The 72,089-nt window shown below is 41.1% G+C and overlaps 1 protein-coding gene and 1 pseudogene across 1 annotated transcript; both read right to left on the bottom strand.

The window, feature by feature from the left end:
• Positions 1–1,494: 1,494 nt before the first annotated feature.
• On the bottom strand, positions 1,495–31,462 carry NLRP4 (NLR family pyrin domain containing 4). The gene is made up of 9 exons (XM_047094269.1): positions 31,183–31,462; positions 23,062–24,634; positions 21,846–22,007; positions 20,080–20,247; positions 14,475–14,642; positions 11,305–11,475; positions 5,682–5,852; positions 4,624–4,794; positions 1,495–1,588 (listed from the first exon to the last, which is right to left on the bottom strand). Exons 1-9 carry the CDS (start codon positions 31,460–31,462, stop codon positions 1,495–1,497), a joined length of 2,958 nt encoding a protein of 985 aa, XP_046950225.1.
• A 22,408-nt stretch (positions 31,463–53,870) lies between these two features.
• On the bottom strand, positions 53,871–55,175 carry LOC124522703 (probable mitochondrial glutathione transporter SLC25A39; annotated as a pseudogene).
• Positions 55,176–72,089: the final 16,914 nt, after the last annotated feature.

Here is a 72,089-nt window from a genome sequence, read left to right on the forward strand (position 1 = left end):
GTGTAAAATGCCTTACTGTGCTGGGATTGAGCTCATTTCTTCATGCACAATCTACCCACCTCCCTTGTTATAATTATCATCCTTCTATTGGTGTCTTATAACCATATGCACTACATGTACATCTCTGGGTGGCTGCCTTAAATATTCCTGTACGAGAGATTTATAAGGTTGTAGGTTGTAGTGATACACATGATGTCAAATATTAGGATTTTAGGTGGTTTCTATCAATAGATCATTCAAATGATGTACATATATACAAGGCAATTCTATCCCGCTAAAGAAACCACTTTTAGATGTATAGAGACCTATGGTTTACAAACCTCTATCTCAACCTTTTGACATGTGTGTACATACGTATACATGCATACGCCTTTTTTAACCTGACACAGACGGCATTGTATATATGCACTCCATTGTGTTTATACGGTGTTAATCTATCCGTGTTGAACTATACACACATTTCTGTGTATACGTATATATCACGCGTGATCTGTTTTCAGTCTATCCACGTTAGTTTACACACACCTATCAATATGGATAGCCTAACAATGAAAAACAATGCATTTGGCGTGGGATCTTCATGTAATTTAAAAAATCAAGGCTATTTTGTTAATGGATGCATTTGCATATATGGAAGTATAGAAAGGGTATGGTACTTAGTTTCCTGCCAGATTGTCTGTGGGGTGTCGGAAGAAGGGTATGAGACAGGTTGGTGGTCAAAAGGATCTTCACTTTTAGCTGTACATGGAGGTGGAAGGCTATGGATGACGTATAGCACTTTTCTGGGTGCCTGGGGCATACAGTCTGTTAAACATCCAACTCTTCATTTCAGCTCAGGTCATGATCTCCTGGTTCATGGGTTCGAGCTCCACATCAGGCTCTGTGTTGACAGCACAGAGCCTGCTTGAGATTCTCTCTTTCCCCCTCTTTCTGCCCCTCCCCTGCTCGTTCCTGAGTGCATGCTCTCTCCCTGAAACATTTAATAAAATAGTACTTTTCAAATCCCATCATGAGGCAAGAGAAGAGAAAGAGCCTGAGTTGGGACACCAGCAGCACAAGCAGAAAAGGGGGACCAGGTTCTACCTCAGGTCCAATGCTCACAGTATGGGCAGCACCTGTCCAAGCCGTGTAGGGAAAAGACCACAATTTCTACAACCCACATGCTTGCTCTGGGCATGCACTAGGAACACAATCTTTTTGGAGATTTGACAAACTGTTTTAAGATCTAAGATTTTATTGAGTGTCTAAAATGTCCTTATGAGACAGGATAAGAACTTGACCTTGGCAGCCTTTCAGGGCTTGCCCAAGGCCACAAAGCAAATAAAAACCATATACACACACAGTATATGAAGTATCCAAAGTGGGGGGAGGGGGAGGCCATGCAGAAAGATCAGGGTTTACATCTGTGTCTGGAACTGTAATTCCTGGGGACAGAGTAGGCATGAGTAAGGGCTCCAATAACTTTTCTTTGCAGGTCACTTGGGTCAGGAGGAGTCACCAGTCACCTATAACTGTCAAGGAGGGATTTTCTTCTTCTGCAACTGTCAGAAGTCTCTGGGTTTCCTCATCAAATTCAGTTTTTTGCAGCCTGGTAAGATATAAAAAGGGCTCTGTTGAATTGCTACCTCTTTTGTTTCTTCTCTGCAGCTCTTCTCTAGCATTTCTTCCCTGGTCAAGCCTAGGAGAACCTGGTGATGCCTCCCTCCCCATCCCCATGGGACAGACATACCTGTCAGGCAGTGGTGCACTGAAAAATGTTTAACACCTGGCTCTTGGCAGGGGTGGGGGCCTGGAGGGGTTGGGGGGGGAGAAAAGCCCTGATTTATGGCACTGCACGTTTCTGAGGTGTAAATTCTCCTACCATGGCCAATACCATTTTTTTTCCAATTTTTTAATATTTATTTTTGAGAGACAGAGGGTGAGTGGGGGAGGAGCAGAGAGAGGGAAACACAGAATCTGAAGCAGGCTGCAGGCTCTGAGCCATCAGCACAGAACCCAATGCGGGGCTCGAACTCATGAACCGTGAGATCACGACCTGAGCCGAAGTCAGACGCCTAACCAACTGAGCCACCCAGGTTCTCCTATCATGGCCAATTTAAAGCTGCCAACTTGATGTCGCTAAACACAAGAGTAGGAAGAACTGTCCACACAGGGTTATCACCATCTGGTGGCAGCGGTCTCCAGCACATCCCTGGACAGAACAGATGTCCTATCTGATAGAAAGTCCTGACTCCACCTGAACATTGGGGTTTGAAGATGGGAATTCAGGAAGCTAAGGAGCAAGACCAACTACTTTTATTGTTAAAAAGATAAAACAGTAATAGCTTCCGTTATCTGAGTGCCTGGTCCTAGCCTTCTGCTGAGGGCTTTAGGAGCAGCTTTCATTAGAATTTCTCAGGGGCACCTGGGTGGCTCAGTCGGTTGAGCGGCCGACTTCGGCTCAGGTCATGATCTCGCAGTCCGTGAGTTCGAGCCCAGCGTCAGGCTTTGTGCTGACAGCTGGGAGCCTGGAGCCTGTTTCGGATTCTGTGTCTCCCTCTCTCTGACCCTCCCCCGTTCATGCTCTGTCTCTCTCTGTCTCAAAAATAAACGTTAAAAAAAATTAAAAAAAAATAAAATTTCTCAACCGTGGGAGATAGCATTATTGACCCGATTTGTGATGAAGACAAGCAGGCAAAGCAAATTGGCTCAAGGTCACACAGCCATCGAGTGGTAGAGTCAGGATACAGATGCCAGTATCGTGGCCCTGGAGCCCCTGCACTTAACACGAGGCAGTCCATTGTGGCTCTGAACTAAATGGGAGGGTTAAGGATGACTGTGTGTGTGTGTGTGTTCTTCTGTGGGTACAAATATCTCTGGTGTCTGCTGGTATCTGTTGGCAACCGTCCGGAGCACCTTCACCTCCCTGTTGGAGTGAAGGGCATTCTTTCAGGCATCTGTTCGTCTCGACACACAGATCTGTGGGACTGTCCACGGTTGGGGAGGGTGCACGGGATGTGGAAACTCACTTACGTGTTTCCAGCGTTTTTATTACATCTGTATTTTCACAGTACCTGTGTCAAATCATTTCCCTCGTTTGGCAGAGAACAGACAATCAGGAGAAATGCCTTGCCTGGGGCTACAAGACTCAGCATGGAAAAGCTGGCATAACATGATTTGGAAAAACTATGGAAAATCCAAGTCTTCCCACTGCCTCAAGCACCACCTTGGGAACCTCTCACAAAAGGTAAGATGAGGATGAACTTTCTAGATGGCAGGCACCTGAAGTTTCTAGACGTAGGTCTACAAGAATGGACTTTGATGAAATGGACTCATAGCTTCACAAGTTGGAAAAGACAGTAATGGTCTTAGTGTTGGAGTTATACCAGTTTTAACCCAACATCTCCTAGTCCTTTCTAGAAATGAGTGGCCATGTAAATACCTATGACTGCCCTGGATTTCAGATACGTTTGAAGAGAGTAGGAGAAATAAATGAGAAAGCGATGCTTAAGGTTCATTATATTGTAACCTAATAGAACAATCTTTGATAAAATGACCTAATACATACATTTTGTATTATATGTATAATTATAGTTTTATAAATATAATTATATAATTATATGAATAATATATATTACATGTGTATAATTTAAATATTTAAATCTATAATTATAAATGTGTGGGTGCCCGGGTGTCTCAGTCAGTGAAGCGTCCGACTTTAGCTCAGGTCATGATCTCATGGTTTGTGGGTTTGAGCCCCATGTCAGCCTCTGTGGTGACAGTTCAGAGCCTGAAGTCTCCCTCTCTCTTTGCCCCTCCCCTGCTCACACTGTTTTTCGCTCTCTCAAAAACAAATATACATTAAAAAATGAAAATACATAATTACATACATGTATAATTATACATATAAATTATAACTATGAAATCTAATATATGAAATAATAAATACCTACTTAAATTTTAATGTAAGTCTATAACATATAACATGTAGAAGTCTACTTTATACTTTAATTTTATAGCTATAAATATGTTTATGTCTACATAAATATACAAATTATATGTATTTTACATTAGATTTTAGTTATAATTTAATGACTTAAATATACATTTATAACTTATGTAGACCCTAGGGTCTATATTAGTATAAATGTAAGTCTGATATATCAATAATTATAAATGTAAAATTTTTATATAAGCTTTAATTTTTTTTTAATGTTTATTTTTGAGAGAGTGTGTGTGAGCAGCGGAGGGGCAGAAAGAGAGGGAGACACAGAATCCAAAGCAGGCTCCAGGCTCTGAGCTGTCAGCAGAGAGCCTGATGTGGGGCTCGAACCAATGAACTGCGAAATCATGACCTGAGCCAAAGTTGGATGCTCAACTGACTGAGACACTCAGGCGCCTGGTAGATAAGCTTTAATATAGCAAGCTATACTTTATAATTGTACTGGAACAGTAGCAAGTGCCCTGTTCATAGGGTATCACCACCCACCAGGTACTGTGCTGAGTTGATGTATCTTTCACTCCCACAATCCCAAGGCAAGGAGCACCATTTGCATTTTGACTGTGGCAGCACCACACCTCGGGTTCCAGTGAATCCTCCCTCACCTGGGCGTGTCCTCACCAGGAGAGCAAACCCCAGCTCACCCTAGAATCTGCAGGGTGCACGCTGGGTGTCTCAGGGCTTCACATAGCACCGCCACTCCAGTGTGGTCCAGGGCGTTTCCTTGCAGGTTCAGACTCTGCAGGGTTTTACTGCTGGTGAGGGCACTAGAGAGGTCCTCACAGCAGGCACTTGTTAACTTGCATGTAGCCAGCCTGCAACCAAGCATACAGGGTGAGAGGTGGTTCATCCAAGTGAGTGGGATGAGGGTGTCACATTTAGCCAAGGTCACCCCTAGCCTCTGAGTACAGTGTGTGACATCTGGTCCCTGACTGGGGGGAGATCATAGAGGGCCACACTGTGTGTTCCTCTTTGATCCCATGCCTGTACAGGGCTTGTGTCTTGGCGGCTCCTTCCAGTCATGGAGGGACCTGTTTCCCTACCCCTGAAAGAAGCTGGCCTCCTGCATAGTCTTGGCTTGTAGGACCCAATGGAAGCAAGGTTATGGGAGTTCTGAGCCACCACGTTGTGCATTTCTTGCTGTCTAGAACCCGAGATGCTGATTGTGTCCCTCCAAAAACTCATGTTGAAGTCCCAACCCTCAGAACCCCCAAATGTGGCTACAGTTGGAGACAGAGTCTCCACAGAGGCCAAGAGGTCAAAATCAAGTTATTAATTACTCCTAATCCACTATGCCTAGTGTCCTTATAAGATGACAAAATTAAGACCACACACAGGGAGAAGACAGCTGTCTACAAGCCAGGGAGAAAGACCTTTGGAGAAACCAGCCCTGCCCAATCCTGGATCCTGGACTTCTGGTCTCCAGATCCATGAGGTGACACATCTCTGTGAAGTGGCCCAGTCCATGGGGCTGTGTTATGGCAGCCCCAGCACACTGTCAAAATGATTAAGAGGACCACCTACACGAGCCAGTCCCCAGGGAACCTTGGACCCCTGAGCCATCGCCAGTGCTCCTTACTTTATGTCTCTAAGTTAGGAGTCATTACTCCAGGACAGCTCATGACTCCGTGTCCCAGTCTGGTTTCCACTTTCCTCCACCTTCCACCCACCGAGACCCAGCCTTGACATTGGGGTCACCCACCCAAGAATCTCTAAGTGACAGCTGGGATGTGCTAGACCTTGACACAGCAGCTTCACACCAGCATCTTCTATGTCATTGTAGCTGATTTGTAGACTTCTCAAGTTCTGATTGCCAGTGAGGACTGAGGCGAGGTCTCGACAGCCATCAGCGGTGATGGAACATTTCACCAAACTGCAAGAGAACAGTACTGATGTCACTCTTAAGGGTTACTGCATCCACACTTGAGATCAGAAAAAAGATACCAAAGCATTACATGTTCATCCATGCACAAAGGGCATAATGCAGCAGCCCTGCTAAGGCGGTGTCCACTCCCTGTCCCTCCCCCCACTGCCCCCATGATGTACTTGTCCTCAGGCAATATCTGAACACACGTGGATGGGTCTTTTGGGGCTCCCTATGCTGGTTGTTCATACCTCTGGATTCTGCTAGGCTTTTAATTTCTGAGACCTTATAACAAGTTATCTTTTTAAAGGTTTAATGTTTATTTTTGAGAGAGACACACACACAAAGCACAAGCGGGGCAGGGGCAGAGAGAGAAGGCGACACAGAATCCGAAGCAGGCTCCAGGCTCTGAGCTGTGAGCACAGAGCCTGATGTGGGGCTCAAACTCACGAGCTGTGAGATCATGACCTGAGTGGAAGTTGGACACTTAACCAACTGAACCACCCAGGCGCCCCTATAACACCTTATCTTTAGAGCAAGACCTTCCCACTTCTTATTCATTAGGTGTTTCTGAGGTATCTTTGGCCCCTTGCAAATTCCACATACATTTGGAAATCGGCTTTTCAAGTTCACCACCACCACCACCACCACCACCACCAGTATTGCACTTTGGGATTTCATTAAAACTAAAAATCATTCTGTGTAGAATTGACTTTGGATAGAATTTCAATCCTTGAACATGGACTCTATCTCACATTTCCTGAATTACACTAGCGTTTCATGATATTCACTGCAAAGGTTTCACACATACTATATTGGCTTAATTCCCAGATGATTCCTTTTTGATGCTACTGTAAATGGTACTTCTATTTAATTCCATTGGTGTATTGCTTCTTGTTGGCCTATAAGAAATCTTTTTTTGGTAGATTATTTAAAAGAAGCTTGTTAGACTCAATTCTGATTATTTAGTTACAGATTTTTAAAAGATCTATAATATTCTGTCTGCATAGAATTAGGGGCTTGGGGGCACCTGGGTAGCTCAGTTGGTTAAATGTCCAACTTCAGCTTAGGTCACAATCTTGCAGTTTGTGGGTTTGAACCCCACCTCGGGCTCTGTGCTGACAGCTCAGAGCCTGGAGCCTGCTTCAGATTCTGTGTTCCCCTCTCTCGGCCCCTCCCCCACTTGCACTCTGTCTCTCTCATTCAAAAATAAACATTAAAGAAAAAGGAATCAGGTGTCTTTTCCCTTCTAACATTTTTAAGGATTTACAGTTTTATATTTTTTACCTTATTGCTTTTGCTGACATTTATAGGACAATGTAGATTAGAAGTGATTATAGCCAGCCTTCTTACCTTTTTCTTGATATTAAAGAGAAAGATTTTGTGTCTTCATTGCTAAGCGGATGTTTGCTTCAGATTTCTTGAATGTTTTATCAATTCAAGGAAAGCCCCAATTATTAATTTTCCAAGAGTTATAATAAGTGGATATTGTTTTAACTAAAAGCTTTTTCTGTAGTTTAGAGGATAGTTATTTTATTTTTAATCAGTTAGTATGGTAAGTTACACTGATCTTTTTAATGTTTAACTACCTTCTCTGGATAAACCCAAACTTAGTCCTTATATTCTTTTATTTTTTTAATTAAAAAAAATTTTTTTTGAGAGAGAGCATGTGAGCAGGGGAGGAGCAGAGAGAGGGGGACACAGAATCCGAAGCAGGCTCCAGGCTCTGAGCTGTCAGCACAGAGCCCAACATGGGGCTCGAACCCATGAACCGCGAGATCATGACCTGAGCTGAAGTCGGACGCTCAACGGACTGAGCCACCCAGGCGCCCCTATATTTATTCTTTTAATACATTTATGGAATCTGTTTGCTCACATACCTTTTAGTGCTTTTGCATTTCATGAATGACATTGGTGTATACTTTCTTTCTTATGAGTTTGACGTTATTCTGGCCTTGAAAAAATAGTAGGAAGTATTTCTTCTTTTTCCAGTCTTTAAAGAATTTGTGTAAAGACTGGAATTATTTCTCCCTTGAATATCTGGCAGCAGCTATTGATGAAAACTTTCAAGCCTGATTTAATTTCTTCAGTGGTTTAAAACTATTCATTTTTTGGGGAGCCTGAGTGGCTTAGTTGGTTAAGCATTAGACTGTTGATTTCAGCTCAGGTCAAGATCTCACAGTTCATTGAGATTGAGCCCTGCTTAGGGCTCTGCATTAATGGCACAGTGCCTGCTTGGGATTCTCTCTCTCTTCCTTGCTCACTCTCTGCCCTCCCTCACTTTCATGCATGCACTTTCTCTCTCAAAATAACATTAAAATTTTTTCATTTTTCTAAGTTTGGTCATCCTTAGTATTTTTACTGATTTTTGAAAAAATCTAAATTTTCAAGTTTGTTGTATACAGTTGCTCATAATAATCTGATATCTGTATCATCTGTAGTAATGTCTTTTCCCATTCTTGATACAGAGCAGTGCTGTTCAATATGGTAGCCACCAGGGATGTGTTTCTTATTCAGGGTGTATCCTAATTTCTACTCTGATCTCTTCTTTGTTTTATGGATGATGAATGTGAAGTAATTACATTCACCTCCTAAGAATTTGAGTTCAATGGAATAGGACATTAGTTTAAAAAAAACAGCAGGATGCAAATAATGGATTGATGCATTATTTTTCAAATTCTGTTTTATCTGTTGGATACAGCTACAACATGTTCATGGCATATTGTTTGTCTTTTCCATCTTCCAAAGTTTTCTCATTAAACTTGAGATGAAATTTCCATAATAGAAAATCATCTTAAAGTGAACATTTAGTGGCATTTTCAGTATAATGTGCCATCACAGCTTCCTTATATTTTAATAGGTCACTTAAAAACATCATTTTTTTTTTTAAATCCAGTATGACAAGGGTACCTGGGTGGCTCAGTCGGTTAAGTGTCTGACTTCAGCTCAGGTCATGATCCCACAGTTTGTGAGTTCTTGTGAGTTTGAGCCCTGGGATGGGCTCTGTGCTGACAGCTCAGAGCCTGGAGCCTGCTTCAGATTCTGTGGCTCCCTCTCTCCCTGTGCCTCTCCCACTAGTGCTCTGTCACTCTCTCTCTCAAAAATAGACATTAAAAAAAAACTTTTTAAAATAAAAATCCTGTATGACAACCTTTCTTGTGGCCAAAATACTTAATGTTTTAGATTTACTTATATTTTAGATCTATGTCTTACATTTTATGTTAGTCTCTTGATTAGGTATTTTTTATCATTCCATCTTCTCTGCTTATTTGGGCGTCAGCAATACTTTGTTTTTTTTCTAATGTTCTATAGAAATTTCTGTGTCCACATTTAACCCATCAACATATTAAGTTAATCAACACCTTTACCCTCTTTGTGGACTTTAGGACATCAACTTACATTTTATATTACTGCTGTTATACATTTAAATTGTTCTCCTTTAGGATTTAACAATTGTATCTCTTTTGTTAGTCCATATTTTGCTTGGATTGATCTACAGATTCACCACTTTTTCTATCTGGAATATTTTACCTTCTCTTTGAGGGATGTTCTCTACAATTGCCTTGAATGACACTTGGGTTTTTGTTCTCTTTCCTAATGATTTTTGTTTGTTATAAAACGTAAGGTTGACAATTTCTCCCCAGCATGGCAAAGATCCCCCTGCACTGCCTTCTTCCATGGTTAGTCTTCATCTACTCTTTGTGCTTCATTTAGATATGATGGCTTCCCCCAGCCCCAAGCATTGAGGTTTTAAGACACTACCCGCATATTTAGTGTTCTGCAGATTCTCCAGTATGTATCCTACTAGAGGCTGATGTGGATGATTGGATCTGTAGATCAGAACCTTTCATCAATTTCTTTTCCATTGGGAAAACTGTGAGCCATTACTTCATAAAATAGGTTGTCTGTCTGGGATTCACATTACTTGGGCTAGAACATCTTGTTCTTCTAGGCCCCCAGTCTCTCCTAATTTACATCTTTTTCTCCTCTTCACACCATCTTAATTATGACATGGCTTCTGTTTTACTGATTCTCTTCAATTATGTCTAACCTATTGAATGTCTTAAGCTTTTGGTATTTACGATTTCTAGATGTTTATGGCTTACCCCCCTCTAAGATATTGCAAATTTTAAAAAAGTTGTTTATTTTGAGAGAGAGAGCCCATGTGAGTGGGGGCAAGGGAGAGAGAGAATCCCAAGCAGGCTCCTTGCTGTTGGCACATAGCATGATGCAAGGCTTGCTCTCACAAACTGTGAGATCATGACCTGAGCCGAAATCAAGAGTCGGATGCTTAATGGACTGAGTCACCCAGGTTCCCCCCTTTTTCTTTTCCTTGAAACATAGTAAATGCAGTTATTTTATATGTAGGTCTGGTTTGAAGGGGTATATGCACCCTAAGGTTTATGGCAGCATTGTCAACAAACTGTGGATAGAGTCCAAGTATCCATCAAGTGATGAATGGATAAAGAACACACACACACAAACACACACACACAGGAATATTGCTTAGGCATCAAAAAGAATGAAATCTTGTCATTTGCAATGACTTGGATGGAGTTAGAAGGTATTATGCTAAGTGAGATAAGGCAGGCAGAGAATGACAAATAACATGTGATTTCACTCACATGTGGAATTTAAGAAAACAGATGAACATATGGAAGGCAGGCAGAAGAGAAGAGAGGGGAACAAACCATAAGAGACTTAACAATAGAGAACATACTGAGGGTTGATGGAGGGAGGTGGTAGGGGATGGGCTACATGGGCTATGGGTATTTAGGAAGGCAGGTGATGTGATAAGCATTGGGTGTTACAGGACTCCTTTCTCCCATTAACCAACTGAACAAGGAATACAAAATTCTGAACTGAGATATCTTGATGTATTACGTAAAAAGAATTGTGTCTAATCCACATCTCTTGATTTCTCAGGGAAAGAGACACTTGATGAGGTAATGCTGTCCCTCTTGGTAACTCCACCACCACAAGGTTACCCAAATATTTCTCCATTTTATAACATCAAATTAAATCTTTTCATTATTTCCTTTACTATTAAATTTACTGCCCTGATTCCTTCCTCAGGTGTTCCTTGTGTTATCCATGTGTGTCCCACTCCTGTTATCAGGCCTCCCATTGCCATGTTAGATCTACCTACCTGAGATTTCCACCCCAAGACCCCTGTTCATCTGGTGCAACTCATGTCAAGCATCCAACCCAAGACCATCCCTCAGCCCCCAGTCATAATTAGGTTATTTCCTTCAGCCTATATGTCTACCCTGCTGAATGACTAGCTACAACACCCTAAATCTGTGACACAAGGAGGAGGTAAGGTTTGCTCACCTCAACATTTCCACAAGAGTCTGAGTCAGGTCATTTCTAAACTTTACATTCTGAGGAACAGACCCTATGGCTCTCCTCAATTCCAGATAGATTCTGAGCAATCCAAGCCTTCCTCAAGAACACCTACCACAGTGACCACAGGTGGCAGCCTGGCTGCTTCAAGGCCTCACAGAGAAGTTTCAAGTTTTCATATTTCAGGACGTTGGCGCTGAGGTCTAGATGGGTCAAGCTTTTGTTATACAGAAGAACGTTGTAGAGGTATTTCCAGGAGTGTTCAGTGAGGTAACAGTAACCTAATCTGTGGAGACAAACATGGGAGAAAAGGAGGGAAGGACTGACACCTCACAGAACTTTAACTCCATGTTAAAAGTAGGAGTCCTGTAATTTTCCATATACAGTCCTTAATGAAGCAATGAACCTGTGGCTTATCTGAAAATACCTCACTTTGAGTTTTCTTCCTCACATGATACATGAAATAGAAAATAAAACTGAGGGGCGCCTGGGTGGCGCAGTCGGTTAAAGCGTCCGACTTCAGCCAGGTCACGATCTCGCGGTCCGTGAGTTCGAGCCCCGCGTCGGGCTCTGGGCTGATGGCTCAGAGCCTGGAGCCTGTTTCCGGTTCTGTGTCTCCCTCTCTCTCTCTGCCCCTCCCCCATTCGTGCTCTGTCTCTCTCTGTCCCAAAAATAAATTTAAAAAGTTGGAAAAAAAAAAAAAAGAAAATAAAACTGATAAAGTAATGCTGAGGGAAAACTATGGCACAATGAATACTCGAGAAGAATGTAGAAAATGTTGGTTTTAACTCTACATCTGATATTGTCCTTGGACAAGGCATTTACCTTATGACACTTCTCTCATGGACTGAGGAAGTGCATTGAATTACCTTATGTATAAAATCCTCTTTCTTTTTCAATTCTGTTACTCTTTAAAATCCTAAGTTCATGGCTTTCAACAAGATGCATGTTAACTTGGGAAATATTGTAAGGTACCGCAAAGTAAAGCAGGGGTTGCAAACTCGTGTCGACTGAACCACACATAGCCAATAGACTTAAATTTTCTGGCACTTTTATATTTAAATTTTAGTTGCTAACCTTTAAACATGAACAAAATTTTATGTAAAAAATCCAGGTTTTCAACTTATGAGTATCATTTTTTTCAATTAAAAAGTGAATTTTAGTTTTAAACTTTCACAATTTAGTGGCTGTACAATATTAAGTTACTATGGTAAAAATATTCTTTAATGAAGATTACTCTAACATTTCATAGGATTTAAATATTTTGCTATGTTTAAGTGTCTTATTTTCAACCCTGGCAAACATTGACAACTAAAAATTTTCTACTTAGAGAAGTTGTCATGTTCTTTATTTACCAGGAATCAAAAAAAATACAAGTTAATATGCTGATGCTGAATATACTTGTACTTTAGATACTTAACCCTATAAGTAAAACAACTCATTTTAAATCCAACAAATTCAGGAAAAATATGTAGCTTGTTTGTAAGATCTCACTCAATATTAATGTTGTATCAACTACTTCTAAGTTTTTTATATCCAGATATTTATTTCAATATAAGCAATCATTTCCATGTGGTCTTCTTCCCAGATGTTTCTATTTACATTTTATCCTGATTTCTTTTATTGAGGCATAATTCAAAGACAGCCTAGTGTATTTTTACAGTATTATATATTTAAGGTGTATAGTTTAGGTACACCCATTGCCATTGGATGATGGAACATATCCATCAACTCCAAAACTTTCCTCATGCCCCTCTGTCATCTGTCCCTCCTCGTGACCCATCTGCCCCACACTTAGGCAGTCACTGATCTGCTTTGTGTCTCTATAGATTAGTTTGCATTTTTGAGTTTTATCATATAATGTGTATTCTTCCTTTCTAGATTCCCCTGGATTTTCTACACCAACATTCATGTTGCTTAAGAATAAAGACAGTTTTACTTTACTTTTTCCAGTCTGGATTCTTTAGCTATGTTCTGGGAAATTGTGAAACTACCTGAGAACAATTTTCTAAGCATTTTCACCAAGACTAGGGTTTAGTTTACAGGTAATCATATCCCCCTCCCAAGGGGAGACTATTCTGAACACTCTACCTGATGCCTTGTGAATGAGAACTATGCCCTAGTCTGTGTGAGGACCAGGTCCAGCACCCTCACATCCTCTCAGGGTGGTCCTTCCCTGAGAAAGGGAAAGGTAGTTTTCTCTCATGTTTATGTGAGCCAGAACACTGCTGCATGCTTGAGGGGGTGTCTTTCGGACTTTGACATTTTCTAGATGCTTTGGTGTGCTGTCCTGTGACCTCCCACAAACTTCCTAGACTCTCAGCCAACATCTCCCCAAACCCTGTAGTCTGCCATGCTCCATGTGAGTTCTCTCTTCCTGAACAGTATCCTGGAAACTTTCTGCATAGTCAGCTGGGACAATTGTAAGACTCCCCCTGTTTGTCTCCTGTCTCTCAGGAATCCATGTCCTTCATTGCCTGATGTCTAGAAAATGTTGTTTCACTTATTTGGTTATTTTTGGTTGTTTTCAGGGGGAGATTAAATCCAGTCCCTGTTTTTCCATTTTGACTAGAAGTGATGGCCTCTAACTGGCTTGATTTATTCTCAGAGTACTCTTATTCTCACATAGGTCACATTTTTACAAACCCAGAAGTGTAAACAGAGAAACGTTTCTCTCCCACCTTCCAGTTCTGTTCCCCACAGTCTATATCATATCACTAAGGATATTTGCATATAAAAAAACAGACCCAAATGCATATGTATTTTCCCACCTCCCCTTTCTTACCAGTATTATCATAAACTGAAATAGATGTGGAACTTTATTCAATGAAGCCAATGCCCCCAAGGTCATCTTGCTCCGCTGTGGCCCTTAGCAAGGACCATAGGTGAGAGCTCACTGTACATACTAGTAACAGGTAAACAGTAGGGAGTAAGGAAGTATCCGAGTGTTGTAGTTACTTTCACCCAGTCTAATATTGTGTATGCTCTGTATGTGCTCTGCATAACCTCAACTTTCATAATACTTCTAGGACAGCATTTTTTCCCTCCTCCTGTTTACAGAGGAGCAATTTGAACCCAAGAGAAGTTAGGTAACTTGGCTCAAGATGACAAGGGTTAAGTGGTAAATCCAGGGGTAGAGCTCAAGTTCTCCTGAATCCTCAGCTTAGGCTTTCAAATCTCTGCAGTGGTGCCTCCATCACTGGGTAGGATTTTAGACAACTGGCCCAAGTTCAAACTAACCACTGCCATGGTTCTCCACAGTGGACCCTCCCAATGTGCACTTACATCAAGCCCTCTAGACCACAGTCAGGGCGCTGCAAGGCCTCACACAGCAGGGGTACCCCTTGGTCCAGGTAGTTGTAGGATACATTAAGAAACTTCAGCTTCTTGCTGCTGTTTAGGACGCAGGTAAAGGCTTCACAATCATCTGCTGAAAGGTGACAATTTGCCAGCCTGTAGGAAAAAGAAGAGGTCACATTTTGTTGGTTTCTTTCTCTGATCCATTCCCCTTGTTAATCCTGTACAAGTCAGGAAGAACATACTTGCTCTGCTTTGGCACCTCATGGACCCCGTTCTTGATCCTGGTAACTCTCAGGACTTGAGGAGTCACTAGAGACACAGGCTTATTATCCATGTACGACCTAGGGAACTGCTACAAACACATCACATGATCTATGAGGCCCCATCCTATTCCTATATCCTTGTGTCCAGCCATGTTGGCCATTTTCAGTTGCCTTACCCACATTAGGAGCTACTCAAGGTAGTCATTCATGTTTGCTGCTCTCCACATGTCCCCCCAAATCTTCTGACCCACTTAGGGTTTTTGCACTTGTGCACCTTGTTGGAATGCTCTTTGCCTGGTCTTTAGTTTGATCTTCATCTTTCAGGTCTCTGCTCGAGCAACACCTCTTCAGAGGACATTCTGTTGAAGATGCCTTCAACTAGAATTCTATAGCACTCATCAATTGGTAGCTTGAGTAGGTGGAGGCTGCCAGTAATTATGGTTTTCTATTACCTCAGCCACTCTCCCTCTGGCTGCCACAGAAAAGGTATAAACTAGGTCCAGAGGTGATAGAATAAAGATGTAAACAATTAGTTGTTAAGAAATGAAAATGTAATTGGCAAGTTACCAAGTCTGTGGCTCCTAAAATTTTTCTAAGATGATTCTGTGTCAAAGCTTGGTTTAAAAAAGTTGTTTCTGGAGCGCCTGGGTGGCGCAGTCGGTTGAGCGTCCGACTTCAGCCAGGTCACGATCTCGCGGTCCGTGAGTTCGAGCCCCGCGTCAGGCTCTGGGCTGATGGCTCAGAGCCTGGAGCCTGTTTCCGATTCTGTGTCTCCCTCTCTCTCTGCCCCTCCCCCGTTCATGCTCTGTCTCTCTCTGTCCCAAAAAAAATAAATAAATAAAAACGTTGAAAAAAAAAAAGTTGTTTCTAGCATTAGGGTATTATTTTCAAGGATTAAAAAAAAAGGGGGGGTTGACTTACTGTACACTACCTACAAACAATAACTCAAAATGGATCATAGACTTAAATATAAGAGTTGAAACTCTTAGAAGAAAACATGGCAGTAAATTTTCACCGCCTTGGGTTAGGCAATGGTTTCTTAGGACACCAAAAGCACAAGAGGCAGAAGAAAACTACCTTTCAACATAAAAAAATGGAACAGAATAAAAAGCCCAGAAGTAAACCAACACTTAGTCAATTAGTCTATGACAGAGGAGGCAAGAATACATAATGGGGATAATACAGTCTCTTCAACAAACAAAGTTGTCCAGTTTTTCCAGCATTAATACCATACACAAAACCAAAATGAATTAAATGCCTGATGTGAAACCATAAAACTCCTGGAAGAAAACATAGGCAGTAATCTCTTTGACATTGGCCTTAATGACATTTTTCTAGATAGGTCTTCCCAGGCAAGAGAAACAAAAGCAAAATTAAACTATTGAGACTACATCAAACCAAAAAGCTTTTGCATAGCAAGAAAACCAACAAAATGACAAGGCGACCTACTGAATGGGAGATATTTGCAAATGACAACCCCTTATGAGATATAATATCCAAAGTCTGTAAAAACCTCACACAACTCAACACCAAAGAAACACTTCTCCAAAGAAGACATCCAGATGGCCAATAGACACATGAAAAGATGCTCAACATCACTCATCATCAGAGAAATACAAATCAAAACCACAATGAGATACCACCCCATACCTGTCAGAATGGCTAGTATCAAAACAACAAAAAATAAGTGTTGGTGAGGCTGTGGAGAAAAGGGAACATTTATCCACTATTAGTGGGAATGTAAACTGGTGCAGCCACTATGGAAAACAGTTTGGAGTTTCCTCAAAATATTAAAAATAGAATTTCCATACCACCCAGTAATTTCACTACTAGGTATTCAAATTAGAAACAAAAACACTAATTTAAAAGATATGCAGCACCCCTAAAACATTATTTACAACATCCAAGATATGGAAGCAACCCAATTATCCATACATAGATGAATGGATAAACAAGAGTGGTACACACACACACACACACACACACACACACAATGGAATATTACTTGGCCATAAAAAAGAAATCTTGCCATTTGCAACAACATGGACGGACCTGGAGGGTATAGTACTATGTGAAATAAGTCAGAGAAAGACAAATACCATATGATTTCACTAATATGTGGAACTTAAGAAACAAATGGACAAAGAAAAAGACACCACCACCACCACCAACACCAGACCTAAATACAGAGAACAGACTGGTTGCCAGAGGGGAAGTGGGGATGGAGGGATGAACAAAATAAAGGGTCTTAAGAGGTATAAACTTCCAGTTATAAAATAAAGTCATGGAAATGTAAGTACAGCATAGGGAATATAGTCAATAATATTGTTGTAGCCTTGTAGTGTGACAGAGGGTAACTATACTTGTCATGGTGAGCATTTTGTAATGTATGTAATTGTTGAATCATTATGTTGTTCACCTGAAATTAAATATGTGAACTATATATACTTCAATTAAATACAAAGACATAGAAAAACTAAAAAATTTTTAAAAATTGTGTTTCAAAGGACACCATTAAAAAAGTGAAAAGAGGGGTGCCTGGGTGGCTCAGTTGGTTAAGCATCTGACTCTTGATCTCAGCTCAGGTCATGATCTCATGGTTGGTGGGATCAAACCCCTCATTGGGCTCTGAGCTGCCAGTGCAGAGCCTTCTTGGGATTCTCTCTCCCCTTCTCTCTCTGCTCCTCCCTTGCTTGTGCTGGCATGCTCTCTCTTTCAAAATAAATAAACGTAGTTTTAAAATTCAAGTGAAAAGATAAATGAAATTAAGAGTACATTTATCTTAAGCACTGAGAAATGGATAGAATTGTTGAATCATTATATTGTACATATGAAACTAATATAACACTGATTACAAAAAATTGAAAAGACAATTCATAGAATGGGAGAAAAAATTTGTGAATTATGTATCTTGCACATAACTTGTATTACAACTCATCACATAAAAAGACCAACAAACCAATTAAAAATGTGCAAAGTACTTGAATAGACATGTCTCCCAAGACATACAATTGCCAACAATCACATGAAAAGATTTAACATTATTAGTCATTCAGAAAATTCAAACCAAAACCAGAATAAGATGCCACATCAAACCTGCTGGATGGCTACAATAAAAATAATGGAAAGTAAGTATTGGTAAGGATATGGAGAAATTAGAACCCTCATACATTGCTGGTAGGAATGTAAAATTGTCCAGCCACTGTAGAAAACACTGTGGTGGTTGCCCCAAAATGTTAACATGAAATTATGACTCATTTCCACTCCTAATTATATACCCAAGAAATTGAAAACAGGTGTTTAAACACTAATATTCATAGCAACACTATTCACAACAGCCAAAGGTGTCAATAACCTAAACACACATCAACAGACGGGTAAACAAAATGTAGTATATCCACACAATGGGATATCATTCAGCCATAAAAAGGAAAGAAATACTGGTACAGAACATGATTTAGATGAACTTGACAACATTTTACTAAGTAAAGGAAGCCACTCACAGAAGAACACATATTGTATGATTTAATTTAAATGAGAAGTCCAGAATAGGCAAATTCATTGAGACTGAAAAGTTAGTGGTTGCCAGGGCAACAAGGCAATGGGGAGTGAGTGCTAATAGGGTATGGAGTTTGTTTTCAAGGTTCTAAAATCAGATCGTTGTTATGGTTGCATACTCTTGTCAGTATAGACTAAGACCACTTGGTATATTCTTTTTTTTTTTATATGAAATTTATTGACAAATTGGTTTCCATACAACACCCAGTGCTCATCCCAAAAGGTGCCCTTCTCAATACCCATCACCCACCCTCCCCTCCCTCCCACCCCCCATCAACCCTCAGTTTGTTCTCAGTTTTTAACAGTCTCTTATGCTTTGGCTCTCTCCCACTCTAACCTCTTTTTTTTTTTTTTCCTTCCCCTCCCCCATGGGTCCCTGTTAAGTTTCTCAGGATCCACATAAGAGTGAAACCATATGGTATCTGTCTTTCTCTGTATGGCTTATTTCACTTAGCATCACACTCTCCAGTTCCATCCACGTTGCTACAAAAGGCCATATTTCATTCTTTCTCATTGCCACGTAGTACTCCCTTGTGTATATATACCACAATTTCTTTATCCATTTATCAGTTGATGGACATTTAGGCTCTTTCCATAATTTGGCTATTGTTGACAGTGCTGCTATGAACATTGGGGGGGGTATATTCTTAATATGGAAGGGGTGAGTTTTATGGTTATGTGGATTGTGTCTTGATAAAAATGTTATTAACAAATGGGTTTGGGTCTTTGTGTATTTGGTTGATGGGCAACTAGAGAAAGCATTTGAAAATGTGGGTACTATTTGTAGCAACATGGATGGAACTGGAGAGTGTGATGCTAAGTGAAATAAGCCATACAGAGAAAGACAGATACCACATGTTTTCACTCTTATGTGGATCCTGAGAAACTTAACAGAAATCCATGAGGGAGGGGAAGGAAAAAAAAAAAAAGAGGTTAGAGTGGAAGAGAGCCAAAGCATAAGAGACTGTTAAAAACTGAGAACAAACTGAGGGTTGATGGGGGGTGGGAGGGAGGGGAGGGTGGGTGATGGGTATTGAGGAGGGCACCTTTTGGGATGAGCACTGGGTGTTGTATGGAAACCATTTTGACAATAAACTTCATATATTGAAAAAAAAAGTATTGGAATCATTACTTGATTGAAAACAATTCTTGAAGTGTCATATACACACAGAAAAGTACATAAGTGCTAAGTGTTGGCCAATGAATGGTCACGAACTGAACACACTTGTGTTACTAGTATCCAGGTCAAGAAACAGCATATCTATCACCGCCTGTCACTATCCTAACCTCTAATACCATGTCTTGCCCATCTTTTAACTTTATATAAAATCATATAATCTACTCTCAAGTTTGGCTTGAGATTCATCCAAACTGTTGCTTATAGTTGTAGATTCATTCTCAGGGAATGAGAATTCTCTTATTTAACTTACTGTTAGTAGATATTTTCATTTTTCAGGTATTATGGATACTTGCCATGTATGTTTTTTAGTAACTCTTTTTCAGCAAACTTATACATCAACTCTGTTGAATGTACACCTAGAAGTGGGATTTTAGTTATACAGAATGCTAGAACCTATGAAAGCCAAATACAGGCAAATGTTTTGCAAAGTGGTTGTACCATATTCTAACCTCCATATTCTATCCTCAAATGCACAGGCGATTATGTTTGTGCATGAATAATAGAAAAGGGGATGAAAGTAGACAGGTAAAAAAAGTATATAATCCCCTCTGGAATCACATCAGTGATCCTGGGGAGCACAAAAACTTACAGTAGTTCTTCTACATTGCACATTGGATTGTTCAGGGCATTACAGAGCAACTTCACATCATTGTGCGAGAGTGTTGTACCATTGAGGTTCAGGTATTTCAAATCTGGACTATGAGTGAGCACCTCAAAGAAAAGCCAACTGTCACCAGCGAAGGTAACATTATTCATCCTGCAAAAGTAAAGAAAATTTTGGGGACGTTTCATCCAACAAAACCTGAGAACACAGCCTGAGCACCTGTCTTTGAACTATGGCCTCTAATTAGCTCTCAGATCTCTAATTTCACAACTGAGTCATGTAGCTTAGTGGTTCTCAATCTGCCAACCAGCCCCTGTGAGGGCAAAATGGCCCAATGTCTGGAGACATCTCTGTTTTGCTGGGGTATGTGAATGTGTGCTGCTAGCAGCTAGTGAGTAGAAGTCAGGGATGCTACTAAACATCCTATGGTGTACAGGACAGTGCTCCACCACCAAGAATGAGACACCCTGATGAAATACCATCCATGTTAAAAACTCCCAAATTTAAATGGGTTAGCACAATGTTTATTTTTCCCTCGTGTAATGTTTCAACGCAGGTATTACTGATGTTTGGAGGGGAGGGGTTTCTTTTAAGCCAATAGTTTTCTACCTTGGATGTACATTGAAATCCCATGGGAGATATTTTGATAAATTGGTTTTGAGGCTTGACTTGGGCACGAGGAACTTTTTAAAACATCTTTGGATAGTTTTAACATGCAGAAAATATTACAAAGTCACTGCTCTACATCCTTCTCAAAGCATGGTTCCTGGACAAGCCACATCTCAGCATCATCTGGGGACTTGTTACAAATGCAGTCTTATGCCCAACTCCAGACTTACTGAAGCAGGTGTTTCCATTTTGATGAAGTTCAATTTTAATGACCTGACACTCTACTGTGTAAGTACAGACCCGGCTGATTTCCCTCTGTCTTGTGACTTCAACATTCCACTAGCAAATGGGGAATGCACATATAGAAACTCTGGTCTCTTAAAGGCGTTTGTATAAAAGTCATACTTCTGCTCACATTTTATTGCCAAGAAAGAGTCACATACTCCTATTTAGATGCCAGAGATCCACAGACATGGATAAGACAACATCATACTACGGCAAGGGGAGCACACCTAGACACCTGTGCCGGACCAATTCTCAGACAATACCACTCTTGCATATCCTTCCTGTTCTCTGGAATCCATAAGTTCCATGTCCTCTCAGAAGGTAGTCTAAACTCCTAGACTAGGAGGACTTTCCAGACAACCAGAATCTTGGATTGTCTCTCATCCTTTCATGTGCACCTCCCACTCAGAAATGTCTATACATTTCATGGCGAGGAAACAAGCCAAGTCACACCTGACCATAGTGTTCCTTGAGGTCAAGACCATAATTCTTACCCCTACTTTATCCTTGGGATTTAGTAAAAGTCTGACACCCAGCTGGATCCCAAATGTTGGTTGAAATAATGCTCCTTAAGCATTTTTAGAAGCAGCAAGTGTGGTGGCCACCAGAAGAGGCTCTGCAGTTGACCAGCTCTGAAGTTCAGAACCCAGATTTTCCCTTTCATAGCTTTGTGACCTTGAGAAACACATTTTAATGTGATGAGTACAGTAAAAGGTGACACAGCAAGAGAAATAGGCATGTGGAAATCTGCTCTGATTATAATTCTTTGATTATGCAGTTGGCCTCACCTAAAAGTGAGGTGGGACCAATTTGTTATCTACACCAGAGACTCAAGTCTAGGAGGATCCCCAACTTACTGAAGCTTTTGAAGGTGACAGCTGGGATGCCTCAGCTGATTACACAAAGTTACATAGGTTGACTCACTGAGGATACTATGACTCATTTGGAGTTCTCTGAGGTGCTCATTTGTAGTGAGCACAGAGCAGATATCATGCCAACAGAGGATATTGTAACTTGACCTGTAAGAAAGGAGAAAGGATGTGTTTTCCAGGATATTGTCAACCCAAGCAATTCATAACATAAGAAAAAATTATCTTCCTGGACATAAAAACTCTGACATAGCCCAACCTTTAACTAGACAGAATAACATCCATCAGGTAAGTTTTATATTCATTATTCTCAACCAAGGGGACTGTTGTCCCCTCTGCCCAGGCAACATTAGGCAATATCCGGAGACATTTTTTTGTTGCTACAACTTATGGGAGGGGTACTTCTGGCATCTAGTGGTAGAAACCAGGGATGCTGCTAAACATGCTACAATGCACAGGAAAGCTTCCCCTCACCCCCTGCCAACACAGAATTATCCCTCCCAAAATATCAATAGTGCCAAGGTTGAGGAACCTTGCCCTATATATGGGCAGTTTTATACTTAAGACTGGGGCAGGACATCCCAGCTGTAAGTGAGTCTTGAGTAATATAGCCTAGGCTCAAACCTAGCCTTCACAGCTTCCTAACTTGGCCAGCCTACAGGATCTTTTTGCTCCAGTTTCCCCATCTGTAACATGATACAAATCTACCTCATATGATTTTCAGGAGCACTTAGTTAAAATTTATAAGATTTCTAGAATAAATTTTAAAAGGTAATTTTTTTTTCAATATATGAAATTTACTGTCAAATTGGTTTCCATACAACACCCTAAAAGGTAATTTTTAACTGGGAATTCAAGAAAGGATGTGAATGTCGTCCTTTGAGAATGATGCTAATTATAAGTACATACCAACCATATTGAAAAGTATAAGAAACACACATGGATTCTCATATTCAATCTCCACAATACCTCACAACATAGTTAACATTATTGCCCTACATTTAGTGAGGCAACTTCAACAAAGAAGGGAAATCCCATGGGCAAGGTCATGTAGTTCATAAACAGTCACACCAGGACCTGAGCTAAGGTCTGTTTGACAGAAACAATGACAATTCTATAATAAAAATGTCCTCAGCCAAGCCCACTTGGAAATGTGGACAAATGCTGAAAAGATAACAGAAAGAAAGCAATTAGATGGACTCACACAGAGCTGTCTGCATTTCCCACTTGAAAGACATTCTGGATGGAGAAGCAAAGCTTCTGCAAACTGGAACAGTATTTTAAGCAGTAGGCAGAAACCTGCAAGTCCACGTGGTCCGTGATGGTAAAGTGAACATCTTGGAAGAAGTCCATTGCCCACTGCACAAAACCTTCATTCTGCATCTCAAACAGACAGTAACACAATGCCAAGAAATCTGTCTGTTTCTGAAGATGCTCATTCTCACCTATGCGCTGCAAGTACTGGTGACATTCCTGCTGTATCTCCTGGGACAGGTGAAAGCCAAAAACTGTATCCAGCTTTTGTTGTTCCTTTTCATTTAAAAGGCCGAATATGAAACACCCCAAAGAAATCCAATGTACCTTTTCTTTCTTCAAATAGGTAAATAGCACAGCCTTTCTACATCCAATAGCTGGGTTAGGATGGTCCATGTGGCTCTTGAGAAAATAGAACATGGCGGCACAGAACTCCTGGATGCTCACATGGAGAAACATGTAGGAGTTCTCCTCCTCCTTGCACTTCTGAAGAGCCTTTATGTCCAGCAACGTAGAGATGTCAGAATCAACTAACCCATTTCTCCTGAGGTCCCCTTCACTGAACAAAAACATGTTGGTCCACATACCCTCTGCAGCCAGGGAACACAAGCCCTTCAACTGGCCTTGGCTTTGCTCATCTGGACAGCTAGCCCCCTTGGGCGTGAACAAGTTAAAGATGAAAGAGCTATAAAGAGAGGTGGTACGTCGGCAGGTCAGCGCCAGGTCTTTCCCCTTTTCCATTTCCTGCTTCAGACAAGTGCTCACAATCCAGCAAAGGATGGGGATTTGGCACATGATAAACAAATGCCCATTTTCTCTCATGAAACTGAAGGCTTCCATGGCTCTATTCCGGTCTTGAAACATAGAGCAGAAATAGATCTTCTTATCACTGTCACTGAATCCCAGGAGTGTTCTAATTTCTGGGCACTCCAACCTATCCTCAACTTCCTGGGGGTACACAGGTGCAGCAGTGATGAGCAGCGAGGACTCCGGGAGCAATTTCTTCCTCAGCAAGCTGCTCAGGAGCACCTGTACTGGCACCTGCTCCATACAGTCTCTGCACAGATCCGACTCAGGTTCACTCAGGCTACATTTCAGTTCTTCGAAGCTGTCTATGAGAAACAAGAGTCTCTCTGGTTGGGACAGGATCTCCACAAAAGGAGTGGAGGAGTCAGACCAGCCTCTAGAGAGGAGTGCAGCCAAACTGGTCTCTGTCAACTGCTTCATTTCCCGGCAGCAGAGGTAGAAAACATAGGAGAATCTCTCCTGGTAGAGGTTGCCCTCCACCCAGGCCAACATCAACCTGATCAGGAATGTTGTCTTCCCAATCCCTTGTATTCCTTTGAGGAGCACCGTCCGTGTCTGTTTCCCAGTTTCCTTAGGAGCAAAAAACAGTTCCAAGCATTCACGTTCTCTCTGGGTGAGTTCAGGATGTAAGTGATCTTGAATCCTGGGGATAGATTCTCTGAGCCACATGTTGTTGAATTTCTCCTTCACGTGCATTTGGTACAACTTTGTGTGTCCTGAGTGAGAACAAGAGGAAAAAAGAAACATACAACATCTCCAAGTTAAACTCAATGCTCATCATATATTATATATCCTTTTTGACCCTGCAATTTTTCTTCCAAAAATGCATCTTCTCGGGATCTGCAGGCTGCAGTCTTTGGGCCAAAGCTGGACAACAGCCTGTTTTACAAATACAATTTCACTCGAACACCACCATGCTCTTTGTTTACATGTTGTCTATAGCTACCTTCCCACTACAAATGGCAGAGAGGGGTAGTTGTGGCAGAGACAGTATGAAAAAAACAACAGTGACAAAACTCTGCATATTGGGACACTTGAGAGATTTTTTATAGAAAGAACCCTGAACTGGGGCACCTGGGTGGTTCAGTTGGTTAAGTGTGCGACTCTTGGTTTTGACTCAGGTCATGATCTCACTGTTCAAGAATTTGAGTCCCGAGTCGGGCTCTGCGCTGATAGCTTGAAGCCTGCTTAGGATTCTCTCTCCCTCTTTCTGCTCCTCCTCTGCTTGTGCTCTCTCATTCTCACTCTCAAAATAAGTAAACATTAAAAATAAGAAGAAGAACGCTGAACTCAGAAGTTCAGTGGCCTGTGTGGAGGTCTGGCATCTGCTGCTCATAGCTATGTGATCTGGGGAAGGAAGGAATCTCCCCAAGCTTCAGGTTTCTCAGTTGTAAATGAAAGTAAGGCTGAGCTACCTCATATAGGGAGATTGTGAAGATCACAAGCTATAAGAGACCATGCATGTGGGACCATAACACATAGTATGATGGGATTTAGAATAGGAGGCATTTGTCAGATTTGCACTTCAATTTGGAAAGGGATGATGATATCTCCTGTGGTTGAGAACAAAGACACCAACAAGTCATTCCCACCTACATATAAGCACCATCATGTCTTATAAGCCTAATTCTCTATCGGGTTCTGAGCATGATAGTATTTGCATAGCACTCCTCATGCCCACAATGGTGCACTAAGGTAGAGAATTTGCCCTTCCCTCTCCCCCCCCCTTTTTTTAAACAGTGTTGTGAGAGGCTCACTGATTTCAACAGGCCCATGTGAGTAAGTGTCATTAAGATTGCAACCATTATCTGCCATGCCCTGGCAGGTCCAATCTGAAGGCCAATTCTGCCTTCTGTTCCAAAAAATATATTGGAGTGACTCTTTCAACATGTTCTATGTCCAACGGCATGTTTAATGACATAGATTAGGGAAGATCATGTTTCTGGTAAGGTTTGACATTCAACCCTCACTCTTGAAAAAAAAAATTACAAAGAAGGAAACTGAGGAGAAACACACAAAGGGGAAATTCAGAAACTCCTAAAACACTTCCAAGATGACAAGAAACAAACAGAAATTGTTAAAACACAGAAACTATTAATAATTTCATTCACCACTACCAACCAAAAGCAGCACCAAAAATTTGGTTTTAGTGCCTATGATTCATGCCACAAGACATTTGTTTAGCCATATTTTTTTTTGATAAGAAACCGAATCCTGTTGAATGTGTATTTTTAGTACTTTTTTGTTCCCTAGTGAAAAATTTAGGTCCTCCACTAGCTACATGTACCTATTCAGCAACTTCAATGGGACTGGTGTAACTGAGGAATGAAATTTCTTATTCAATTTAAATTAATTCAAATGTATGCCAACTGGTGCAGCCACTCTGGAAAACAGTGGGGAGGTTCCTCAAAAAATTAAAAATAAATCTACCCTATGACCCAGCAATAGCACCGCTAGGAATTTACCCAAGGGATACAGGAGTGCTGATGCATAGGGGCACTTGTACCCCAATGTTTATATCAGCGCTTCCAACAATAGCCAAATTATGGAAAGAGCCTAAATGTCCATCAACTGATGAACGGATAAAGAAATTGTGGTTTATATACACAATGGAGTACTACGTGGCAATGAGAAAGAATGAAATATGGCCTTTCACAGCAACGTGGATGGAACTCAAGAGTGTTATGCTAAGTGAAATAAGTCATACAGAGAAATACAGATACCATATGGTTTCACTCTTATGTGGATCCTGAGAAACTTAACAGAAGACCATGGGGGAGGGGAAGGAAAAAAAAAAAGGTTAGAGAGAGAGGGAGCCAGAACATAAGAGACTCTTAAAAACTGAGAACAAACTGAGGGTTGATGGGGGGTGGGAGGGAGGGGAGGGTTAGTGATGGGTATTGAGGAGGTCACCTGTTGGGATGAGCACTGGGTGTTGTATGGAAACCAACTTGACAATAAATTTCATATATTAAAAATAATAATAAAAAAGTTATGTGAAGTCAGAGTGCGTGGGTGGCTTAATCAGTTGAGCATCTTACTCTTGATTTTGACTCAGATCGTGATCCCAGGGTTGTGGGATAAAGCCCTGTGTTGAGCTCTACACTGAATATGGAGCCTGCTTAAGATTCTCTTTCCCTCTGCCCCTCCCACCCCCCCACTCATGCACTTGCTCGCTCTTTCAAAAAAATTAAATGGTGCCTGTGTGGCTCAGTCGGTTAAGTGTCCAACTTTGGCTCAGGTCATGGTCTCACAGTTCATGAGTTTGAGCCCCACACAGGGCTCTCTGCTGTCAGCACAGAACCCACTTCAGATCCTCTCTCTCTGCCTCTCTTCCACCCTTGCTCATGCTGGCTGTCTCTCCAAAGTAAACATTTAAAAAGATTAAAAAGGGAAAAATTATGTGAGGTCACTAAAGAGCTATGAAAACAGAAAGTTCTTGAGAAGCCAAGATACAGGAGACAGAGGGAAAGGCCAAGAAGGAGAGCTTAACACTTGTCTGTTTTCCTTGGGGCATTTTCCTCTAAAGAGGCTGTGAACCTGAATAGACATTAAGAGCTAAGAGGCTAATAAGCCAAGTCAAACTCCTGCCAAGTTCAAGGGTTTGGGGGACAAATGATGGGTTCAGAAGTTCAGCACACGTCAGGCATGAGGGGATACTGGATGGACCAACTAGCAACAAAATATTCCTCACAAAACACAGCCTGGCTTTGAATTATTTCAATCTGCACTATTAAGGACATATTCGTCTGTTACCAGAAGCAATTCCACTTGATCTGGAAGAACATAATCTTGCAGAGCCTCAGTAGCCTCTGCAATGTATTGTATCGAAAGCCCCGTGCTCAAAATTTCCAGGCATGCTGGGAGACAAAAACCACAGGACCAAAACAAGGAAGGGTGGGAAACACATTAGAAAAATATTTACTTTAATATCTGTCTCAAAATGAACCTAACTTAAAGTGTTCAATAAAAAAGAAGATAGGAAGGAATGGAAAAACAAAGGGAAATTATATCCATAAAATAGATTAGCTGAATTTATGAAATCAATAGATGAGTTTGTTAGCAGATTGGAAATAGCTGAAAAGGGGATTAAGGACTAAGAAAATTAGAAATAAACACACAGACTAAAACACAGAGAAGTGACTGAGGAGACACAGTGTAAAGGTCTAATATGTGTCAGCAGAGTCCCAGAAGGGAGCTAAGAATGGGACAGAAGTGGTATTTTCATATGATGGCTGAGACTGAGGAATGAGGAATGCTACCAAGACACAGGTCCAAGCTTAGCAGCTCTAACAGGTGCAAGCATCTCAACAGCACCTCAGACAGGTGCAAGTACTCCAACAGGTGCAAGCACCCCAAACAGGGAGAACACAAAGCCTCATCTATGCACATCTTGGTGAGGAGTTGAACGTTGAAGATGAAAACATGATGGTAAGTCAGAATGGCTATCTCCTCCCACTGATACCTTAAATATGCAAAACAAAGGTAATGCCTGCTACCAGGATAAATGTACAAGTGACCCTTAAGGTGTGACGTACATTCAACTGGCATTACAGAAGGAGAGAAGAGTCAGAAGAGACTCAAATGTAATGGGGCAGACTTTTCCGGAACTGGAGGAAGATAGGAGTGTCCAGATCAAAAGCATCTTTCAAGAGTGGAGCAGCAGAAATTACATTCACATCCACACAACAAAATACGAGGCTCTGGTTACAAGTCCATGGCATGGATTAGAAGCAGACCAGAAGCTGACTAATGTTACAGGTTGTATTGCCAGGATGGTTCAACATTACCCAATGGAGTGAGTGCTTATTCTTCAAAGCAACCCTCAGTCTCTCTTACACCAACAGGAGCAGAGGAGCAGAAGCATGGTGACAGGGATGACTGGTCTCCTGTTGTGATGAGGCCCTGGAGGTATTGAGAGGACAGTGCGTGAGGCTCAAACCTCTACACAGCCCTGAGGAGAAAGACCAGGGGTCTTTCTGGTCTACGACACAGCATGAAGGTGGGTAGTGGTGCAAAGGTGTGCATGGGAAGGCACATATTCCCACCTGGAAGATCCAGGGGAGGCTGACCTCATGCAACCCACTCTCTATGACCACAGCCTCTGGTGCCATGGCCATGGGCAAGAGGTCACCCACCAGTTTAACCCTTAGAGGGAGCACCTGCCTGGCATTTGCCTCTCCAGCATGGTCCTCCATCACTTGACAATTTTGTGCAAGGAGCTCAGGTGTCAGACTTTAAGATGCAGTATTAGGTCTTGCCTTGATATGTGGTAAAGTTGTGGAGGAAGAGACTGGAATGTCCTAAGCTTAAGTCCCCCTCCCTACTTTGTGCCCACAGATATGGTCCCCTAGCTAAATAATCTGTTTATTAAGGAATCAGGCATAATTCATGTTTATCCCTGAGTAGTGGGTTTCAGTTCCCTGAGAGTCATAGAATTATTCACATTCACATCCTCCAGGGATTCAGGGCACACCCACTCTTTCAATACCACAAACTGCCTGCCACACCCCTGGTTGTTCACTCTGTTTCTAAGTGAAGTCATCATGGGGCCCCATGTGGTGTGTTTTGACTATATGTGGCTGTGAGTCTATGTGCTGAAACACTGCTGTTAACTTCACCTGTACAGTGTTGGGGATTACGGGTTTAGTCATCTTCATAACCTAGAGGTGGGAATCCTTCCCCCACCAGCAGGGTATAAAAAGGAGGCAATTAAAACAGGAGTCCACAGGATCTCCAGAAGTATTTTGCTTTATTCTACCCCCTCTGGTCTGGGTCCTGGGAGTGCATGGGATTGGCAGGCAGAAGATCTCAGGTGTGAACCTCTGTTGGTCCATGGACTCTGCTGTAGCTCCTCATCTCTGATATGGTTTGAGAATGGGTGTAGGATTGCCACATGGAGCCAAGTCAAGACTGTACCATCAGTGTCCCACTAGAGATTAAGTGGTTCTCCATCTTATTAGACCCAATGCCCTCCCTTTTGAGTAATCTTGTGTCATATCTTTTCTAATCTGAACAGACATGGTGCGCCTGGATGGCTTGGTTGGTTCAGTGTCTAACTCTTGATTTCGGCTCTTGATTTCAGCCCAAAGTTGTGGGATCAAGCCTCACATTGAGCTCCATGCTGAGTGCGGAGCCTGCTTAAGATTCTCATTTTCAAAAAACAAACAAAAAAAAGAGGTTAGAGTGGGAGAGAGTCAAAGCATAAGAGGGAGGTGGGAGGGTGGGTGATGGGTATTGAGGAGGGCACCCTTTGGGATGAGCACTGGGTGTTGTATGGAAACCAATTTGACAATAAATTTCATTTAGTGAAAAAAAAAAGATTCTCATTTTCTCTTTCTCTCTCCCCCTCTCTCACAGCACACAGTGTGTGCTGTGTTCTGTCTAAAAACAAAACCAAACAAAACAAATCTGAAAGGCCATTTGTGCCTCATTTAACTTTCCCACAAATGTAATTGAACAGTCAACATGATATCCTAACTGTAATTATAAAAATGAAGTAAAACTTACCGTAAAATGGAATGTATTCCAATATCTAAATGCTCCAACGGGGCTACTATAAAGATGTAATGAAGTTGCCAAGAGCCCACATCGTATGTGAATAGGATACACACAAATACAGACGGTGGTAGTGGAAACTCAGAGGTCACAAGAAGGGCTGATATTTGGGCAGATGAGGGTGTAAAATGGTCCACAATTCAATAAAATTCTGAACAAAAGACACACTTCCCTCAAAAAAAATATTGGCCCTTAAGATGATACTGCTTATAGGTCACAGATTTTCCGACATGAACTATTGCTTGCTAAATATTAAAACACACACGTATTTGGCAATGATTTCAAAATCTCACTGACCACTGGCACTCTATGCAGTCTTGAATAAACACACTACCACACCAGTTACCGTCAGCTCAGTGGACCACCCACAGTAGATGGTGTCATTGCTAATGGGTCAAAGCTATAGTTCCTACAATACAATATCACCTTGGAGTTTCTGCTTGGACACAAGTTCTCTGCCCAGGACAAAATTACAGGTAATCCAGACAGAAGTGCAGTACAGGTTAGGCCAGGATATCCACCCACATTTTACCACGTCTAACCATGAGGTCCTAATTAAGTTACTTTCTATCTACAAGGGTAACAGTGTCCCATCATAGATTCTGGCCCTGCTGTAGGTAGACATGTAGAGAACGTTTATCAGCATCATGGCATAATCTTCATTATGAGGAACCTGTCCCCATCCCACAACCCCAGACCCTCTCACCTGTGATCTCTTTTTTTGCCTTCTCACAGAGATCTTTTCTATTGATCTTGTTAAAGATGCTGAAAGTCACATTCCATGCTTGCTGTTCCTTGTAATGCCTCATCAGCAGGTTTGCAAGATCTTCCCGTGTTGCCTTCTTTATTTCAGTCCAGGGAATTATCTTGAGTCCAAGCTTCAGAGGCTCCTGTTTTAGGAGCTCCTTAAATTTTCTGAACTCATCCTTTTTGAGCTCCTCCAGGTACCACATCAGGCCAAAATCAGAAAAGAAAGATGACGCCATCTTGACCAGGACAGAGATGTCAATCTTCAAAGAGAGAATTACCACTAACAAGAAATATATGGAACCTGTGAAAAATTCAGGGCAGTACCAAGCTATAAGAAAAAAAAAATCAATTGTAACTAAGTTTTTGTATAGTACCTTGCTAGTTTTGGGGGGAATGGGGATGAGGGCAGGAATTTCTTTAGACCAGACCCATCTCTTCTCACCTTTTTATTGAAACGATCATGAGAAGGATGACAATAAAATTCAGCATGAGTAAGAAATAATCCTTGGAGGAATTTTTTCTAACCCTAATTCTGACAATGCCTGGTGGAGATACATAATAAAACATATCCAATGTTAGTATCCAGGAAAGGACTCCTAATGAAGATATAGATACCTGGTATAAACCAGTTGAAAAAAATTAAATAAGCCAAATATGTCCCAATTAAGGCTTACATAGTTACAGTACCTGATGAGTTCAACTTTAAGGCAAAAATCAAGATGACAGATAGTGATATCTTTACCTAATAAAAAAGGGAACTATTATTTCATAAGATATGATAATCTTAGCCTATATTCACCTGATATATCCTGAATTTCAATGCAAATAAAGACTTACAAGCAGTGAGAAATTACGTATCTCTCAGTAGATAGTAGAGAAGGCATGCCCACACAAAAACAGTCAGTTGATTTTTTGACAAAGGCACAGTGCAGAAAGGACTTTTTTTTTCAATGACTGGTGCTGGGACAACTGGAAGTCTATATGGAAAAAAAAAAAACGTAGATTCAGATCTCAGATCTTATACAGAAATCAAGTCCAAATGAATTACAGACCTAAATGTAAAATTCAAAACTATAAAATCCTGGAGAAAAGATAGAAGAAAATCTATAGGACATTGCATTTGATCAAGAGTTTTTCCAATACAGTATAAAAAGCCTGATCCACAAAAGAAAAATGATAAGCTGGACTTTCCTTTGTTCTGAGAAAATCTTGTTAAGGTAAGGAAAAGACAAGCTACAGACTGGGGAAAATTATTAAAATTACATACCTGATAAAATATTTCTATCGAGAATATACAAAGGGCTCTTAAAATTCAACAAGAAATTAAACTCAATTAAAAAAAAGGTAGAAGAGATGTTAAGGAAGATGGCGGCGTAGGAGGACGCTGGGCTCACCGCGCGTCCTGCTGATCACTTAGATTCCACCTACACCTGCCTAAATAACCAAGAAAACCGCCAGAGGATTAGCAGAACAGAGTCACCGGACCCAAGTGCAGACGAGAGGCCCACGGAAGAGGGTAGGAAGGGCGGCGAGGCGGTGCGCGCTCCACGGACTGGCGGGAGGGAGCCGGGGCGGAGGGGCGGCTCGCCGGCCAAGCAGAGCCCCCGAGTCCGGCTTGCAAAAGCGGAGGGGCCTGACGGACTGTGTTCCGACAGCAAGCGCGACTTAGCGTCTGGGAGGTCATAAGTTAACAGCTCTGCTCGGAAAGCGGGAAGGCCGGAGGACAAAGGGAGGGTGAGCTGCGGAGCCCCCGGACGACAGAGCTCAGTTTGGCGGGGAACAAAGGCGCTAGCCAGCGCCATCTCCCCCGCCCATCCCCCAGCCAAAATCCCAAAGGGAACCGGTTCCTGCCAGGGAACTTGCTCGCTCCGCGCGAACACCCAACTCTGTGCTTCTGCGGAGCCAAACCTCCGGCAGCGATCTGACTCCCTCCGGCTGCCACAGGGCCCCTCCTGAAGTGGATCACCTAAGGAGAAGCGAGCTAAGCCTGCCCCCCCTGCCGCCGTGCACCTTGCCTTCCCACCCCAGCTAATACGCCAGATCCCCAGCATCACAAGCCTGGCAGTGTGCAAGTAGCCCAGACGGGCCACGCCACCCCACAGTGAATCCCGCCCCTAGGAGAGGGGAAGAGAAGGCACACACCAGTCTGACTGTGGCCCCAGCGGTGGGCTGGGGGCAGACATCAGGTCGGACTGCGGCCCCGCCTACCAACTCCAGTTATACACCACAGCACAGGGGAAGTGCCCTGCAGGCCCTCACCACACCAGGGACTATCCAAAATGACCAAGCGGAAGAATTCCCCTCAGAAGAATCTCCAGGAAATAACAACAGCTAATGAGCTGATCAAAAAGGATTTAAATAATATAACAGAAAGTGAATTTAGAATAATAGTCATAAAATTAATCGCTGGGCTGGAAAACAGCATACAGGACAGCAGAGAATCTCTTGCTACAGACATCAGGGGACTAATGAACAGTCACGAGGAGCTGAAAAACGCTTTAAAGGAAATGGAAAACAAAATGCAAACCATCACGGCTCGGATGGAAGAGGCAGAGGAGAGAATAGGTGAACTAGAAGATAAAGTTATGGAAAAAGAGGAAGCTGAGAAAAAGAGAGATAAAAAAATCCAGGAGTATGAGGGGAAAATTAGAGAACTAAGTGATACACTAAAAAGAAATAATATACGCATAATTGGTATCCCAGAGGAGGAAGAGAGAGGGAAAGGTGCTGAAGGGGTACTTGAAGAAATAATAGCTGAGAACTTCCCTGAACTGGGGAAGGAAAAAGGCATTGAAATCCAAGAGGCACAGAGAACTCCCTTCAGACGTCACTTGAATCGATCTTCTGCACGACATATCATAGTGAAACTGGCAAAATACAAGGATAAAGAGAAAATTCTGAAAGCAGCAAGGGGTAAACGTGCCCTCACATATAAAGGGAGACCTATAAGACTCGTGACTGATCTCTCTTTTGAAACTTGGCAGGCCAGAAAGAATTGGCACGAGATTTTCAGGGTGCTAGACAGCAAAAATATGCAGCCGAGAATCCTTTATCCAGCAAGTCTGTCATTTAGAATAGAAGGAGAGATAAAGGTCTTCCCAAACAAACAAAAACTGAAGGAATTTGTCACCACTAAACCAGCCCTACAAGAGATCCTAAGGGGGACCCTGTGAGACAAAGTACCAGTGACATCACTACAAGCATAAAACATACAGACATCACAATGACTCTAAACCCGTATCTTTCTATAATAACACTGAATGTAAATGGATTAAATGCGCCAACCAAAAGACATAGGGTATCAGAATGGATAAAAAAACAAGACCCATCTATTTGCTGTCTACAAGAGACTCATTTTAGACCTGAGGACACCTTTAGATTCAGAGTGAGGGGATGGAGAACTATTTATCATGCTACTGGAAGCCAGAAGAAAGCTGGAGTAGCCATACTTATATCAGACAAACTAGACTTTAAATTAAAGGCTGTAACAAGAGATGAAGAAGGACATTATATAATAGTTACAGGGTCTATCCATCAGGAAGAGCTAACAATTATAAATGTCTATGCGCCGAATACTGGAGCCCCCAAATATATAAAACAATTACTCATAAACAGAAGCAACCTTATTGATAAGAATGTGGTAATTGCTGGGGACTTTAACACCCCACTTACAGAAATGGATAGATCATCTAGACACATGGTCAATAAAGAAACAAGGGCCCTGAATGAGACACTGGATCAGATGGACTTGACAGATATATTTAGAACTCTGCATCCCAAAGCAACAGAATATACTTTCTTCTCGAGTGCACATGGAACATTCTCCAAGATAGATCATATACTGGGTCACAAAACAGCCCTTCATAAGTTTACAAGAATTGAAATTATACCATGCATACTTTCAGACCACAATGCTATGAAGCTTGAAATCAACCACAGGAAAAAGTCTGGAAAGCCTCCAAAAGCATGGAGGTTAAAGAACACCCTACTAACGAATGAGTGGGTCAACCAGGCAATTAGAGAAGAAATCAAAAAATATATGGAAACAAACGAAAATGAAAATACAACAATCCAAACGCTTTGGGACGCAGCGAAGGTAGTCCTGAGAGGAAAATACGTTGCAATCCAGGCCTATCTCAAGAAACAAGAAAAATCCCAAATACAAAATCTAACAGCACACCTAAAGGAACTAGAAGCAGAACAGCAAAGGCAGCCTAAACCCAGCAGAAGAAGAGAAATAATAAAGATCAGAGCAGAAATAAACAATATAGAATCTAAAAAAACTGTAGAGCAGATCAACGAAACCAAGAGTTGGTTTTTTGAAAAAATAAACAAAATTGACAAACCTCTAGCCAGGCTTCTCAAAAAGAAAAGGGAGATGACCCAAATAGATAAAATCATGAATGAAAATGGAATTATTACAACCAATCCCTCAGAGATACAAACAATTATCAGGGAATACTATGAAAAATTATATGCCAACAAATTGGACAACCTGGAAGAAATGGACAAATTCCTGAACACCCACACTCTTCCAAAACTCAATCAGGAGGAAATAGAAAGCTTGAACAGACCCATAACCAGCGAAGAAATTGAGTCGGTTATCAAAAATCTCCCAACAAATAAGAGTCCAGTACCAGATGGCTTCCCAGGGGAGTTCTACCAGACGTTTAAAGCAGAGATAATACCTATCCTTCTCAAGCTATTCCAAGAAATAGAAAGGGAAGGAAAACTTCCAGACTCATTCTATGAAGCCAGTATTACTTTGATTCCTAAACCAGACAGAGACCCACTAAAAAAAGAGAACTACAGGCCAATATCCCTGATGAATATGGATGCCAAAATTCTCAATAAGATACTAGCAAATCGAATTCAACAGCATATAAAAAGAATTATTCACCATGATCAAGTGGGATTCATTCCTGGGATGCAGGGCTGGTTCAACATTCGCAAATCAATCAACGTGATACATCACATTAACAAAAAAAAAGAGAAGAACCATATGATCCTGTCAATCGATGCAGAAAAGGCCTTTGATAAAATCCAGCACCCTTTCTTAATAAAAACCCTTGAGAAAGTCGGGATAGAAGGAACATACTTACAGATCATAAAAGCCATTTATGAAAAGCCCACAGCTAACATCATCCTCAACGGGGAAAAACTGAGAGCTTTTTCCCTGAGATCAGGAACACGACAGGGATGCCCACTCTCACCGCTGTTGTTTAACATAGTGCTGGAAGTGCTAGCATCAGCAATCAGACAACAAAAGGAAATCAAAGGCATCAAAATTGGCAAAGATGAAGTCAAGCTTTCACTTTTTGCAGATGACATGATATTATACATGGAAAATCCGATAGACTCCACCAAAAGTCTGCTAGAACTGATACATGAATTCAGCAAAGTTGCAGGATACAAAATCAATGTACAGAAATCAGTTGCATTCTTATACACTAACAATGAAGCAACAGAAAGACAAATAAAGAAACTGATCCCATTCACAATTGCACCAAGAAGCATAAAATACCTAGGAATAAATCTAACCAAAGATGTAAAGGATCTGTATGCTGAAAACTATAGAAAGCTTATGAAGGTAATTGAAGAAGATTTAAAGAAATGGAAAGACATTCCCTGCTCATGGATTGGAAAAATAAATATTGTCAAAATGTCAATACTACCCAAAGCTATCTACACATTCAATGCAATCCCAATCAAAATTGCACCAGCATTCTTCTCGAAACTAGAACAAGCAATCCTAAAATTCATATGGAACCACAAAAGGCCCCGAATAGCCAAAGGAATTTTGAAGAAGAAGACCAAAGCAGGAGGCATCACAATCCCAGACTTCAGCCTCTACTACAAAGCTGTCATCATCAAGACAGCATGGTATTGGCACAAAAACAGACACACGGACCAATGGAATAGAATAGAAACCCCAGAACTAGACCCACAAACATATGGCCAACTCATCTTTGACAAAGCAGGAAAGAACATCCAATGGAAAAAAGACAGCCTCTTTAACAAATGGTGCTGGGAGAACTGGACAGCAACATGCAGAAGGTTGAAACTAGACCACTTTCTCACACCATTTACAAAAATAAACTCAAAATGGATAAAGGACCTAAATGTGAGACAGGAAACCATCAGAACCTTAGAGGAGAAAGCAGGAAAAGACCTCTCTGACCTCAGCCGTAGCAATCTCTTACTCGACACATCCCCAAAGGCAAGGGAATTAAAAGCAAAAGTGAATTACTGGGACCTTATGAAGATAAAAAGCTTCTGCACAGCAAAGGAAACAACCAACAAAACTAAAAGGCAACCAACGGAATGGGAAAAGATATTTGCAAATGACATATCGGACAAAGGGCTAGTATCTAAAATCTATAAAGAGCTCACCAAACTCCACACCCGAAAAACAAATAACCCAGTGAAGAAATGGGCAGAAAACATGAATAGACACTTCTCTAAAGAAGACATCCAGATGGCCAACAGGCACATGAAAAGATGTTCAGCGTCGCTCCTCATCAGGGAAATACAAATCAAAACCACACTCAGGTATCACCTCACGCCAGTCAGAGTGGCCAAAATGAACAAATCAGGAGACTATAGATGCTGGAGAGGATGTGGAGAAACGGGAACCCTCTTGCACTGTTGGTGGGAATGCAAATTGGTGCAGCCGCTCTGGAAAGCAGTGTGGAGGTTCCTCAGAAAATTAAAAATAGACCTACCCTATGACCCAGCAATAGCACTGCTAGGAATCTACCCAAGGGATACAGGAGTACTGATGCATAGGGGCACTTGTACCCCAATGTTCATAGCAGCACTCTCAACAATAGCCAAATTATGGAAAGAGCCTAAATGTCCATCAACTGATGAATGGATAAAGAAATTGTGGTTTATATACACAATGGAATACTATGTGGCAATGAGAAAGAATGAAATATGGCCTTTTGTAGCAACGTGGATGGAACTGGAGAGTGTGATGCTAAGTGAAATAAGCCATACAGAGAAAGACAGATACCATATGGTTTCACTCTTATGTGGATCCTGAGAAACTTAACAGGAACCCATGGGGGAGGGGAAGGAAAAAAAAAAAAAAAAAAAGGACGTTAGAGTGGGAGAGAGCCAAAGCATAAGAGACTCTTAAAAACTGAGAACAAACTGAGGGTTAATGGGGGGTGGGAGGGAGGGGCGGGTGGGTGATGGGTATTGAGGAGGGCACCTTTTGGGATGAGCACTGGGTGTTGTATGGAAACCAATTTGTCAATAAACTTCATATAAAAAAAAAAAAAGCAAGACCAAAAACCAAAAAAAAAAAAAAAATTAAAAAAAAAAAAAAAAGGTAGAAGATCTGAACAGATACTTCACCAAGGAGGATACACAAATGGGAGAGAAGATCAATGAAGCCAGGAGCAGGTACTTTGAAAAAACAAAATTGACAGACCTGTAGCCAGACTCATCAAGGAAAAAGAGGATCCAAATAAAATCAGAAATCAAAGAAGGGCACCTGGGTGGCTCAGTCAGTTGAGTGTCTGACCTCAGCTCAGGTCATGATCTCAGGATTTGTGGGTTTGATACCCATGTTGGGCTCTGTGCTGACAGCTCAGAGCCTGGAGCCTGCTTCAGATTCTGTGTCTCCCTCTCTCCCTGCCCCTCCCCTGTTCACACTTTGTCTCTGTCTCTCTCTCAAAAATAAACATAAAAAAAAAGAAGTGAAAGAAGTAACAACTAACACCACATTATATGCCAACAAAGTTGGCAACATGGAAGAAATGGATAAATTCCTAGAAACATACAATCCTCCAAACCTGAATCAGGAATAGAAAATCTGAAGAGCTCAATGACTAGTAATGAAACTGAATCAGCAATAAAAAACTTCCAATGAACAAAAGTCCAGGACCAGATGGATTGGCAAGTGAATTCTACCAAACAATTAAGGAAAAGTTAACACCTATTCTCCTCAGACTATTCTAAAAAACAGAAGAGGAAGGAAAGCTTCCAAATACATTCTACAAGACCAGCATTACCCTGATGCCAAAAATCAAAGTGCCATACACACACACAAAAAAAACTATAATATCCCTGATGAACATAGATGCAAAAATTCCCAACAAAATAATAGCAAACTGCATTCAACACTACATTAAAATGGCTCACTCAGGGGGCGCCTGGGTGGCTCAGTCGGTTAAGCGTCCGACTTCAGCCAGGTCACGATCTCGCGGTCCGTGAGTTCGAGCCCCGCGTCAGGCTCTGGGCTGATGGCTCGGAGCCTGGAGCCTGTTTCCGATTCTGTGTCTCCCTCTCTCTCTGCCCCTCCCCCGTTCATGCTCTGTCTCTCTCTGTCTCAAAAATAAATAAAACGTTTAAAAAAATTTAAAAAAAAAAGGCTCACTCAGTACAACCAAGTGGGATTTATTCCAGGGATACAGGATATTTCAATATTAGCAAATCAATGTGATACACCACACTAATAAAACAAAGGATAAAAATTATGATGGTCTCAATAGATGTAGAAAAAGCATCTGACAATCGAGCTCTGCGCTGACAGCTCAGAGCCTGGAACCTGCTTCAGATTCTGTCTCCCTCTGTCTGCCCGTCCCCCACTCACACTCTGTCTCTCTCAAAAATAAACAAACATTGGGGCGCCTGGGTGGCGCAGTCGGTTAAGCGTCCGACTTCAGCCAGGTCACGATCTCGCGGTCTGTGAGTTCGAGCCCCGCGTCAGGCTCTGGGCTGATGGCTCAGAGCCTGGAGCCTGTTTCCGATTCTGTGTCTCCCTCTCTCACTGCCCCTCCCCCGTTCATGCTCTCTCTCTGTCCCAAAAATAAATAAACGTTGAAAAAAAAAATAAACAAACATTAAAAAAAAAAAAAAAGAGGGGCGCCTGGGTGGCTTGGTTGAGCGTCTGACTTCGGCTCAGGTCATGATCTCAGGGTTGGTGGTTTTGAGCCCAGCACCGGGCTCTGTGCTGACAGCTCAGAGGCTGGAACCTGCTTCAGATTCTGTGTCTTCCTCTCTTTCTCTGCCCCTCCCCTGCTCACACTCTGTCAATCTCTCTCGCAAAAAATAAACATTTAAAAAAATTAAAGGAAAAAAAAAGAAAAATCATCTGACAAAATTCAACATCCATTTAGGATAAAAACTCTCAACAAAGTGAGTTTAGAGGCGACATACCTCAACACAATAAAAACCATATATAAAAAACCCATAGCTAACACCACACTCAATAGTGAAAAACAGAGTTTTCCCTCTAAGATCAGGAACAAGACAAGGATGTCCACTCTCACCACTTTTATTCAACATAGTACTGGAAGTTCTAGCCATAGTAATCAGACATGAAATACAAGGCATTCAAATTGGTAGGGAAGAACTTAAACTGTCACTATTTGCAGAGGACATGATACTATGTATAGACAATTCTAAAGACTCCACAAAGAAAAAAAAAGCCCTATTAGAATAAATGAATGCAGTAAAGTTGCAAGATACAAAATTAATGTACAGAAATCTGTTGCATTTCTGTATACTGCTAATGAAGTAGCAGAAAGAGAAATTAAGAAAACAATCCCAATTTCAATTGCCCCAAAAAGAATAAAATACCTAGAAATCAACTTAACCCAAGAAGTGAAAGACCTGTACTCTGAAAACTAAAACATTGATGAAATAAATTGAAGATGACAAAAACAAATGGAAAGATATTCTATTCTCATTGATTGGAAGAATTATTATTAAAAATGTCTATACCACCCAAAGCAATCTACAGATTCAATGCAATCCCTATTAAAATACCAACAGTTTTCATGGGAATAGATTAATCCTAAAATTTGTATGGAATCACAAAAGACCCCCAATAACCAAAGCAATCTTAAGAAAGAAGAACAGGGGCGCCTGGGTGTCTCAGTTGGTTGGGTGTCTGGCTTCGGCTCAGGTCATGATCTCACGGTTCATGGGTTTCAGTGCCGCATTGGGCTCTGTGCTGACAGCTCGGAGCCTGGAGCCTGCTTCGGATTCTGTGTCTCCCTCTCTCTCTCTGCCCCTCCCCTGCTCATGCTCTGTCTCTGTCTCAAAAATAAATAAAAAACATTAAAAAAAAAAAGAAGAACAAATCTGGAGGTATCACAATCCCAGATTTCAAGGTATATATTACAAAGCTGCAGTAACCAAAATTGTATGGTACTGGCACAAAAATAGATCAATAGAACAGAATAGACAGCCCAGAAATAAACCCACCTATATGGTCAATTGGTCTATGACAAAGGAGGCAAGAATATTCAATGGGGAAAAGACAGTTTCTTCCACAAATGGTGCTGGGAAAATTTGACAGCTACATGCAAAAGAATGAAACTGGACCACTTACTTGCACCATATACAAAAATAAACTCAAAATGGATTAAAGACTTAAATGTAAGACTTTATACCATAAAACTCCTAGAAGAGCATAGGCAGTAATTTCTTTGATGTGGCCATAACAATGTTTTTCTAGATATGTCTCCTCAGGCATGGTAAACAAAGAGCAAAATTAAACTACTGGGACTACATCAAAATAAAAACCTTTTGCACAGTGAAGGAAACCATCAGCAAAACAAAAAGACAACCTACCGAATGGGAGAAGATATTTGCAAACAGTCTATCCAATAAAGGGTTGATATCTAAAATATATAAAAAACTTAGACAACTTAACACCAAAAACAATACAATTTAAAAAGTGAGCAGAGGGGGCGCCTGGGTGGCGCAGTCGGTGAAGCGTCCGACTTCAGCCAGGTCACGATCTCGCGGTCTGTGAGTTCGAGCCCCGCGTCAGGCTCTGGGCTGATGGCTCAGAGCCCGGAGCCTGTTTCCGATTCTGTGTCTCCCTCTCTCTCTGCCCCTCGCCCGTTCATGCTCTGTCTCTCTCTGTCCCAAAAATAAATAAATGTTGAAAAAAAAAATTATTAAAAAATAAAAAAATAAAAAAATAAAAAGTGAGCAGAGGAACTGGACAGACATTTTCCCCAAACATACAGATGGTCAACAGATTCATAAAAGGTACTCAAAATCCCTAATCATGAGAGAAATGTAAATCAAAACTACAAGATCACGGGGCACCTGGGTGGCTCAGTTGGTTAAGCGTCCAACTTCAGCTCAGGTCATGATCTCGCGGTCTGTGGGTTCGAGCCCCGCGTGGGGCTCTGTGCTGACAGCTCAGAGCCTGGAGCCTGTTTCAGATTCTATGCCTCCCTCTTCCTCTGACCCTCCCCTGTTCATGCTCTCTCTCTGTCTGTCTCAAAAATAAATAAATGTTTAAAAAAAACTACAATATCACCTTACAACAGTCAGAATGGCTAGAATCAAAAAGACAAGACATAATAAGCGTTGGCGAGGATGTGGAGGAAAAGGAACCCTTCGCGCATCGTTGGTGGGAATGTAAACTGGTGCAACCACTATGGAAAAGAGTATGGAGGTTCCTCAAAAAATTTTTTTAAAAATACCAAATATTAGCACTTTTTAAAGATTCTACATAAATGATATCAGAGTATTTGTCTCTTTCTGATATATTTCACTTATAATGTATAGCATGGGGACTATTGTTAACAAATATGGATTGTATATTTAAAAGGTGCTAAGAGAGTAAGTCTTGGGGCGCCTGGGTGGCGCAGTCGGTTAAGCGTCCGACTTCAGCCAGGTCACAATCTCGCGGTCCGTGAGTTCGAGCCCCGCGTCAGGCTCTGGGCTGATGGCTCAGAGCCTGGAGCCTGCTTCCGATTCTGTGTGTCTCTCTCTCTCTGCCCCTCCCCCGTTCATGCTCTGTCTCTCTCTGTCCCAAAAATAAAAAAAAAAAAAAAAAAAAGAGTAAGTCTTAAAAATTCTCATCACAAGAAAAAAGTTGTAACTATGTTAGGTAAATGATATTAACTAAACTTATTGTAGCAATCATTTCATAATGTATACATATATCAAATTACTATGTTTTAGATCTAAACATGTATGTTTTATATCTAAAACAACATTGTATGTCAATTATATCTCAATTTATGGATATCTAAATTATAAAAAAAAGCTAGCATATGATCCAACAATTCTACTACCGGGTATTTACTCAAAGAAAACAAAAACACTAATTTGAAAAGATATATGCACCTTTATGTTTATTGCAGCATTATTTACAATAGCCAAGATATGGAAGCAACCCAAGTATCCATCGATAGATGAATAAAGATGTTGTATGTATGTGTATACACACACACACACACACACACACACACACACACACACAGTGTAATATATCAGCCATAAAAAAAAAAATGAGATCTTGCCCTTTGCAAGGACATGGATAGACCCAGAGGGTATTATGCTAAGTGAAATAAGTCTGACAGAGAAAGACACACCATAGGGTTTTACTCATAGGTGGAGTCTACAGAGACCCATAAACACAGAACAAACTGATAGTTGCTGCAGGGGAGGGTACGGGAGATTGGTAAAATGGGTGAAGAGGAGTGGTAGGAACAAGATTCCAGTTATGGAATGAGTAAGGCAGGGGAACTAAAGGTATAGCATAGGGAATTTAGTCAACGGGATTATAGTAGCATTGTCTGGTGACAGATGGTAGCCACACTTGGGGTGAGCATAGCATCACATGAGCTAATGTAACATGAGGTAGTTCACATGAAACTAATTTAACAGTGTGTGTCAACTACATGCCAACTTAAAAAAAAACAATATGAAGAGATGCTTAACATCATTTGTCATTAGGAAAATGAAATCAAAACACTGATGAGATGCCATCAGGCACTATTAAAATGGCTAAAATTAAAAAGACTGACCACATCAATTGATGTTGAGAATATGAAGTAATAGGGCCTCTCCTTTGTTGCTGGTATTGTGGACACTTTGGAAGATAGTTTGGCTAATACTCTTACCATACAGTTGGGCAAACATATTTCTAGATATTTACACAAGTGATTTGAAAAACTTTTTCCACACAAACTATATGCAAATACTTATACAGCTTTATTCATAATCACCCCAAACTGGAAGGAACCAAAATGTCCTTCAATAGACAAAGGGGTAAATAAACTGTGGTACACCCATACAATAACATGCTATTCAGCAATAAGAATAAACTATAATTCTATGCAAAAACATGGATAAGTCTTAGATGCATGTTGCTAAGTGAAATAAACTAGTCTGAGAAGGATATACATGTGTGATTCCATTTATAGGACATCCTGGAAAAGGCAAAATTAGAGAGATGGTAAGTAGATCAGTGGTTGCCACAGATTCAGGGGTGGGATTGAGGGTGAATACGTGCAGCACAGGATGTAGGGCTGGTTTTTTAGGGTTGGTTTAGGGTTGGTTTTTTAGGGCAGTGAAACTATTCTGTATAACACTATGATTGTGGATACATAACACTGTGCATCTGTAAAAACCTATAGAATCTGGGGTGCTTAGGTGGCTTGGTTGGTTGAACATCCAACTTGATTCCAGCTCAGGTCATGATATCGAGCCCTGTGCCAGGTTCTGCACTGAGCACAGAGCCTGCTTAGAGAGAGATTCTCTCTCCCTCGGCTCCTACGTGCTCTTTCTCTCTCTCTTGCTCTCAAAAAAAAAAACAAAAAAAACAAAAAAAAAAACAAAACAAAAAAAAACAACCCTATGGAATCCAACAGCATAAAGTGACCCTTAATGTGTTCAAACAAAAAAAAAAAAAAAATAGGATATCTACAGACCCAGGAGGGAAAGCCAACTGTTACAAACATTTTGTTGTATTACAAATGTATGATATAACTTCACTGAAAGGGATGGAAGCACAGAGTGTTGATCTAAGTAACTTAGGAAATGAGACGGAATTGACAAAAGGAAGTGTACATAAGCACTGCTCTTGAGTTGTTCAGATTATTTGCCATGAGGGCACAGGTTAACAACCCAAAACTGCCACCATGAATCACAGGACTGCACAAATAAGCAAATAGAGGGCTGGATTCCTCCAAGCTAGAGGAGAATACTAGAGATAAGCCAAGGAGAGCTTATAATGATCCATGGGATACTGGATTCGAGCAGGAGACATCAGTGTGCACTTAAGGTTTAGCTTCTATAATGCAGATCAATATTTATAGAAAATTCTATACACACACAGGCTCTTATACACCCATACATTCACTTGCTCTGTCCACTGAGAGGACTGTTATGGACTGAATGTTTGTATCCGCCCCCTCCCCCAAATTCATATGTTGAAGCCCAACCCCCCACCACTGTGACTATATTTAGACATAGGATCTTTATGGAGGTAATTTTGGTTAAACGAGGCCATAAGGATGGGGACCTCATGCCATACAATTAGTGGCCATACTAGAAGGGACACCAGAGAGCCCCCCTCCCCTGAATATGTGAGGACACAGAGTGAAGATGGCCATCCACAAGCCAAGAACAGAGAGCTCACTAGAAACCACCCCTGCTGGACCTTGATCTGGACGTTCTGGCATCCAGACTGTGAGAACATAACTTATGTTGCTTAAGCTACCCGGTCTGTGGCACTTTGTGGCAGATACCCCAGCAGCAGTGAGCATACTCAGTGTCCAGAGTTTGGTTTCTAAGATCATTTTCTAATAAAAAGAACCAGGGCTCCTTGGGGGAACCAGAGAAATAAAAACATTAAATTAAAAAAAAAAAGTCTCTTATGGTTTGTCTCCCTCTGTGTTTTTATCTCATTTTCCCTTCCCTTCCCCTATGTTCATCTGTTGTGTTTCTCAAATTCTACATAGGAGTGAAATTATATAATACCTGTCTTTCTCTGACTTATTTCACTTAGCATAATACCCTCTTGATGCTGGGGCAGGGAATATAAAAGATGAGCTTGGGGCATTTGTAGCATCTAAACATAAGGAATGCCAGAAATAAAAACAAAAATTATAGTGTAGGTCAAAGGACATGGAAGCCAACTTTAAGAGCTCTTAATATCTAAAGCTCGAACCATTTCAGCAAGAAAAGTAGATAATGTTACTGGATTATAACACATAAATAAGTGTTCATGAGTCCATACCAATAATTGAATAAATGGGGAGAAAAGACAAACATCCCATATAGAAGAATTTCAAATAATTTATATGAATCCTCCTTTAAGGAGATAGGAGGTAAAGCTCTACTTTTTTAAGTAGGCCTCATGCCCGGCACAGAGCCCAATATAGGGCTTGAACCCATCAATATTGGGTTATTAGTTGTGAGAAATGTACCATATTAATGGAAGATGTTAACAAGAGGGAAACTGGGACACAGGATACATAGAAACTCTCTGTACTGTATTTACCATTTTCTTGTAAGTGTGAAACTATTCTAAAATGAAAAAAAGAAGTAGTCAAGGTGGACCAGTAGTTATTGTTGATATATATAAAAATTAGCACAAAAAATTCATGACTCCAAGATCAAGACCTGAGCTGAGATCAAGAGTTGGAGACTATCCAGGTACCCCAAACCTGACTTTTTAAGTGCAGGATGTATGTAGTGACTTTTTTTAATTTAAATTTAAGTTAGTTAACACACAGTGTTGTCATGGCTTCAGAATTAGAACCCAGTGATTCATCTCATATATGACACACAGTGCTCATCCCAAAAAGTGCCCTCCTTAGTGCCCATTACCCATTTAACCCATCCCTCCACCCACCTCTCTTTCAGCAACCCTGAGTTTGTTCTCTTTATTTAAGAGTCTCCTGGGGCTCCTGGGTGGCTCAGTCGGTTAAGCATCCAACTTCAGCTCAGGTCATGACCCTGTGATCCTATGCTGACAGCTCAGAGCCTGGAGCCTGCTTCAGATTCTGTCTCCCTCTCTCTCTGTCCCTCCCCTGCTCAGACTCTGTCTCTCTCTCTCAAAAATAAATAAACATTAAAAATAAAATTTAAAATCTCTCATTGTGATGAGCACCAGGTGTTATATGGAAGTTTTGAATCACTATATTGTACACCTGAAAATAATATTACATCGTATGTTAACTAACTGGAATTTAAATAACAACTTTTAAAAGTTCAATATAGAAAAGGCAGAGGGAGGTAATTTTACAGTGGAGAAAACTAACACACCTAAGGTAGGTGATCAAGGTTAACATCAGTGTAGATTATGCTGATAGCATAGGATACGAGCATGGCACTACCTCTTGATTCTTCCTCAAACCCCAGTTTAATCATGAGATACACATCATGCAAACCCAATGGGAATGACATTCTACAACATATGTGACCTTATCAAAACTGTCAACATTATCAAAAACAAGGAGACTTTAAGAGAGTGTCATAGTTTAGAAGCACCTAAGGAGACATAACAGCTAAGCATCATGTAGTATCCTAGATGAGATCCTGGCACAGAAGACGAAATTAGATAAAAACAAAGGAAATCCAAAAGAAGTATGGTCTTTAGTTAATGTTAATCCATCAATATTGGGTTATTAGTTGTGAGAAATGTACCATATTAATGGAAGAGGTTAACAAGAGGGAAACCGGGACACAGGATCCATAGAAACTCTCTGTACTGTATTTACCATTTTCTTGTAAGTGTGAAACTATTCTAAAATGAAAAAAAAAGTAGCCAAGGTGGACCAATAGTTAATGTTGATATAAATAGATAAAAATTAGCACATCATCTAATGGATATTTATAGAGTCCTCTACACAATGAGGAAATACTTTTTTTTTTTTTGAGGAAACATTCTCTTTAAGCACACACAGAATACTCACAATTGTTTATGCCCTGGGCTGTAAAACAAGTCTTAATATAAAAAGAAAAAAAAAAAAAAAACAATAGCAGAGAGACCATCTACTCCATTCCTAGGACAACAAAATTGGATCTCATTAATAAAAAAATCAGCAAAAATCTCAAACTATACAATGGAAACTTAACAAAAAATAAAACCACTTTACTCATGAGTGACCCTAAGATAGGATTTACCACCAAAATAGCTCAGGTGATTTGGATAAAAACTTAAATCTTAATAGCATTAAATATCTAAAAATTAGGATAAATTGTTTAGTACACAGAATGAGAATATAAGAACAAAAAGATGGCTTTCAAGGAGATTCAATGGCTTCTTCCTGGGGAGATTTTGCCCAATGGTGTTTTAAAAGCCTGCTTTTGGTCAAATCTTGTTTTCCTTTCTTTTTTTTTTTAAGTTTATTTATTTATTTATTTTGAGGGGAAGAGGGGCAGAAAAAAATCCTAAGCAGAACCCACATTGACAGTGTAGAACGAGACTTGGGGCTCAAACCCACAAACCATGAGATCATGACCCGAGCCGAAACCAAGAGTCGGATACTTGACTGAGCCACTTAGGTATTCCAACTTTTGGTCAAATCTCGAGTCACAGGCACATCTGAGTCCTGAAAACCACAGAGGAACAGACTCTAAAGCAGTGGTTCTCTAAATGACATCACCACCACCAGGCAATTTGTAGAAATGTAAACCCGCAATGCCATCCCTACACCTAATAAATTGAGTGAAGTACAGACACCTGTTAAAGCCTCCAGTTGATTCTGATGCACCCAAATTTGAGAACCACTGACCTAAAGAGTGGCTTTGACTGGGCAAGAACCTTGCTGGCACTTGGCTCTGAGCCCTTCTATAGGAAGCAAGAAACTAGCTGGAATTTTCATGCCTGGAAGACAGAGCTTATAAGATCAGAGGTCAGCCTCTTACCAAAGGCTGAAATCTTAACATGGGCAGAGACCATGAAAGTGAGGGGACTGATTGCATTCAAATTTGGTACAAGTCAGATTTTAAATGTCCACCCAGGGGGTGTCTGGGTGACTCAGTCTGTTGGTGTTGGACTTTGGCTCAGGTCATGATCTCACAACTTAGTGAGTTCGAGCCCCATGTCAAGCTCTGTACTGACAGCCCACTTTGGGTCTTCTGCCTCTCCCCTGCTCAAACGCATGCGTGTGCTTTCTCTCTAAAATAAACATTAAAAAAATTAAGTATCCACCCAAATGCGTGCACATGCACACACTTCTCTACCCCCAACATTAAGTCAACAGAGATAACTTTTCTGTCTCCAATGCAATAATACTAGATGCATTAGAAGTTAAATTGTATCCCCCTCACAGGTCATACGTTGAAGCCCCTAACCCCCAGCACCCCAGAAAATAGGGTCATTGCAGATGCAATTAGTTAAAAAGAGGTCATACTGGAGTGGAATGAGCTGTTAATCCAGTGGATCTGGTGTCCTTACCAACAGGGGAAATTTGAACAGAGACATACATGGAGGGAGGATGACAGGGACCACAGGGGGAACACCGTCTCGATGCCTGGCCTTGTCGTGCATCAAGAGCCAGCAAGTGTTGGACACCTGGCACTTGAATAGAGCATGCTTAAAAACAGAGACGTCGAACATCATCACCACAACCGTCTTTTTTTTAACTGACCTTGAAGAGTCAAAACCCAGGACCATAGAGTAAAGACACTAGGAATCCTTTCTGGTTCGTCAAGAAAAGAAGCAGGACAAAGAGGAGAAAATGAAGACACTGTAACGTAAGAAATAAATGTTTAAAGAAGAGACACAGCAAGGCGTGCTAACTCACCCCTCCAGGCCTTCCTGGTTGGTCCTAATGAATAGCAGCTGAAACTGGCAGGAAAAAGGGTCTGGAGCCATTTGATTGGCCAGTGAATCACTCCCTTCCCATTGGCTCAAGAGGGCTTTCGATGACCAGGCCAGAAAATAGGTAAAATGAAATTCTTCAAAAAAAATTTTTCCCACCTTGGGTGCTGGTCTAGTTCTTTGCTGCTGGTGTCCTACAGAATGGTTCTGATTTAGGATTCGTGAGGAAGCTCCTCCAGTCTCTCCAAACTGGGTAACCTAGGGAACGAGGATTACTCTCTTTGCAATGCAAATGACTATGAAATTAAACAATCACTTCCTTCCTCCATTCTAAGCTCCTTGAGGAATGTCAGTGCGTCCTGATCACTTTTCTGTCACCACTATGTCTAACACCCAAAAGAAACCCAATGACCAGTGGCTAATATAGTTTTGAGGATGTGGAACAGGTGTTAAGGTTTTCAGGTGTGAGGTCAGTATTTCATCATTGAGCATGATTTTCACTCTGCCCTGGGATTCCTTGTATTCATCACAACCATCTCTGAAGTTCACTGGAAACTTCAATATGCCAAAGCCTATCCTTTTTCTAATTGTAATTTGGGTTTCTCCTTTTAAGAACCCTATAAATTAAGTACTATTATTGGGGGTGTGTGAAATACATTATGCATATAAAGAAGTGTAGACAGTATAATGGAAAACTTGAGGAATAACCATAAACAGAACACAAATATCTGTGGTCTAGAACCTTGATTAAGAAATAGACATTATGGGAGCCCTGGGTGGCTGAGTCGGTTAAGCATCCAATTTCGGCTCAGGTCATGATCTCACAGGTTCATGAGTTCAAGCCCTGCTTCAGGCTCTATGCTGACAGCTCAGAACTTGGAGCCTGCTTTGGATTCTGTATCTCCCTCTCTCTGCCCCTCCCCCACTCACTCTCTGTCTCTCTCGGTCCCTCAAAAAAGAATAAATGTTAAAAAAATTTTTTAAATTAAAAAAAAAAAAGAAAGACATAGGGGCACCTGGGTGGCTCAGTCAGTTGAGTGTCTGACTTTGGCTCAGGTCATGATCTCACGGTTCATGATTTGGAGACCCACATTGGGCTTTCTGCTGTCAGTGCAGAGCCCGCTTCGGATCTTGTGTCTTCCTCTCTCTGCCCCCTCCCCTGCTTGCGCTCTCTCTCTCTCTCTCTCTCTCTCTCTCTCAAAAATAAACATTAAAAAAAGAAATAGACATTTTAAGGACCTTTGCAGGTTCTGTCTACCCAGCCCCAACTAATGAAGTAATTTTGGTATCAATTACTCCCCTCAACCTTCTTTTTATTTTTCCCTCTGGTAGATGCTCCCCTAAGAGATATGTTTAGTTTTCCCTGATTTTGAATTAGGGAGCATTTGTCCTTCTATGACTTGTTTCTTTCACTTACCATTACGTTCTTGAAATTTACCAACATTAAATTTGTTTTAGCTGTGGTTTATTTATTTTTTTACTGCCTTAAAGTATCTATGTGTATGAATATGTCACAGCTTATCCATTGTGTCGGTGATAGTTTTTGTTTCTCAATTGTTGCTAAGATGAATAACGCTGTGCTGAACATCCTTGAACGTATCCCCTGGTCCACATGTGTCAGAATGTAGAATTACTTAAGAGTGAAATTGCCAGGTTAATGTAAGATGCCCAGACCATTCCTGCCTATGCCTATTTCCAAGTGTTTTAACCAAGTTACATTACCATCTGACATAGATGAATGTCCCCATGGCTGCTCATCTCTGCTCACTCCTGATGATGTCAAACTTTAAAAATACTTGCTAGGGGCGCCTGGGTGGCGCAGTCGGTTAAGCGTCCGACTTCAGCCAGGTCACGATCTCGCGGTCCGTGAGTTCGAGCCCCGCGTCGGGCTCTGGGCTGATGGCTCGGAGCCTGGAGCCTGTTTCCGATTCTGTGTCTCCCTCTCTCTCTGCCCCTCCCCCGTTCATGCTCTGTCTCTCTCTGTCCCAAAAAAAAAAAAAAAAAAAAAATACTTGCTAAATATTGGGTGTTTCATTGTTGCTTCCCTTTGCCTTTGCATGATTACTAATAAAGGTCAGAAGTTTTCTCATGTCCAGGGGACATTTCTTGCCTTTTGTGGTGTGTGTGTGTGTGTGTGTGCGCGCGCGTGTGTGTGCGTGCGTGCGTGAGAGAGAGAGAGAGAAATGCCTTTTTGTCACTTTGTTTCTACTTTCTTTGGTTATTTCCTGCTTTTGTTTGCACGCAGAAGTGCCTATGTTTTCTGATAATGGTGCTTGGCCAGTAACATAGCATAATCTCCCAGTTTGTGGTTTGTACTTTTCTTTCTTTCTCATAGGATGATTTGCTGAACAGTTTTTACTTTTAATGAAATCAAACTTATCCAGGTTTATTTTATGAGTCTTGTTTAAGAATAAATCATTCCATTTCCCCAAAATAAACATCCCCTAACCCAAATCAAATGGGTATCTTATGTTGTCTTTGAAGATGATAGTTTGGCTTTTCACACAGAAGTATTCATCTACACGAATCCCATTCATCTAGGATAGGGAGAAGGGATCTTTTTTTTTTTCAATTAACATCAAAACAAGTACTAGCTCCATTTATTTTATTTTATTTTATTTTATTTTTTAAATTTTTTTGCCTTTAATTTTTTTTTTAATTTAAATTTTAACTTTTTTTAAATTTACATCCAAATTGGTTACCATATACTGAAACAATGATTTCAGGAGTATATTCCTTAATGCCCCTTACCCATTTAGCCCATCCCCCCTCCCACAACCCCTCCAGCAGCCCTCAGTTTGTTCTCCATATTTATGAGTCTCTTCTGTTTCCCCCCTCCCCGTTTTTATATTATTTTTGTTTCCCTTATGTTCATCTGTTTTGCCTCGTAAAGTACCCATATGAGTGAAGTCATATGATATTTGTGTTTCTCTAATTTCGCTTAGCATAATACCCTCCAGTTCCATCCATGTAGTTGCAAATGGCAAGATTTCATTCTTTTTGATTGCCGAGTAATACTCCATTATATATATATATATATATATATATATATATATATATATATATACCACATCTTCTTTATCCACTCATCCATTGGTGGACATTTGGGCTCTTTCCATACTTTGGCTATTGTTGATAGTGCTGCTATAAATATGGGGTTGCATGTGTCCCTTCAAAACAGCACACCTGTACCCTGTGGATAAATGCCTAGTAGTGCAATTGCTGGGTCTAGGTTAGTTCTATTTTTAATTTTTTGAGGAACTTCCATACTATTTTCCAGAGTGGCTGCACCAGTTTGCATTGCCACCAACAATGTGAAAGATATCCTCTCTCTCCACATCCTTGCCAACATCTGTTGTTGCGTGAGGTGTTAATGTTAGCCATTCTGACAGGTGTAAGGTGGTATCTCATTGTGGTTTTGATTTGTGTTTCCCTGATGATGAGTGATGTTGAGCATTTTTTCATGTGTCAGTTGGCCATCTGGATGTCCATTTAATGAATAGTTTGCCTTTCCCGCTGCACAGCAATCTGTTAAGAAGCAACTTTTTATACTGATTGCCTTTGCTTCTGGGATCTTTTGTTCTATTGATTCATTTGTCCATCCATGTCCCAATAAGTCTTAATTACTATAGACTATTTTTCCTTTTTTTGTTTTGTTTTTGTTTGTGGAAGTTCATCATCTTTAGACTCAAGGAATAGACTCAAGTGATGGGTACAGACTACACCAGGCCCAGAGTTTTATGGCTCCGGGTGGGGGGTGGCGGGGGTGGGGATATGGGCAGACCCAGCTACAGCAAACACACAGGAAACTTGTGGGAGGGGAGGGGGAAGTTAGCAGATTTGGTCTTGAACTTGGTGGGAGTGGGGGCAGAAATGTGATTATCTTTGGGGCTTGGGAATGAGGAACAGAAGGAAGAAAGCTGTTTTAGGGGGGCCAGAGCAGGCCTAGAGGGACAGCTCCCTACCCCAGGAGCTCATAGTTGAGAAGGAAGGGAAATGAGGCCCCTCCCCTCAGTGCTGAGGACAAAGCCCTTGGCTCAGTCTTCTTCTGCCCCACCCTCAACCATGGAAGAGATGTGGTCCTTGTCCTCTGGTTCCTTTTAAGAGTCCAGAGGCTGTTCTCTGTTGAGCCTCTGGAAGAAGCTTTTGCTAACCTCATAAGTGCTGATCATTATGGCACAGGAGGGGGTGGCCTTGAGGACCGCTGGAACAGAGCCTGCAAAGAGTCCTGTGGTGCCTGGCTCAGCCAAGATCTCCCACAGCAGACGTCACTCACAGCCGCGACTGCTCCCAGTGTGAGGTGCCATGGAGTGAGGATGGCCACCACTATCCCTTAGAGGCTGCCAGCCACAAAGCTGATGATTCCCACAGAGGTCTGGTGTTTTGGCCAGAGCCCACTCATCCATCTGCTCACCAGCTGTAGTTGAACCAGGACAGGGTTGAGAAGGGCACATCCCAAAGGGTAGCAGGACCCTGGCCTCAGTGAGTGCCAGCCAACCTGAGCCATGGCAGCTGGGCACAGGCACCAAGCTCCCGGTGTGACACAGGCTGAGCCTACAGCTTGGTCTGCACCAGCTACAAGTGGACTAGTGCGCCAGCCACCACGGGTGCAAAGAAGTCAGGAGTCAGGGCTTGACCACAAAGGAAGGCCTTCAGTTGGTCACAGGCAGTGAAGGAGATGGCAGTGGCTAACACGGGTGGCTGGGAGGCCAGTCCACAGGGTCCTCTTCTGTCCTACAGTCTTCACAGAGGTATCCACAATGCCAGCGAGGCAAGCACAGTCCTGAAACAAGGTACTTGTTTCCATTTGGGTACAAGTACAGGGGCTCCAGAACACCACTGCAGATAGGAGGCACCTCCCTGTGGACCAGAGAGAGGAGAGCAATTTGGCATAGCAGAGGCTCCAGAGTCTGGAGGGAGGCCTCAGCTATCTGGCCACTGAGGGACACAGCCTGCAAGTGTGCCTTCCCCACATCCAGGGGTGTCATGCAGAGGGAGGTGGCCACAGTCCCAGTGCCTGAGGCACCATTTGATGGAGGGAGCTGATGCCACCTTGTAGCTTCAGTTCTGGCTGGAGGCCAGTTCACGGTCTGTGCACCAATTACTAGAGCTTTTAAGTGAAATCTTTGTAAGGTCCACCCAATTCAATCAACATCCCCTCTCCCACACTCTGTTGTGCTCTGGGAGTAGCATGGTTTACACTAACCCCCTCTGTCTCCTACATACACTTCAGAATGGCTGCATAAAAATTTCTGTTGGTATTAGCAATTTACTGAATATAGAGGTGGATACAGAGAGTATTGACATCCTTATAATAATGATCATTCACATACAAGAACTTAGTGTAATTCTTCATTTGTCACAATTTTTATGTGTCTATCAATAAAACTTCATACTTTATCCATTAAGGCTTATAATATTGTATTAGATTTATTTCTTGTGATTTTATATTTTTCTTGTCATTGAGTAGGACATCCTTTCTTAATTTTCAATTATAAATTCGAGTACAGTGAGTGCTTCCACAATTCTGTACCTTCCTCAGTGCTCTTCATGAGAAGTGTGCTCTTAATCCCCTTCCCCTATGTCACCCACTCCCCCCACCGACCTCTCACCTGGCAAACACCAGTTTGTGCTCCGTATTTAAGAGTCTGTTTTTGGGATACTAGGAAGATGGCGGCATAGGAGGACGCTGGGCTCACCGCGCGTCCTGCTGATCACTTAGATTCCACCTACACCTGCCTAAATAACCCAGAAAACCGCCAGAGGATTAGCAGAACAGAGTCACCGGACCCAAGTGCAGACGAGAGGCCCACGGAAGAGGGTAGGAAGGGCGGCGAGGCGGTGCGCGCTCCACGGACTGGCGGGAGGGAGCCGGGGCGGAGGGGCGGCTCGCCGGCCAAGCAGAGCCCCCGAGTCCGGCTTGCAAAAGCGGAGGGGCCTGACGGACTGTGTTCCGACAGCAAGCGCGACTTAGCGTCTGGGAGGTCATAAGTTAACAGCTCTACTCAGAAAGCGGGAAGGCTGGAGGACAAAGGGAGGGTGAGCTGCGGAGCCCCCGGACGACAGAGCTCAGTTTGGCGGGGAACAAAGGCGCTCGCCAGCGCCATCTCCCCCGCCCATCCCCCAGCCAAAATCCCAAAGGGAACCGGCTCCGGCCAGGGAAATTGCTCGCTCCGCGCGAACACCCAACTCTGTGCTTCTGCGGAGCCAAACCTCCGGCAGCGATCTGACTCCCTCCGGCTGCACAGGGCCCCTCCTGAAGTGGATCACCTAAGGAGAAGCGAGCTAAGCCTGCCCCCCCTGCCGCCGTGCACCTTGCCTTCCCACCCCAGCTAATACGCCAGATCCCCAGCATCACAAGCCTGGCAGTGTGCAAGTAGCCCAGACGGGCCACGCCACCCCACAGTGAATCCCGCCCCTAGGAGAGGGGAAGAGAAGGCACACACCAGTCTGACTGTGGCCCCAGCGGTGGGCTGGGGGCAGACATCAGGTCGGACTGCGGCCCCGCCCACCAACTCCAGTTATACACCACAGCACAGGGGAAGTGCCCTGCAGGCCCTCACCACACCAGGGACTATCCAAAATGACCAAGCGGAAGAATTCACCCCAGAAGAATCTCCAGGACATAACAACAGCTAATGAGCTGATCAAAAAGGATTTAAATAATATAACAGAAAGTGAATTTAGAATAATAGTCATAAAATTAATCGCTGGGCTGGAAAACAGCATACAGGACAGCAGAGAATCTCTTGCTACAGACATCAGGGGACTAATGAACAGTCACGAGGAGCTGAAAAACGCTTTAAAGGAAATGGAAAACAAAATGCAAACGACCACAGCTCGGATGGAAGAGGCAGAGGAGAGAATAGGTGAACTAGAAGATAAAGTTATGGAAAAAGAGGAAGCTGAGAAAAAGAGAGATAAAAAAATCCAGGAGTATGAGGGGAAAATTAGAGAACTAAGTGATACACTAAAAAGAAATAATTTACGCATAATTGGTATCCCAGAGGAGGAAGAGAGAGGGAAAGGTGCTGAAGGGGTACTTGAAGAAATCATAGCTGAGAACTTCCCTGAACTGGGGAAGGAAAAAGGCATTGAAATCCAAGAGGCACAGAGAACTCCCTTCAGACGTAACTTGAATCGATCTTCTGCACGACATATCATAGTGAAACTGGCAAAATACAAGGATAAAGAGAAAATTCTGAAAGCAGCAAGGGGTAAACGTGCCCTCACATATAAAGGGAGACCTATAAGACTCGTGACTGATCTCTCTTTTGAAACTTGGCAGGCCAGAAAGAATTGGCACGAGATTTTCAGGGTGCTAGACAGCAAAAATATGCAGCCAAGAATCCTTTATCCAGCAAGTCTGTCATTTAGAATAGAAGGAGAGATAAAGGTCTTCCCAAACAAACAAAAACTGAAGGAATTTGTCACCACTAAACCAGCCCTACAAGAGATCCTAAGGGGGACCCTGTGAGACAAAGTACCAGAGACATCACTACAAGCATAAAACATACAGACATCACAATGACTCTAAACCCGTATCTTTCTATAATAACACTGAATGTAAATGGATTAAATGCGCCAACCAAAAGACATAGGGTATCAGAATGGATAAAAAAACAAGACCCATCTATTTGCTGTCTACAAGAGACTCATTTTAGACCTGAGGACACCTTTAGATTGAGAGTGAGGGGATGGAGAACTATTTATCATGCTACTGGAAGCCAGAAGAAAGCTGGAGTAGCCATACTTATATCAGACAAACTAGACTTTAAATTAAAGGCTGTAACAAGAGATGAAGAAGGACATTATATAATAGTTACAGGGTCTATCCATCAGGAAGAGCTAACAATTATAAATGTCTATGCGCCGAATACCGGAGCCCCCAAATATATAAAACAATTACTCATAAACAGAAGCAACCTTATTGATAAGAATGTGGTAATTGCTGGGGACTTTAACACCCCACTTACAGAAATGGATAGATCATCTAGACACACGGTCAATAAAGAAACAAGGGCCCTGAATGAGACACTGGATCAGATGGACTTGACAGATATATTTAGAACTCTGCATCCCAAAGCAACAGAATATACTTTCTTCTCGAGTGCACATGGAACATTCTCCAAGATAGATCATATACTGGGTCACAAATCAGCCCTTCATAAGTTTACAAGAATTGAAATTATACCATGCATACTTTCAGACCACAATGCTATGAAGCTTGAAGTCAACCACAGGAAAAAGTCTGGAAAACCTCCAAAAGCATGGAGGTTAAAGAACACCCTACTCACGAATGAGTGGGTCAACCAGGCAATTAGAGAAGAAATCAAAAAATATATGGAAACAAACGAAAATGAAAATACAACAATCCAAACGCTTTGGGACGCAGCGAAGGCAGTCCTGAGAGGAAAATACATCGCAATCCAGGCCTATCTCAAGAAACAAGAAAAATCCCAAATACAAAATCTAACAGCACACCTAAAGGAAATAGAAGCAGAACAGCAAAGGCAGCCTAAACCCAGCAGAAGAAGAGAAATAATAAAGATCAGAGCAGAAATAAACAATATAGAATCTAAAAAAACTGTAGAGCAGATCAACGAAACCAAGAGTTGGTTTTTTGAAAAAATAAACAAAATTGACAAACCTCTAGCCAGGCTTCTCAAAAAGAAAAGGGAGATGACCCAAATAGATAAACTCATGAATGAAAATGGAATTATTACAACCAATCCCTCAGAGATACAAACAATTATCAGGGAATACTATGAAAAATTATATGCCAACAAATTGGACAACCTGGAAGAAATGGACAAATTCCTGAACACCCACACTCTTCCAAAACTCAATCAGGAGGAAATAGAAAGCTTGAACAGACCCATAACCAGCGAAGAAATTGAATCGGTTATCAAAAATCTCCCAACAAATAAGAGTCCAGGACCAGATGGCTTCCCAGGGGAGTTCTACCAGACGTTTAAAGCAGAGATAATACCTATCCTTCTCAAGCTATTCCAAGAAATAGAAAGGGAAGGAAAACTTCCAGACTCATTCTATGAAGCCAGTATTACTTTGATTCCTAAACCAGACAGAGACCCAGTAAAAAAAGAGAACTACAGGCCAATATCCCTGATGAATATGGATGCCAAAATTCTCAATAAGATACTAGCAAATCGAATTCAACAGCATATAAAAAGAATTATTCACCATGATCAAGTGGGATTCATTCCTGGGATGCAGGGCTGGTTCAACATTCGCAAATCAATCAACGTGATACATCACATTAACAAAAAAAAAGAGAAGAACCATATGATCCTGTCAATCGATGCAGAAAAGGCCTTTGATAAAATCCAGCACCCTTTCTTAATAAAAACCCTGGAGAAAGTCGGGATAGAAGGAACATACTTAAAGATCATAAAAGCCATTTATGAAAAGCCCACAGCTAACATCATCCTCAACGGGGAAAAACTGAGAGCTTTTTCCCTGAGATCAGGAACACGACAGGGATGCCCACTCTCACCGTTGTTATTTAACATAGTGCTGGAAGTTCTAGCATCAGCAATCAGACAACAAAAGGAAATCAAAGGCATCAAAATTGGCAAAGATGAAGTCAAGCTTTCGCTTTTTGCAGATGACATGATATTATACATGGAAAATCCGATAGACTCCACCAAAAGTCTGCTAGAACTGATACATGAATTCAGCAAAGTTGCAGGATACAAAATCAATGTACAAAAATCAGTTGCATTCTTATACACTAACAATGAAGCAACAGAAAGACAAATAAAGAAACTGATCCCATTCACAATTGCACCAAAAAGCATAAAATACCTAGGAATAAATCTAACCAAAGATGTAAAGGATCTGTATGCTGAAAACTATAGAAAGCTTATGAAGGTAATTGAAGAAGATTTAAAGAAATGGAAAGACATTCCCTGCTCATGGATTGGAAAAATAAATATTGTCAAAATGTCAATACTACCCAAAGCTATCTACACATTCAATGCAATCCCAATCAAAATTGCACCAGCATTCTTCTCGAAACTAGAACAAGCAATCCTAAAATTCATATGGAATCACAAAAGGCCCCGAATAGCCAAAGGAATTTTGAAGAAGAAGACCAAAGCAGGAGGCATCACAATCCCAGACTTCAGCCTCTACTACAAAGCTGTCATCATCAAGACAGCATGGTATTGGCACAAAAACAGACACACAGACCAATGGAATAGAATAGAAACCCCAGAACTAGACCCACAAACATATGGCCAACTCATCTTTGACAAAGCAGGAAAGAACATCCAATGGAAAAAAGACAGCCTCTTTAACAAATGGTGCTGGGAGAACTGGACAGCAACATGCAGAAGGTTGAAACTAGACCACTTTCTCACACCATTTACAAAAATAAACTCAAAATGGATAAAGGACCTAAATGTGAGACAGGAAACCATCAGAACCTTAGAGGAGAAAGCAGGAAAAGACCTCTCTGACCTCACCCGTAGCAATCTCTTACTCGACACATCCCCAAAGGCAAGGGAATTAAAAGCAAAAGTGAATTACTGGGACCTTATGAAGATAAAAAGCTTCTGCACAGCAAAGGAAACAACCAACAAAACTAAAAGACAACCAACGGAATGGGAAAAGATATTTGCAAATGACATATCGGACAAAGGGCTAGTATCTAAAATCTATAAAGAGCTCACCAAACTCCACACCCGAAAAACAAATAACCCAGTGAAGAAATGGGCAGAAAACATGAATAGACACTTCTCTAAAGAAGACATCCAGATGGCCAACAGGCACATGAAAAGATGTTCAGCGTCGCTCCTTATCAGGGAAATACAAATCAAAACCACACTCAGGTATCACCTCACGCCAGTCAGAGTGGCCAAAATGAACAAATCAGGAGACTATAGATGCTGGAGAGGATGTGGAGAAACGGGAACCCTCTTGCACTGTTGGTGGGAATGCAAATTGGTGCAGCCGCTCTGGAAAACAGTGTGGAGGTTCCTCAGAAAATTAAAAATAGACCTACCCTATGACCCAGCAATAGCACTGCTAGGAATCTACCCAAGGGATACAGGAGTACTGATGCATAGGGGCACTTGTACCCCAATGTTCATAGCAGCACTCTCAACAATAGCCAAATTATGGAAAGAGCCTAAATGTCCATCAACTGATGAATGGATAAAGAAATTGTGGTTTATATACACAATGGAATACTACGTGGCAATGAGAAAAAATGAAATATGGCCTTTTGTAGCAACGTGGATGGAACTGGAGAGTGTGATGCTAAGTGAAATAAGCCATACAGAGAAAGACAGATACCATATGGTTTCACTCTTATGTGGATCCTGAGAAACTCAACAGGAACCCATGGGGGAGGGGAAGGGAGAAAAAAAAAAAAGACGTTAGAGTGGGAGAGAGCCAAAGCATAAGAGACTGTTAAAAACTGAGAACAAACTGAGGGTTGATGGGGGGTGGGAGGGAGGGGCGGGTGGGTGATGGGTAGTGAGGAGGGCACCTTTTGGGATGAGCACTGGGTGTTGTATGGAAACCAATTTGTCAATAAACTTCATAAAAAAAAAAAAAAAAAAAAAAAAAAAAAAAAAAAAAAAGAGTCTGTTTTTAGGTTTGTCTTCTTTCTTCTTTGTTCATTCGTCTCTTAAATTTCGTATGAGTGAAATCATATGGTATTTGTCTTTAACTGACTTGTTTCACTTAGCATTATACTCCCTAATCCATCCATGTTGCTGCAGATAGGAAGATCTCATCCTTTCTATGGCCAAGTAACATTCGTGTGTGCATGTGTGTGTGTGTGTGTGTGTGTGTGTGTGTGTGTGTATCACATCTTCTTTATCCATTCATCTATCAATGGATGCTTGGATTGCTTCCATATCTTGGCAATAATAATAATAATAATAATACTGCAATAAACATAGGGGTGCACATAATCTTTTCCAATTGGTGTTTTTCTTTTCTTTGGGTAAATATCAAATGGTATTATCATATGGTAATTCTACTTCTAATTTTTTGAGGAATCTCCATACTGTTGTCCACAGTGCCTGAACCAGCTTGCATTCCCACCAAGAGTGCACAAAGATTTCTTTTTCTCCACATCCTCACCAACACTTGTAATTCCTTACCTTTTGAGTCTAGTCCTCCTAACAGGTGTAAGGTGATATCTCATTGTGGTTTTGAGTTGCATTTCCCTGATGATGGGTGATATTGAACATATTTTCATATGTTTATTGGCCATCTGTATATCTCCTTCGGGAAAATGTCTATTCATGTCTTCTGTCCATTTTAATCTAGATTCTTTGGGGGTATTTTTGGTGTTGAGTTGTATAAGTTCTTTATATATTTTGGATATTAACCCCTTATTAGATATATCATTTGCAAGCATCTTCTTCCAGTCAGTAGGTTGTCTTTTTGCTTTGTTGATGGTGTCCTGCGATGTGCAAAAACTTTTTATTTTGATGTCATCCCAATGGTTTAATTTTGTTTTTATTTTCCTTGCCTGAGAAGACATATATAGAAAAATATTTCTATGGCTGATGTGAGAAAGAGTACTGTCTATATTTTCTCCTAGGAATTTTATGGCTTTACATCTCACAGGTCTTGAATCCATTTTGAATTTACTTTTGTGTATGGTGTGAGAAAGTGGTCCAGTTTTGTTCTTTTGATTCTAGCTGTCTAGTTTTCCCAATGCCATTTGTTGAAGAGATTCTTTTCACATTATATATTTTTGCCTCCCTTGTGGAAGATTAATTGATGATATAATCATGAGTTTATTTCTGGGCTCTTTACTCTGTTCTATTGATCAGAATTGGTGTGTCTATTTTTGTGCCAGCAGGATACTCTTTTAATTTTTATAACTTTGTAGTATATCCTGAAATCTGGGATTGTGACACTTCCTGTTTTGTTTGCTTTCTCAAGATTGCTTTGGTTATTGGGGGTCTTTTGTGGTTCTATCCAAATGTTAGTATTATTTGTTCTAGTTCTGTGAAAAATGCTGTTGGTATTTTGATAAGGATTACATTTAATCTGTAGACTGCTTTGGGTCGTATGGACATTTTCACAATATTTTTCTTCCAATCCATGAACATGGAATGTTTTCCATTTGTGTCCTCGTTAATTTCTTTCATAAGTGATTGACAATTTTCAGAGTACAGGTCTTTCACCTCCTTGGTTAAGTTTATTCCTGGGTATTTTATTCTTTTTGATGCAATTGTTAATGGGATTGTTTTCTTGATTTCTCTTTCTGCTACTTCATTAACAGTGTATGCAAATGCAACAGATTTCTGCATATTGATTTTGTATCCTGCAACTTTACTGAATTCATTTATCAGTTCTACTAGTTTTTTTTTCATTGAGTCTTTAGGGTTTTCTACATAGAGTAATATGTCATCTGCAAATAGTGAAAGTTTTACTTCTTCCTTGGATGACTTTTATTGCGTACACCTTTTTTTTTCTAGGTTACTTCCAATGTGTCATTTTAAATATTATATAAATTTCAAAAACACTTGACGTTCATAAGCCCTAGAAGAATATCAAAGGGACATGTTTATAACATCAAATATCAGTTGCAAAGACCAACAATAATAGTACCAACATATGAATATTATAGAGTTTACAAATGGTCAAAAAAAAAAAAAAGGAGAAGAATACCTTTTAATGGTAGGCTGCTAACTAAAGTAGTTGGAGGATTATTAACTAAAACAAGATAACAGTTTTCTTTTTTTTTCTTTTTTTCAATATAAGAAATTTATTGTCAAATTGGTTTCCATACAACACCCAGTGCTCATCCCAAAAGGTACCCTCCTCAATACCCATCACCCACCCTCCCCTCTCTCCCACCCCCCATCAACCCTCAGTTTGTTCTCAGTTTTTAAGAGTCTCTTATGCTTTGGCTCTCTCCCACTCTAACGTCTTTTTTTTTTTCCTTCCCCTCCCCCATGGGTTTCTGTTAAGTTTCTCAGGATCCACATAAGAGTGAAAATATATGGTATCTGCCTTTCTCTGTATGGCTTATTTCACTCAGCATCACACTCTCCAGTTCCATCCACGTTGCTACAAAGGGCCATATTTCATTCTTTCTCATTGCCACGTAGTACTCCATTGTGTATATAAACCACAATTTCTTTATCCATTCATCAGTTGATGTACATTTAGGCTCTTTCCACAATTTGGCTATTGTTGAGAGTGCTGCTATAAACATTGGGGTACAAGTGCCCCTATGCATCAGTACTCCTGTATCCCTTGGGTAAATTCCTAGCAGTGCTATTGCTGGGTCATAGGGTAGGTCTATTTTTAGTTTTCTGAGGAACCTCCACATTGTTTTCCAGAGTGGCTGCACCAGTTTGCATTCCCACCAACAGTGCAAGAGGGTTCCCGTTTCTCCACATCCTCTCCAGCATCTATAGTCTCCTGATTTGTTCATTTTGGCCACTCTGACTGGCATGAGGTGGTATCTCAGTGTGGTTTTGATTTGTATTTCCCTGATGAGGAGCGGCGTTGAGCATCTTTTCATGTGCCTGTTGGCCATCCGGATGTCTTCTTTTTTTTATTTTTTATTTTTTTTTTAATTTTTTTTTCTACGTTTATTTATTTTTGGGACAGAGAGAGACAGAGCATGAACGGGGGAGGGGCAGAGAGAGAGGGAGACACAGAATCGGAAACAGGCTCCAGGCTCTGAGCCATCAGCCCAGAGCCCGACGAGGGGCTCGAACTCCCGGACCGCGAGATCGTGACCTGGCTGAAATCGGACGCTTAACCGACTGCGCCACCCAGGCGCCCCCGGATGTCTTCTTTAGAGAAGTGTCTATTCATGTTTTCTGCCCATTTCTTCACTGGGTTATTTGTTATTTGGGTGGAGTTTGGTGAGCTCTTTATAGATTTTGGATACTAGCCCTTTGTCCGATATGTCATTTGCAAATAAGATAACAGTTTTCTATCTGATGAAAAAGCCATACTAGTTGTTGGAATATAGTTCTTCAAATAGACAAATACAATCTTGGATCCTATAAAGATAACTAAGAGGTGAAATGGAATTCAATAAAGCCAAGTTTTTTTGTTCAGTGATCTCCAATTTTTTTAAAAATGTAAATGCAAGTTTGTAAACATACAATTAGTATTGGTTTCAGGAGTAGAACCCAGTCATTCATCACTTACATATGATACCCAGCACTCATTCCAACAAGTGTCCTCTTTAATGCCCATCACCCATTTAACCCATCCCCCCACACACACCTCCCCTCCAGCAACCCTCAGTCCATTCTCTGTATTTAAGAGTCTTTTATGGTTTGCCTCCCTCTGTCTTTTTATCTTCTTTTTCCTACCCTTCCCCTATGTTCATCTGTTGTGTTTCTTAAATTTCACATATGCGTGAAATCATATGATATTTATCTGTCTCTGACTGACTTATGATATCCTTTTAAATTTCAAATTCTAACTAGATTTATTTATAGAAATACACATGAATTTTTATATTCATAAAAGTGCCATTTAAAACCTTAGTAACATTATTTTTCCAGCCTTATCGAGATATAATTGACATAGGACATTGTGTAAGTTGAAGGGCTTAGGATGTTGATCCAATACACTAATATATTGCAGAATGATTGCCACCATAGGATCAACTCACACCTCCACCACGTCTCATAATTACCTTTTGTGGGTGTTTGTGTGGTGAGAACACTTAAGAGTTACTCTCTTAACAAATTTCAAGTACACAATATTAATTCAAACAGTTTTTCCATAGATTTGCGGGGAGGGAGTTTGTACAGATATACCAAATTATTTCATATACTCTCAAATTTGCCTCCTCTTTCCAAGTCCCTTTTCTTGTCCTACTGAATCAACTGCTGTTTCAGTACTACATTGAAATAAGATTGGGGACAGAGGGTATGTTTGTCTCATATCCTAAAAGGTATTCTGTCATCATTTTTCCATTATGAGGTTTTGGCTACTTTTCTTTTTTTTTTTTTTTAATGTTCTTTTGGAATGGGTTAAGGAAATTCCTTTCTTTCCTAATTTACAAAGATACATCTAAGAGTACAAATAGACATGGAATCGTCTAGATTTACCTTTTTTTTTCATCTGTTAAGGTGATCATATTTGTTTCCTTCTGTAATCTGTGAAATATGAAGAATTACATTTACTAGTCATACCCAGAGCACACCCTCTGCTGATGAAAGCAGGGCACCTGCAGGTGGGAGCAAATTCTCAGCGTGAGAGATGTCAGGTGATTCCAGCTGTGCAGCAAATCTGGCGACCTCAGGGTTTGGGATCTAGGCAGAGCCTCTATGAATCCCATCACCTGTTAAATTTACCCATGATTGTACTGCTCCACAATCTCTTATACTGGAAAGGCCCCTTGCCAGACCTTGATGCAGAATGCATGGAATATTCACCTTATGTGGATCATGGAACAGACGGTTATCTGAAGTTAAGATTATAAGCGGAGAAGTTCTTTTTCTCTGGCACTGCCCCAGTCAATTGTTTTGGGGGTTCTTTGCCAGATTCCCCAAGAGCTCCAACATCACAAGCTGGGTCTGTACTGTCTTGTTATCAGCAGACCTGAGAAGAAAGGTCTATGTGGAGAAAAACAGTTGAGGCACAAAAGCCCAGGTGAAGCAGTGTTTTCCTTCCATTGTGAACCTGATTATCCAGAACCTACCTCAGTCAATAAAAAGGAGAGGAATTAACCCGCCCACTCATCTCTGGGTGGGTGTAGACCTTCTCTTCCCACTTCCCTGGCTTGCTTCCTTTAGGGACTGGCCCAGGAGATTGGTGTCAGGGTTGGTGAGTTACCATTCTTGCCAATTTGTTCATTTTGATTTTTAAAATCCTGTTATTTATGTTGTTACTGAAATTTTCCAATTCTCTCAGTTTTTTTTCCACGCTGTTTTTTTTTAACCAGAAACTCATGCTTGTGGCCTTACCATGGATACCATCCTTCTATTTAGTGACTGCAATGTTAGAAAGAGGATATTTTAAGGGTGAGCTATAGCTTCTCTACTCTGAGGGATCCTCAACTGTGTTCTAAGGCGCTGGGTCTCAATTTTGGCTGCGTGCGGAAGTTATTTGGGGGAATTGTAAGAAAAGATGGATTCCTGGGTCTTTCAAAGCTTCTTGTTTAACAGGTCTGGATATTTCTGGGCATTGGGAGTGTTAAAAAAAAAAGAAGAAGAAGAAAGAAAAGAAAAGCAGACATAGCAAAATTAAAACCACCAAATTAGTAAAATAGATTTAGAAAGAGCTTATTGTGCATTTAAGAATGGTTTTCGAACTTGGTGCTCTCAAATTCAAAACTCATGAAGCTCAGGTGAATGACGTTACAGCATATAAAGTGAAAATGAATTATTTAACCTTTACAATGGCTGGTTATTTTGGGGAGGATCTCCAGATATCAGGGAATGGTTTCAAAGTGATTATCTTACACGTTTTTAGGAAGATGGCTTAAGTTTCTTAAAAAAAAAAACTCTTGAATTTTTAAACTGATGTATGATTAACCTACAATGTTACATTAGTTTCAGGTGTACGACCTAGTGATTCAACGACTCTAGAACTCTGTGCTTGTCATAAGTGCTCACCATCGACGTTAAGTTTCTTCTATGGTTATCAGAGGTGTTTACAAGAAACAACTTTAGTTTCACTTATGTTCATGAAATAAGGTAGATTTAGTTTTGCTGATGTGGTTTAAGTGGTTTCTTCTGCCCAGGGAATTTTCTTCTTAAAAAAATATTTATTTTAAAACTTTTTACTCAAATTCCAGTTGATTAACATACAGCGTGATAGTAGTTTCAGGTGTACAATACAGTGATTCGACACTTGCCTCAGACACCCAGTGCTCATCATGGCAAGTGCTCTCCTTAGTCTCCATCAGCTATTTAACCCATGCCAGCACCCTCTGCTACCCCTCAGTTTGTTCTCGATAGTCAAGTATCTGTTACTTGGCTTGCCTCTCTCTCTTTTCCTTGGCTCCTTTGTTTTGTTAAATTCCACGTATGAGTGAAATTGTATGGTATTTGACTTTCTCTGACTTATTTCACTTAGCATTATACTCTCTAGTTCCATTCATGTCCTTGCAAATGGCAAGACTTCTTTTTTTTCTGGCTGAGTAATATTCTATTATATATATCCATCATCTATATACATACACCACATCTTCTTTATCCAGTAATTGGTTGATAGACACTTGGGCTCTTTCCATAATTTGGCTATTGCTGATAATGCTTCTATAAACATCAAGGTAAATGTGTCCCTTTGAATTAGTATTTTTGTATTCTTTAGGTAAGTACCTAGTAGTGCAATTGCTGGATCATTGGGTATTGTTGTTTTTAATTTCTTGAGGAATCTCCAACCTGTTCTCCACAGTGGCTGCACCAGGTTGTGTTCCCACCAACCACGCAAGAGGGTTCCCCTTTCTCTGCATCCTTGCCAACACCTGTCTTGTGTTGTAGAATTTGCCCCAGGGAATTTTCAAGTTTGGTCTCCATTTTCTATTTAATATTAAAAGTTTTTTTTTATGAACTCAAGTGATTCTTCTGGGCAACAATTCTTGAGAAGGTCTGGTCTAAGGTGCTCAGTATGTAACTGTTGGGTCCTCGTTATTCAGCCACATGATTCAGTCAGGATATTTCAATCCTTCTGCATTCATTTTCCTTGTTGAAACCTTGTGTGGGCATTGGACCCCATCTCAACTGTTAAAAAGAATCTAAACCCCAAGGAGGAAGTTCAATGACAGAGGATGGTGTAAAATAGAAGTCAAAGGAGGGAAATACGTTGGGATTCAGGGGGAAGAGTGGATTTCGTGGGATTTAACTTTCTTCACCGCATAATAAACTTCTATTCATCGAAAAGCTCTTAGAACCAAGATTTAAAACCAGAAACAGTTATCCATGCTATACAAACATAACCAATGTTAAGCAAATTTACTTCCTTCTAGTGATGTTTGTCTAAGAAAGGAGACAGACTATAAACACTAGTCTCTTATGCAACTTTGATTTTCCTAAAACTGGAAGTAGGAGAACTTGTTAAGTATTCTTTGAAAGTCTGAATTTGAGTTTATAGTGCACAACATTGATACACTAGGTATATTTAGTCATGCTCTGTTGCCAATCTTCAGTTTCTGATTTTATACAATCCATTGGACAACTTAAAGAATTCTGTATTACATAAGATTGACACCTAGTGGTTCTACTTGATAGGCTCCTAGAAGAGGAACTGAGTCCAAGATAGTTAAATTGATGAAAAGCTTTTAATACTGTCTGCTTTCCTAAAGGGATATCACTGTTTGACACCAACAATCTATATGCCCATCTGACCACACTGCAATGCTTCTTTTCAGATTACTTGAATAAACGTCTTTTTCTGAACCATAAGGTACACTGCTCTGAATATTTTAGCTTTATCTTGCATATAACTATTTTTAATTTCTTATCTCTATTTCCAACTTCTATATATAATTGGCAGTGTTTTCCCACTGATTAACAGAGCTCCTGAAGTAAGGCTAATTTGGCTTACTTTGGTTGTTGGGTATTCTCTATTAGCTTATTGCTTCTATGTATACATTTTCCCCCTCAGAATACATGCCTGTGGGGTTTTTTTTAACTTTTATGCCTGTTTTTTTAAAAAATGCCAATCTTATTTTTCTTTAATGTGCACATCTTTATTATATTTACAATCCACGAGCCTGGTGCTCACTCTGTCTTGGAACATTCTATGACAATACTGAATGAGGGACTCTTTACACTCAAAATCATAGGAAAACCTCAACAATAATTAAAATCTACAAAATAGAAGAACAATAACGTTCGTTGTTTTCTATTAAATTAATGTTGGGGCGCCTGGGTGGCTCAGTCGGTTGGGTGTCCGACTTCAGCTCAGGTCATGATCTCACAGTCTGTGAGTTGGAGCGCCGCATCGGGCTCTGTGCTGACAGCTCAGAGCCTGGAGCCATCTTCAGATTCTGTGTCTCCTTCTCTCTCTGCCCCTCCCCTGCTCATGCTCTGTCTCAAAAATAAATGAAAACATTTTAAATTTTTTAAAAATAAATTAATAAAATGTTTAAAACATACTCATTGCTGGAGTTGGTGTACTAAAACTGGTACACATGTGCATTTCTTTTTTTATACACGTAATTTATTGTCAAATCGGTTTCCATACAACACCCAGTGCTCATCCCAACATATGGAACTGGAGGGTATTATGCTAAGTGAAATAAGTCAGGCATAGAAAGACGGGTACCTATTTCTTACCTTTGTAAGTTTATTTATTTTGAGAGTGAGTGTGTGTATGTGGGCAGGCAAGTGGCAGAGAGAGAATTTTTTTTTTCACCTTTTAATTTATTTTTGAGAGACTGAGCACAAGTGAAGGAAGGGCATAAAGAGAGGAAGACACAGAAGCCAAAGCAGGCTCCAGGCTGTCAGCACAGAGGCTGATGCAGGGCTCTAACTCATGAGCTGTGAGATCATGACCTGAGCTGAAGTTGGACGCTTAACTGACTGAGCCACTAAGGCGCCCCAAGGGAGAGAGAGCATCTTAAGCACCCTCCACACTCAGCACTGAGCCAGTCACAGGACTTGATCCCATGAACCATGAGATCATCATCTGAACCAAAATCAAGAGTCTGATGTTGAACTGAGTCACCAAGGTGCCTCCCAATCCTATTTCTTAAAAATGCAGCTAACTAATTTGTTTACCTGGAGTTGGTGGTGGTGGTGGCTCCTATTTTCTCCTGAATGTTAGACAGCCTTATCAGCATCATTTAACGCATGCACCTTCATTTCAATATGAATTCATGATGGCATTGCAGATGGACACATGTCTACACCATGTACACAAAAACATTGGTGTTTTTATGGGCTATTAAGGACGATAGTCATAAAAGAAACACCATGTTACAGAAACTGATATCTGCCTTCCCCCCAGAAAGTGTTAGGACTGATACTCCACATTTATCTCAACTCAAAAGTTTACCAAGTCTGTTGTTAATATCATTGTTCCAGAAAGAGTTCAGACCTATGATTAACAGATTATCAAACAGCAGCTCCTATCAGACCACAGGAATCTTCTATGTCAACTTTGAATGAATAGATGGTTCTGTGTAGTTTTTTAATGTTTATTTTTGAGAGAGCTTAAGCAGAGGAGGGGTAGAGAGAGAGAAAGGAAGAGAGAATCCCAAGCAGGTTCCCCGCTGTCAGTGCAAAGCCTGATGTGGGGCTCAATGTCACTAACTCTAAGATCATAACCTGAGGTGAAGTCAAGAGTTGGATGCTTAATAAAGTGAGCCACCCAGGTGCCCCGATGGTGCTGTGTAGTGTGAGTCCCTGGTCCCATATTTATGTTCTAGATCCTATATTCCTTGATCCTAAGATCCTAAGTCTGACCCTCCCTGAGACACAAGATCGTAGAGTTGGGTCCTACTGACTTTGACCTACTGTGGTATCAAGATAAACTCAATAAAAAGGAATCTCTAGGGGCGCCTGGGTGGCTCAGTCGGTTAAGCGTACGACTTCAGCTCAGGTCATGATCTCACGGTCCGTGGGTTCAAGCCCCACGTCTGGTTCTGTGCTGACAGCTCAGAGCCTGGAGCCTGCTTCGGATTCTGTGTCTGTCTCTCTCTGCTCCTCCCCCGTTCATGCTCTGTCTCTCTCTGTCTCAAAAATAAACATTAAAAAAAAAAGGAATCTCTAGACGCTGAGTGGAGATTGGACTGCCACAGACCCCAAGGCTTGATCTATGGTAAGTCAAACAATATCTGGTTAACGTGTTGACCACCTCTTATGAGGCACAGCACATCTGAAATAACAGAATCTTTCAAAAGCTCCATCACAAAGATCTGTGTGAGAAGACCGACATTAGATGAAACTGTGAGTAGTGGGTAAGGATGGGGGAAGTTTTTAGGAAGCCTGATTTTTCTAAGTGACTTCTCTATCCCCAAAGATCCAGTTTTCAGATCTGGAAGCTATAAGAAGACTGGTGATGGATTGGATGTGGGTCTGGTCTTCTGACTTTGATTCTTCAATCCTCCTCCATTTTCCTCCATCCTACTAAGTCTTATGAAAGTAGCCACCCAAGGGGATTATACCCACCCAAAGAAAGTGCTTAAACTAGACTAGATTATAAGCATGAAGCTTTATCATAAGATCTGGCCAAAGCAATCTGTAGACCAATGTAGATATTATGGGAAATTAACATACTAGGTATTCTGCTAGGCATATATTCATTGACCCAGCTGATAGCACACATCTCTGAAATGGATGTAATTATTGATAACAATTGAAAGAAACAGAATATAAAGGGACACCTGGGGGTGA

The sequence above is a fragment of the Lynx rufus genome, unplaced genomic scaffold (assembly GCF_022079265.1).
Source record: "Lynx rufus isolate CCGP_SWC_20201006 ecotype Redwood Valley unplaced genomic scaffold, mLynRuf1.p SCAF_39, whole genome shotgun sequence".
Lineage (NCBI taxonomy): Eukaryota > Metazoa > Chordata > Mammalia > Carnivora > Felidae > Lynx > Lynx rufus.

Coding starts and splice junctions, on each gene's coding strand:
- NLRP4 (XM_047094269.1), bottom strand. CDS start 31,462: ATGGCGTCATCTTTCTTTTCTGATTTTGGCCTGATGTGGTACCTGGAG. Junction 20,248..21,845: donor TGTCACCTTCAAAAGCTTCA/GTAAGTTGGGGA, acceptor TTACTTTTGCAG/GATGAATAATGTTACCTTCG. Junction 1,589..4,623: donor TGCACCCTGCAGATTCTAGG/GTGAGCTGGGGT, acceptor ATATCTTACCAG/GCTGCAAAAAACTGAATTTG.